The following is a 72089-nucleotide window of genomic DNA, read 5'->3' as shown; positions in this document are numbered from 1 at the left end:
TGAAGAACTTCGGCCACCAACCAAGCTCCAAGGGATGTTAAGAAACAAAAACTCCTATCTCTCCTTCTTCCTCTAACAAGATCCGGCCACCACCAAGCTCCTTGAGATGAAGATGCCGCTAGCCACACAAGGAAGAAGAATAGGAGAAGAGGAGGAAGAGAGGGCCGGCCACCACCAAGGATGTAACGACCCAATTTTCCCTATTTCAAGTTCTAAAAGTCCTTAAAAATATTTAGAAATGCTATATAAATAATCTATAGATTTTTAGGAATTTTTAGAGTATTTTTATGTAATTTTTGGAGTTCGTTTGATATTTTTACCAAGAGGAAGAAGTTGCAAAAATAAATAAATAAATAAATAAATAAAGAGCTCCAGCCGAGGTTCGACCCGTAGACCTCGGACAAGTCATAAGCCTTAAGCGAAGCGAGACAACCAAGTGAGCCGCGGGTCTTTTGTGAACCAATAGAGAAGCGAACTATTATAAGGGGTCTTAGGAACCGAAAATAGCCATTAGTTATAAAAAGGAAACGTTTTCTCCAAAAAAACCTAATTCCCCGATCCTTTCTTCTCCTCACACACGACGCTGCGCGATTCTTCTCTTTCGGGCGAAAACGAAGCCGCGTTAGGGCTTCGTCTCCGGCGCTGGCGAAAGGCTTTTTTCTTTTTTTTCCCGGCCGGTCTTCACCCAACCGTGACCCTCTCGTCGTGGAGAGCACGCGGACCCGAAGGAGACGCCGAGACCTTCACCTCTCCGAACCCTAGAAGTTCTTCCTCTCGGTTTTAAGTCCAAAAAAAAAAAAAAAAAGAAAACGAAGGGTAAGTACTACTCACCAATGGTAGGAGTAGTTTCGAACTTCAATTTTTTTTCTTCCTTTGCTTTCGGAACATGCGGCACAGAATTTATGTTGCTAGAAGTTTAGGAGTAAACCGGGATTTGCATTCCCTGTCGCTGTAAAGACTTGGTGCTGCTATAAATCTCTAGAATCCGAATAGATGTTATGAATATGCAGTATAGTTATGGTTATTATGCAAATAACATGAAGGGATAGTTGTTTTAAATATGTAGTTAGGTTTTACCTTACTATGTTTTGACAGGACTGATCAGTTTCTCATTAAAGACTACTGCTTAGACATGTAGTAGATTTCCTTGCTATGTTTTTAACAAGACCGATTGGTTTCTCATTAGAATTAGTGATTAAATTTCTTGATGCCACGGCAAGGAGCAAGAACAACTCTCTTATTCCAAGCGCATATCTTTGGTTTCTTAAACAATAATAACCATTCAGTTTAGTATGCGGGTATGATTTCTTTGCTTACTTAATGAGCGGGAACAACTGAGTAACATTGCAGATTTTTCTTAAGGAATTTTATAGTTTTATGAAACCCGAACAGTCCTATTATCTAATGGTGGCTGCAGCATGCTCACTTTAGATAGCTTCCTATTGTAGATGGAATTGTTTTTACATTCATAGCATGCTTACGTAGTGATAATGGTCTTCTTGTACAACATGTTTAAAAAGACTGTATTTCCTCTTTACTTTCACAGCAAGTATTAATAATTGTGTTTATTCTGTGAAACTCTAGAATTTTCATGCATATAGTGTTCTATTAAACTCTTTTAGGGTTTATGAGTGATTATAAGTAAGAAAAGACCAAGGTCTTAAATTGATCCTAAATTCCAGAAGTTTAGGATTAAAAGCACACTAAGTGTTTGAATAAATGCCAAGGCATTTTGTTATAAGAGAATTAAAGAATAACAAGTATAAGGAAGTTATAGTTAAAAAGAAAATAAGTATTTTACTTTTAATTGTTGGTGCAGCATCCCTCAGGTCAAGGTTGACCTGTTTGACCAAGCTGAGTCTTGGTTTGGGTTTAGATGTTTGACAATAAGATGTTAATTGAAGAAGAGTCAAGTAGGTCAAGGTTGACCGGATACTTGACTGGGAAGTCCTAACTGGGATGTTAGGCAGAAGGAAGTCCTAGTGAGTGAAGCTAGGCAGAATGAAAGTCCTGGTGAGTGAAGCCAGGCAGAAGGAAAATCCTGGTGAGTGAAGCCAGGTGAAAGTCCTAGTGAGTGAAGCTAGGCAGTATGAAAGTCCTGGTGAGTGAAGCCAGGCAGATGGAAAACCCTAGTGAGTGAAGCTAGGTGGAAGCCCTGGTGAGTGAAGCCAGACAAGGAAAAATCCAGATGGATCAAGGATTGATCGGACATCTGGTGTTGAGAAGTCCAAGTAGGTCAAGGAAGTGACCGGATACTTGGCACGACGAGAAAAGTCCAAGTGGGTCAAAGGATTGACCGGACACTTGGTGGGAAGTCCTGGCAGGTCAAGGGAGTGACCAGATGCTAGGCATGATGTACCAACAGGTCAAGGTTGACCGGATGTTGGTTTGGGAGTCTTGGAACTTGGTTTTGGGCAAAAACCAAGTGCTGGATCGATCAGGGGATCGATCCAGGAGCTGGATCGATCAGTGGATCGATCCAGGCTTCTCCCAGCGAACAGAAAGCCTCTGGATCGATCCGTGGATCGATCCAGATGTCCCAATCGATCAGTGGATCGATTGGGACGCGGCTGCTTCGCGCGATAAGCGCTGGATCGATCCGTGGATCGATCCAGGCATTTTTCCCAGAGCACAGAGGCGCTCTGGATCGATCCATAGATCGATCCAAAGCCTCCCCAATCGATTGGGAACATTTGAATCGATCGGGATCCGACCGTTGGCGTCGTTTATAGCTGCAGGCGTGCAATGGCTGCAGCATCTCTTCACCTTTTCATCTCAGATCTTCGCCAGCTCCTCCACAGCACTCTCAAAGCTCGTGATCGCCAGTTCTTGAAGGTTCTTGGAAGCTCTCCGAGTCAAGAGGCGGATCAAAGGCAAGAAGAGAAGCTAGGGTTAGGGTTTTCTGCATTCATTGTAAGCTTTGTGCTTGTATTTTGTTTCCCTTTCCTTCTTCTTGTACCGAGAGTCTTGTAGGGCTTCTCCGCCCTCGGTAGTTACCGAAAAGGAGTGTTTCATAGTGGAGGGTGCGTGCGTGGTGTGGATCCTTGGATTAGTCACCTCCTTTGGAGGTGGATACCAAGTAAAATCCTAGTGTTAGCGTGGTTGAATTTGTTTCTGTATTTTCCGCTGCATATTCTTGAAGAAACAAGCAACGCCAAGCAACGCCAAGCAACGCCAAGCAACGCTGAGCAACGCCAAGCAACGCCAAGCAACGCCGAGCAACGAGCTATTCACCCCCTCTAGCTACTTTTGGTCCTAACAAGTGGTATCAGAGCGAGGCCGCTCTTCACCGGAATCATCGCCGGAAGGGGAAAAACAAAACAAGCAAAGCTAGAGGGTGAAGAAGTTGAAGCAAATTCATCAAAAGTCAAAGATTTCAAGAAGCTCAACTTCAAGATGCAATTCCAAGATGGACTTGGATTTGACACAAGGGTGGCTCCATCGTACACATCCACAAGCTTCGATTCTTGGAAATCAAGAATTGAAAATTTTCTTATGATGGAGATAGAGCAATGGTTTGCTCTAATGGAAGGCTTCAAAGCTCCAACAAACTCCAAGGGCAAGCTTCTCAAGAAAAGCAAATGGAGCTTGGAGCAAATTAAAAGGAGCGAGGCAAATGATAAAGTGACCAAGCTTTTGGTCAACTTATTGCCTAGCCACATTTTGGGTCAAATCGGAGAATTCAACGATGCCAAGGAGCTTTGGAGCAAATTGGCAACAATCCATGAAGAACCCTCCACTGTACCGAATCAAGAGGAATCCAAAGAGGGTGACTCATTGGAGCAAGATCAAGAGGAGGACTCCGAAGTTGAGAGATGCTCAACTTCCGAAGAAGAGGAAGTCCAAGAAGCTTCATCCTCAAAGGAGTGCAATCAAAAGAGCAAGGAAGGAGCATATTCCTTGTTTCATGTACAAGAGGATGAAGAAGAAGGTGAAGCCTCCACCTCTAGGATTGAGGGGGAGCAATCTTCATTGACACCGGAGCAAGAGCAAGAAGAATCCTCCACATCCGGGTCAAGAGAAGATGAGGATGAAGAAGCTTCCACCTCCGCAAGTCAAGCAAAATCGAATGGAGGAATATCTTCGGATCAAGAGGAAGCTTCTACCTCCGGATCAAAAGGAGAAGATGCCACCCCTACAAGCAAAGGTATAAACATTTCAATTAATAATAAAAATCATATTATATGCTTTGAATGTAGGGAACATGGGCACTATAAGAGCAAGTGCCCTAAATTGGCCAAGAAGAAGGGCCAAGTCTCACAAAAGGGCAAGGAGAAGCCCAAGGAGACCACCCCCGGGACAAAGAAGAGCAAGGAGCACATTGTGTGCTTCTCTTGCAATCAAAAGGGGCATTACCGAAGTCAATGCCCTAAGGGGAAGAAGGTGTTCAAGGCTCATGGAGGAAGCTCTAGTCAAGGGGGAGCCTCTAAGGTAAAGAAGAAGGTAACATCCATTGAGCCTATCCCTTTACATTATGGTAAAAAGCATGATAGTTCAAATTTTTATCATTTTAATGCAATTTACCATAAGAATAGAAAGCATGAGGGCTTTAAGGAAAAGCATGTGGCCCTACATGCTAAAACTACTACACATAAGGCTAGGAATGTAGGTAAAAGTCTAGGCAAGAACTCTAAGGATTGTAGCTACAAGCCTAGAAATAAAAATGCTCATGGACTTAATGGAAAACCAAAAACTAAGGACTTAGTGATGGAAAATCAAGTCTTGAGGTCAAGACTTGATAAAATGGAAAAGACCCTAAAAATGATGGAAAATATCCTATTAGGGCAAAATGAGCATAACCTAGGTTTAGGGGTACGAAAGTCATCCAATGGCCATAGAGGTTTGGGATACAAACCAAAGGCTAAGAAGGATGTGCCCTCTTACCATAGAGTTCCATATAGTTATGGAACAAATCCTAGGTCTAGTGGTCAAGCCAAGAATACTAGGGAAGTCATCCCTAAGAGTATTTTTGCAACCAAAGTGACTAAGACTTCAAAGAAGTCTAAGAAAGCCACTAACAAGGTCACAAGGGAGGTTATCCCTAGAGTTGACCTAGAAAAAGTGACCAAGGCTTATAAGAAGCCAAACAAGGTCACTAGGAAGGTATCTAGGGAAGTTATCCCTAGTGAATACCTAGAGCATCCAAGGAGCACCAATAGGTGCTGGGTTCCTAGGAGCATCTTCTCTACCCCATAGATGGGTTAGAGAGTGTCAACTCCGATTAGAAGGGTAGTTAACCCAACTTTGAGGAAATTGACACTCAAGGAGCATTTTCAAGGTTTTTGTTAACCTTTGAAAATGAAATGGAACTAATATTTACTCCTTGAAAGAGTAAAATGTGCCTATTGGTGGAATAATTGATTTTATCTTAAAATGGCACAAATTGGAAATTCATAGAGAAATACCAAGTTGGGATTTTGGTGTTCTCTTAAAAAATGTAAGGCATCTCTTATTTTAAAAGTGCTACTCTTGTGGAAAAATGAAATATGCCAACATTTGAGGAATATGCTTAATTTCAATTGACATAAATTAATCAAAGGAATTAGAAATGCCAATTTAGGCTTTGGCATTGTCTTGAAGCACTTTAGGACAATCTAGGTTTAAGTTGAAACTAGTGGTATTTTGAGTTAGCTAAGTGTTTAAGGATACTTAAATAGTTAATCTAGATATATTTTATTAATGCTAAATCTTGCCATGATTGTTTGCCCATCATATGCCATGACATCAAGTCTATTTTTGCATTCATGTTTTATTATGAAAAAAAAAATACAAAAATACAATGTCATGACATTCATACATCATGTAGTTATAGGATATTTTCTTTTGAAAAGTATTTCATTTTGATGTATGCCATAACATTATCATGCATTAAGTTTAATTCCTTGTAATTAAGGACAAATGGCATTTAACAACACTTATTAACAAGTGACATCCTAGGTGGATGTCTAATATCTCTAAAAATGCCTAGATAGATATGCATGATCCCTAGAATAGGGCAAAACTAAAATCTCACATCTCACAAGGACTATAAGGTGACTTGTATGTGTTTTAGTGCACATTAGATACAAGTGAGATGTTAGAAAGATGAACAAAACTCAAGATGTTGATTTAGTGCATTCTTTTGAGTTTTAGGTTCATCAAAACACATAGTTATGTGTTTTCCCATCATTGGGAAAGCTAATGTACAAGTCATGTGCATTAAGCCCAAGGAATGTGATGGGATATTGGTTTTGAAAATTATTTCAAAATGCTTATGGAAAACCTTGGTGAAGGCTATCTTTTGATAGTAATCACCATTGAATAGTTAGACACAAACTTGAAGAAAATGCTAAAGTTTTAGCAAGTTTTCAAGCTTGTGTCAATCTTTGAAGATATGATATATTTTCATAGAAAACTATTTTTCCATGATAAAGTATGCCCTAAATAATGTCTACACGAAATTTCATGATTTTTGGATTTTTGTAGAATTTTCTAGGGGTTTCTGAAGTTGGCTGAATTTGAAATTCAGCAACTATCAGAGCTCCGATCGATCCATGGATCGATTGGAGTGTCTGAATCGATCAGTGGATCGATTCAGAAGGCAATTCTAGCGAGCGGAAGCTCGCTGGATCGATCAACCGATCGATCCAAGAAGACTGAATCGATCGGTGGATCGATTCAGTAGGGTTTAATCGATTGGAATCCAACTCCAATCGATCGAACATGCTGATTTTGGCTGGGAAAGCTTATTTTCAGCATTTTGAACCTATTTTAGTCTAGGTAACCATTCCAAACCCCTGAAAATACATTTGTATACATAAAAAGGGTGTTTTCGTGTGGAAAACAATGATGGATTGGTTAAGGAAGGCTAAGTTGAAGTTTAGGTTGAGGTTTGTTTCAAATTTTGAATATTTGAACCTCAAAACTTCTAAAATTAGGTTTCCTAAAGTTTTGGGGATTCCAAGTTATTGTTGATGCAATGACAGAAGTTACCACCATGTCTTTAGGGGGAGGGACTCTTTAAAGACATGAAAACTATTTTTCATGAACCTTGGAAGGTGGTCAACCTTCCGTTAAGAACATGCTCAAGGTTGAGCGTTTGACCTTTAATGGAGAGTAGATATCCTCATTGTTCAAGTGGCTTCAAGTGGATAATGCTCAAGGATGGGCATTTGCCTACATTGGGGGAGAATGTAGGGTTAAGGTTAATGAAGGGTATGGGACCTTCATTATCGTGTTGGTCACAACGAGTGAAGTTGTGAACAACGATGAGCAACTCTTCAGGGGGAGAGTTTTCAACAATGGGGCATTTGTTGAAGAGTGCCCAAAATTAAGGCACGGGTTGATGTGTGCTCAAAGATGGTTTGATGTGTGCCAATAGGGGGAGAATGAAAGGGAGTAAGTTAGGCTTTCATTACCTAGAGGGAGTTTGCCCTCTTAGGGGGAGAATGAAGGGCTTAACTTATGTATTCATTACCTAGTGGCATGAAGAAGGTTTATTCTATGAGATTAGCCTAACTTACATGTGGTATTGTAAGTGATAGTGTTGGTATTGTCAAACATCAAAAAGGGGGAGATTGTTGGTGCAACATCCCTTAGGTCAAGGTTGACCAAGCTGAGTCTTGGTTTGGGTTTAGATGTTTGACAATAAGATGCTAATTGAAGAAGAGTCAAGTAGGTCAAGGTTGACCGGATACTTGACTGGGAAGTCCTAACTGGGATGTTAGGCAGAAGGAAGTCCTAGTGAGTGAAGCTAGGCAGAATGAAAGTCCTGGTGAGTGAAGCCAGGCAGAAGGAAAATCCTGGTGAGTGAAGCCAGGTGAAAGTCCTAGTGAGTGAAGCTAGGCAGTATGAAAGTCCTGGTGAGTGAAGCCAGGCAGATGGAAAACCCTAGTGAGTGAAGCTAGGTGGAAGCCCTGGTGAGTAAAGCCAGGCAAGGGAAAATCCAGATGGATCAGGGATTGACCAGACATCTGGTGGAAGTCCAAGTAGGTCAAGGAAGTGACCGGATACTTGGCACGACGAGAAAAGTCCAAGTGGGTCAAAGGGATTGACCGGACACTTGGTGGGAAGTCCTGGCAGGTCAAGGGAGTGACCAGATGCTAGGCATGATGTACCAACATGTAACGACCCAATTTTCCCATTTCGAGTTTTAAAAGTCCATAAAAATATTTGGAAATACTTTTAAAATGTTCTAGAGATTTTTAGGAATTTTTAGAGTATTTTTGCGTAATTTTTGGAGGTCGTTTAGCATTTTTACAAAAACCAAAGAAGTTTAGGCAAAAAACGTTGGAAGCGAGGTTTGAACCCGAGACCTCGGGTCAGACTGACCCAAGCCAAAACCGGCCTGACCAACTAAGCTAGGAGATTTATGTTAACCCTATATAGAAAGAATTAAGGATATAGTATAGTTTGGAATAAAACCCTTATATATAAAAGGGAATTAGATTTTGGATTTTCCAAAAACCTAACATTTTCTCCCGAAATCTTTTTCTCCTCCTCCCTCGCGACGGCGCCCTCTCCCTCGGCGGAAACGACGAGGAAGCTAGGTTTTTGGGTCTCCGGCGCCGGCGAAGCTTTCTTCCGGCCAGCCCTCACCCGTGGGTGGTCATCCCGACAGAGAAGAGCTCGCGGGCACAAGAAGAAGCCAGAAAATCTGCAAACCCGAGCCCTCCGAAAACCCTAAGAGCCTTCTCCTTCCTCCTCCTCGGTTGTAAGTCCAAGAACCGGCAGTAAGTACTACTCACCTGTGGTAGGAGTTGCTCCGAATCTTTGGATTTCGTTTTCTTGCTTTCGGATTTTGCTATGCCGAGTGGAATCATATGCTAGGGCTTTTCTCTCCATGCTCTGTGGACCTAGCCGAATTGCTAAGGTTTCCCTTCCATTCCATTTGTATGAATGGCCTATTAGAGATGTTAGATTCTTTATGTTGGAATTTAAAGCATGCTGTACAGAATTTCTCTGCTTGTGCTTGCTGCCGTGAATCAGAGAAGAAGGGATTGGTCGGATTAGGTTATGGTTTTGTGGGCAGGTCACGGGTAGGAGATGAGTTAGATTTCTAGTTGGTAGTGTAGTTTCTGTGGTTGCTGCCATAAACGGAAATGACTCACATGTTTACAAGGTCTCAGTGTATGATTTTCTTGCTTTCGGTGTTTGCTGTGCCAAATTTGCTAAGCTAAGTGCTGTGCCAAGAGTTTCTTGCTTGGGTTCGCTGTTGAACAGGACTATAAGCTAGGGTTTTCCTTTTTATTCCTTACCGTCGGTAGCATAACTGTTAAGCATGCCAGTTTATTGTTTGAGTTTAATTGCGTAGAAGAAGTTTAGCTCTTAAATGTTTGTTACCGTGGATAGGAGGAGGTCTGGCTTTCGGTTGAGATGTAGTGGCAGGAATAACCTATATAAGTAGAAGAAGTATGGCAGGTTTAGTTTAGCTTATGTGGCTTGCATTATCTCGGATTCATGTAGCTGGTAGTTGCTATCCTTTGCTCTATTTTACAGCATGATTAGAATCACTAAAGGTAGCATCTTTTGTCTATTTTACAGCATGCTTAAGAAGCCCTAAAGTAGTATTCTTTGTCTATGTTTTATAACATGATTAGAATCCCTAAAGTAGCATTTATGCCATGTTTTTACAGCCTGATTGAAAGCACTAAGTAGCATTCTTTGCTCTATTTTACAGCATGATTAGTAAGCTTAAAGTTACTTTCTTTTGCTCTATTTTACAGCATGATTAGTAAGCTTAAAGTTGCTTTCTTTGCTCTATATTATAGCATGATTAGTAAGCTTAAAGTTGTTTTCTTTTGCTCTATTTTATAGCATGATTAGTAAGTTCAGATTTGCTTCTTTTCCTTTGTTTTACAGCATGTTTAGAAAGTTCAGATTTGCCTTCCTGTTGCTTTGTTTTATAACATGCTTAGAGAGAGTTTAGATTTGTTTCCCTTGTATTGTTTTTATATAGCATGCTTAGTTAATTGTAATCCTATACTTGTTAGAAATATATCTAAAGGATTCTAATAAGCTCTAATAAAGGATTATGAGAAGTATGAGTAAAGAAAAAGACCAAGGTCTAATTAAAAAGAGATAACAAGTAAATTAAAGTAAGAGGCTAGTACCCGACATCCAAGAGCTTGTCGTTAAACAAATCCAGGTGACCATTTCCGAGGTCTTGGCCCTGGTAGACCGAGGTCTGCTCTTTTAGGATTGGTGGCTCGCAACCCCAACCTATTAGGGAACGCGCATGAGTTGGTACTAGGCCTGGGCCCAAGAAAAGAAAACCCAAGAAAAGAAAAGTTAAGTAAAGAAGGAAGAAAGAAAAGAAAAGTTAAGTAAGAAGGAAGAAAGAAAGAAGAAGAAAGTAAAAGATAGAAATTAAAAGATTGATTTCTAACACAAGGATACAAGAAATGAAATAAGTTCCAAGCTTAGAATAAATAAGAATGGTTAGTTTCTTTGATTCTAAGTTTACATTGTTAGTTTCTTGTTATCCTGCTTGATACTGAGTATGATTTGTATTCCGTTCATTTTCTGTATACCATGAGCACATGCAGATAGCTTTATTATTTCATTTTCAGTACTTATGCATTTCGTTTATGCATTTCGAGTTTTGTGAGATAGATTAGTACTTACTAAGCGTTTTCGCTTATAGATCTTGTTTTCTTTCCTCCTACTGCAGATAAAGGAAAAGCTAAGATATGAAGGGAGGCGACAGGGTGGTGGTGATGATGAATGTGTGTGGTGACTGGACTATGGAGAGATCCAGAGTTTGCTAGCAAATTTTCAGGACCTACCTGTTTAGAGTTTCAGTTTATGTTTTTAGTTTTCTTCTTAAATGCTATTATGAAGTTGAGATTGTAATGAAGTTTAATTCGTATTTGTAGCTTGATATGTCCTACTGTTGGAGTTATGTTTGGTTACTATTGCTAGAATAGCTTTCTTTTAGTTATAGTGTGTATTATTACTGCGTGGTTGTGAAAATATATGTTCCAGCCGCCTGTGGCTGAGTATAGATTGTTTGTATTATGGATTTGGTCACCGGTACAGGGGAGACTCTGCCGAAATTTTCGGTAGGGATTTCTCGTACTTAAGTAGCGTACCGGTTAAGTAGAGTTAGTAGTTAAGTAACGGTCATTCTTAGAGAGTAGTAGTAGAAGTAAGAAGGGTGGTCGTTACAGTTGGTATCAGAGCAGTGTTCCATTCTCCAGCATCACACACACATCAGCATCATCCTCGCCGTCTCCAAGTAAGAAAGTATTTAAATCATTTCTTTATTCTGCTTTTCTTATTATTAACTGCAGTATAGAGTACTTGTTTTTTTTTGAGTACTAAAATAAGATAGAAGATTTAGTTTCCCTTTTCTTTATTCATATTTATGTATGATTAGAAGGGTTAAAGTAAGATATCAAGCCTTTACCTTGCATAATTAGATGTTAAGAAAAAGGATGTCCCCGTACCGTTCGTACTGAGAACCAAGATCAGGAGAACGAGGAGCTTAGATCAACTGAGCCTAATCTCTCTGAAGTTGTTGCCTAACTCCAGAGACAAGTAGCAGAACAACAGCAAGTGATTGCCAATCTAATGGCCAATCAGAAGCCAGCTACTCCCACTCCCCCAACCATTAATGTGGAAACCCCAGTGGTGACTGAAGTCTTATCGGTTGCCACGGCAGTCGCCATAACACCTAGAAGACAAGAAGCATACCTTATCCAGTGGTGAAGGAAACCAGAAAGATTCTCAGGCACAACTGAGCCTTGGGATGCCCAGGCTTGGTTCAAGACACTTGAGAGCACAATGGAGCTTCTTGACTGGCCAGAAGTCGAGAAGGTCAAGTGCGCCTCTTTCTGCCTGTCTGGAGATGCTCGTATGTGGTGGGAGAGGATAAAGACCAAGAGAGCAGCCGATCAGATGAGCTGGGCAGATTTTCAGTTAGAGTTCTATGAAGAGTTCTATCACCAATAAGCACTAAGAGGAGTTTATAGAGTTCAAGTCAGCCAAGATAGAAGACAAGACAGTGGGAAAACAGAGGCCCCAGTCAAGTAAGTGCAGAAGAACAGAAAGAAGGTAAGAGAGAGGGGGTTCGGGTGGTCTGTGAATATCTCGAAGTATTCCCAGCAGATCTACCTGGACTACCTCCCTATAAGTGAGTGGAATTGAGATTGAATTGGTTTTTGGAACCGGTCCAATTTCAAAAGCTCCGTATCGCATGTCTCCAGCAGAGCTGAAGGAGTTGCAAGAACAACTACAGGAGTTACTTGACAAAGGCTTCATCCGCCCTAGTCATTCACCTCGGGGAGCTCCAGAGTTGTTCGTTAAGGAGAAGGACGGATCTATGCGGATGTGCATAGATTTTAGAGCGCTGAGCAAAGTAACAGTTAAGGACAAGTACCCTCATTCCAGAATAGATGATTTATTTGATCAGTAAAGAGGAGCAACAGTGCTCTCAAAGATAGACCTACGCTCTGGGTACCATCAGCTGAAGGTGAAAGAAAGAGATATACCCAGAACGACGTTCAGGATCACATACGGACACTACAAATTTGTAGTCATGCCTTTTGGAGTGACTAATGCACCTGCAGTCCTCAGGGACTTAATGAACAGAGTGTTCAGAGAATACATTGACAAAATTGTCATCGTATTCATCGACGACATTCTGGTCTATTCAAGGACCCAGAGGAGCATGACACGCACTGAGGATGGTACTGCAGACTCTGCAGCAAAAGCGACTTTATGCTAAATTCTCAAAGTGCGAGTTCTGGTTAAAGGTGGCGTTTTTAGGTCACATAATTTCTAAAGAAGGTATTCAAGTGGATCCAGCCAAAGTGGAAGCGGTCAACAACTGGAGTAGACCCAAGAACGTCGGAGAGATCGGGGCTTCCTTGGTTTAGTGGGTACTATAGGAAGTTCGTGGAGGACTTTTCCAGGATAGCTTCTCCACTAACAACCCTCACCGGGAAGAACAAGAGGTTCGAATGGTCGGATAAATGTGAGCGAGTTTCCAAGAGCTAAAGAAGAGATTGATCAGTGCTCCCATTCCGACTGTTCCACAGAGCGACAAGAGTTTCGACATCTACAGTGATGCTTCCAAGATGGGCTTAGGAGTTGTACTCATGCAAGAAGGAAAAGTCATAGCTTATGCTTCCAGACAACTCAAAGATTATGAGAAGAACTACTCTACTCATGATCTTGAGCTGGCAGCTGTGGTTTTTGCACTGAAACTCTGGCGACATTATTTGTATGGAGTTCAGTGTAGAATCTTCACATATTATCAGAGTCTTAAGTACTTCTTCACTCGGAAGGACTTAAACATGAGACAGCGTAGGTGGCTGGAGTTGGTCAAAGATTACGACTGTGAAATTCTTTACCACCCAGGCAAAGCTAACAAAGTGGCAGATGCACTCGGCAGAAATCTAGTGCATCACCGATGTCCCTGTCATCACTAGCCCTGCCACTGCAGAAGGAGTTGTCGATTTTGGACTTGAAATTATCGAAGGACAGCTCTGCATTGACCTTAGAGTCTACATTGCTGTGGAGATACAGAGGAAGCAAAGTGAAGATCCGGACATCCAGAAGATCAAGCAAGGGATACAGAAAGAAGACAACTCAGAGTTTAGAGTGACAGATAGCGGAATTCTTTATCAGGGGAGTCACATTTGCGTGCCCAATGATGAGGAACTGAGGAAGAAGATCTTAGAGGAAGCTCACAGTACACCATATTCCATGCATCCTGGTTCTTCCAAGATGTACCAAGATGTGAAACAGAGGTTTTGGTGGTCAGGACTCAAAAGAGATGTAGCTAAGTATGTCAGTACCTGCTTGACATGCCAGAGAGTCAAAGCAGAACACCAGAGACCAGGAGGAGTTCTTCAGCCTCTTCCAATACCAGAATGGAAATGGGAAGACATTTCCATGGACTTCATAACAGGTCTTCCAAGAACCACCAATGGATATGATGCGATATGGGTAATAGTAGACCGATTGACCAAGTCTGTTCACTTCCTAGCCATCAAGGTGTCCTACTCTATAGAACAGTTGACCCAGCTATATGTTAAATAGGTAGTCAGACTTCATGGAGTTCCTAAATCTATCGTTTCTGATAGAGATGGGCGCTTCACCTCACACTTTTGGGAGTGCGTTCAGAATGCACTAGGCACCAAACTCAAGTTCAGCACAGCTTTCCATCCACAGACTGATGGACAGACAGAGCGAGTGAATCAGATTTTAGAAGACATGCTCAGAGCTTGTGCGCTAGATTTCAAAGGAAGTTGGTGCAAGTATTTGTGCTTAGCTGAATTCGCTTACAACAATAGCTATCAGGCTACCATTAAGATGGCACCTTATGAAGCACTATATGGCAGGAAATGCAGATCACCCATATGCTGGCAAGAAGCAGGAGAGAGAAAAGAGATAGAAGCAGAGTTGGGCATTCAGACAGAGGTGATAGATGAGACTACTCAAGCAATCCAGAAAATCAGACAGAGAATTGAGACGCCCAGAGCAGACAGAAGAGTTACCGTAGGCCATTGGAATTCCAAGTAGGAGATTCAGTTTTCCTTAAAGTCGCTCCTATGAAGGGAGTGATGAGATTTGGCAAGAAGGGCAAATTAAGTCCTCGCTATGTAGGACCTTACCCGATCATAGAGAGGATTGGGAAAGTAGCTTACAAGTTGGACTTACCACAAGACATGTCAGCAATACATAATGTATTTCATGTCTTCATGCTAAGGAAGTGTCTCCACGACCCGAGCCAAGTGGTTCAGCCTCAGTCAGTGCAGATCCAAGAGGATCTTAGTTATGAGAGCAGACCTACACAGATAGTGGACAGAGCAGTCAAGAGATTGAGAAACAAAGAAGTACCACTAGTGAAGGTCGTCTGGCAGAACCAGAAGCACGAGGAAATCACTTGGGAGCGGGAGGACAGTATGAGACAGAAGTATCCAGAGCTATTCTAAGTTCGAGGACGAACTTTTTATAAGGTATGGGGGATTGTAACGACCCAATTTTCCCATTTCGAGTTTTAAAAGTCCATAAAAATATTTGGAAATACTTTTAAAATGTTCTAGAGATTTTTAGGAATTTTTAGAGTATTTTTGCGTAATTTTTGGAGGTCGTTTAGCATTTTTACAAAAACCAAAGAAGTTTAGGCAAAAAACGTTGGAAGCGAGGTTTGAACCCGAGACCTCGGGTCAGACTGACCCAAGCCAAAACCGGCCTGACCAACTAAGCTAGGAGATTTATGTTAACCCTATATAGAAAGAATTAAGGATATAGTATAGTTTGGAATAAAACCCTTATATATAAAAGGGAATTAGATTTTGGATTTTCCAAAAACCTAACATTTTCTCCCGAAATCTTTTTCTCCTCCTCCCTCGCGACGGCGCCCTCTCCCTCGGCGGAAACGACGAGGAAGCTAGGTTTTTGGGTCTCCGGCGCCGGCGAAGCTTTCTTCCGGCCAGCCCTCACCCGTGGGTGGTCATCCCGACAGAGAAGAGCTCGCGGGCACAAGAAGAAGCCGGAAAATCTGCAAACCCGAGCCCTCCGAAAACCCTAAGAGCCTTCTCCTTCCTCCTCCTCGGTTGTAAGTCCAAGAACCGGCTGTAAGTACTACTCACCTGTGGTAGGAGTTGCTCCGAATCTTTGGATTTCGTTTTCTTGCTTTCGGATTTTGCTATGCCGAGTGGAATCATATGCTAGGGCTTTTCTCTCCATGCTCTGTGGACCTAGCCGAATTGCTAAGGTTTCCCTTCCATTCCATTTGTATGAATGGCCTATTAGAGATGTTAGATTCTTTATGTTGGAATTTAAAGCATGCTGTACAGAATTTCTCTGCTTGTGCTTGCTGCCGTGAATCAGAGAAGAAGGGATTGGTCGGATTAGGTTATGGTTTTGTGGGCAGGTCACGGGTAGGAGATGAGTTAGATTTCTAGTTGGTAGTGTAGTTTCTGTGGTTGCTGCCATAAACGGAAATGACTCACATGTTTACAAGGTCTCAGTGTATGATTTTCTTGCTTTCGGTGTTTGCTGTGCCAAATTTGCTAAGCTAAGTGCTGTGCCAAGAGTTTCTTGCTTGGGTTCGCTGTTGAACAGGACTATAAGCTAGGGTTTTCCTTTTTATTCCTTACCGTCGGTAGCATAACTGTTAAGCATGCCAGTTTATTGTTTGAGTTTAATTGCGTAGAAGAAGTTTAGCTCTTAAATGTTTGTTACCGTGGATAGGAGGAGGTCTGGCTTTCGGTTGAGATGTAGTGGCAGGAATAACCTATATAAGTAGAAGAAGTATGGCAGGTTTAGTTTAGCTTATGTGGCTTGCATTATCTCGGATTCATGTAGCTGGTAGTTGCTATCCTTTGCTCTATTTTACAGCATGATTAGAATCACTAAAGGTAGCATCTTTTGTCTATTTTACAGCATGCTTAAGAAGCCCTAAAGTAGTATTCTTTGTCTATGTTTTATAACATGATTAGAATCCCTAAAGTAGCATTTATGCCATGTTTTTACAGCCTGATTGAAAGCACTAAGTAGCATTCTTTGCTCTATTTTACAGCATGATTAGTAAGCTTAAAGTTACTTTCTTTTGCTCTATTTTACAGCATGATTAGTAAGCTTAAAGTTGCTTTCTTTGCTCTATATTATAGCATGATTAGTAAGCTTAAAGTTGTTTTCTTTTGCTCTATTTTATAGCATGATTAGTAAGTTCAGATTTGCTTCTTTTCCTTTGTTTTACAGCATGTTTAGAAAGTTCAGATTTGCCTTCCTGTTGCTTTGTTTTATAACATGCTTAGAGAGAGTTTAGATTTGTTTCCCTTGTATTGTTTTATATAGCATGCTTAGTTAATTGTAATCCTATACTTGTTAGAAATATATCTAAAGGATTCTAATAAGCTCTAATAAAGGATTATGAGAAGTATGAGTAAAGAAAAAGACCAAGGTCTAATTAAAAAGAGATAACAAGTAAATTAAAGTAAGAGGCTAGTACCCGACATCCAAGAGCTTGTCGTTAAACAAATCCAGGTGACCATTTCCGAGGTCTTGGCCCTGGTAGACCGAGGTCTGCTCTTTTAGGATTGGTGGCTCGCAACCCCAACCTATTAGGGAACGCGCATGAGTTGGTACTAGGCCTGGGCCCAAGAAAAGAAAACCCAAGAAAAGAAAAGTTAAGTAAAGAAGGAAGAAAGAAAAGAAAAGTTAAGTAAGAAGGAAGAAAGAAAGAAGAAGAAAGTAAAAGATAGAAATTAAAAGATTGATTTCTAACACAAGGATACAAGAAATGAAATAAGTTCCAAGCTTAGAATAAATAAGAATGGTTAGTTTCTTTGATTCTAAGTTTACATTGTTAGTTTCTTGTTATCCTGCTTGATACTGAGTATGATTTGTATTCCGTTCATTTTCTGTATACCATGAGCACATGCAGATAGCTTTATTATTTCATTTTCAGTACTTATGCATTTCGTTTATGCATTTCGAGTTTTGTGAGATAGATTAGTACTTACTAAGCGTTTTCGCTTATAGATCTTGTTTTCTTTCCTCCTACTGCAGATAAAGGAAAAGCTAAGATATGAAGGGAGGCGACAGGGTGGTGGTGATGATGAATGTGTGTGGTGACTGGACTATGGAGAGATCCAGAGTTTGCTAGCAAATTTTCAGGACCTACCTGTTTAGAGTTTCAGTTTATGTTTTTAGTTTTCTTCTTAAATGCTATTATGAAGTTGAGATTGTAATGAAGTTTAATTCGTATTTGTAGCTTGATATGTCCTACTGTTGGAGTTATGTTTGGTTACTATTGCTAGAATAGTTTTCTTTTAGTTATAGTGTGTATTATTACTGCGTGGTTGTGAAAATATTTGTTCCAGCCGCCTGTGGCTGAGTATAGATTATTTGTATTATTGATTTGGTCACCGGTACAGGGGAGACTCTGCCGAAATTTTTCGGTAGGAATTCCTCGACTTAAGTAGCGTACCGGTTAAGTAGAGTTAGTAGTTAAGTAACGGTCATTCTTAGAGAGTAGTAGTAGAAGTAAGAAGGGTGGTCGTTACAGTTGGTATCAGAGCAGTGTTCCATTCTCCAGCATCACACACACATCAGTATCATCCTCGCCGTCTCCAAGTAAGAAAGTATTTAAATCATTTCTTTATTCTGCTTTTCTTATTATTAACTGCAGTATAGAGTACTTGTTTTTTTTGAGTACTAAAGTAAGATAGAAGATTTAGTTTCCCTTTTCTTTATTCATATTTATGTATGATTAGAAGGGTTAAAGTAAGATATCAAGCCTTTACCTTGCATAATTAGATGTTAAGAAAAAGGATGTCCCCGTACCGTTCGTACTGAGAACCAAGATCAGGAGAACGAGGAGCTTAGATCAACTGAGCCTAATCTCTCTGAAGTTGTTGCCTAACTCCAGAGACAAGTAGCAGAACAACAGCAAGTGATTGCCAATCTAATGGCCAATCAGAAGCCAGCTACTCCCACTCCCCCAACCATTAATGTGGAAACCCCAGTGGTGACTGAAGTCTTATCGGTTGCCCTGGCAGTCGCCACAACACCTAGAAGACAAGAAGCATACCTTATCCAGTGGCTGAAGATTCTCAGGCACAACCGAGCCTTGGGATGCCCGGGCTTGGTTCAAGACACTTGAGAGCACAATGGAGCTTCTTGATGGCGAAGTCGAGAAGGTCAAGTCGCCTCTTTCTGCCTGTCTGGAGATGCTCGTATGTGGTGGGAGAGGATAAAGACCAAGAGAGCAGCCGATCGGATGAGCTGGGCAGATTTTCAGTTAGAGTTCTATGAAGAGTTCTATCACCAATAAGCACTAAGAGGAGTTTATAGAGTTCAAGTCAGCCAAGATAGAAGACAAGACAGTGGGAAAACAGAGGCCCCAGTCAAGTAAGTGCAGAAGAACAGAAAGAAGGTAAGAGAGAGGGGGTTCGGGTGGTCTGTGAATATCTCGAAGTATTCCCAGCAGATCTACCTGGACTACCTCCCTATAAGTGAGTGGAATTGAGATTGAATTGGTTTTTGGAACCGGTCCAATTTCAAAAGCTCCGTATCGCATGTCTCCAGCAGAGCTGAAGGAGTTGCAAGAACAACTACAGGAGTTACTTGACAAAGGCTTCATCCGCCCTAGTCATTCACCTCGGGGAGCTCCAGAGTTGTTCGTTAAGGAGAAGGACGGATCTATGCGGATGTGCATAGATTTTAGAGCGCTGAGCAAAGTAACAGTTAAGGACAAGTACCCTCATTCCAGAATAGATGATTTATTTGATCAGTAAAGAGGAGCAACAGTGCTCTCAAAGATAGACCTACGCTCTGGGTACCATCAGCTGAAGGTGAAAGAAAGAGATATACCCAGAACGACGTTCAGGATCACATACGGACACTACAAATTTGTAGTCATGCCTTTTGGAGTGACTAATGCACCTGCAGTCCTCAGGGACTTAATGAACAGAGTGTTCAGAGAATACATTGACAAAATTGTCATCGTATTCATCGACGACATTCTGGTCTATTCAAGGACCCCAGAGGAGCATGACACGCACTTGAGGATGGTACTGCAGACTCTGCAGCAAAAGCAGCTTTATGCTAAATTCTCAAAGTGCGAGTTCTGGTTAAAGGTGGCGTTTTTAGGTCACATAATTTCTAAAGAAGGTATTCAAGTGGATCCAGCCAAAGTGGAAGCGGTCAACAACTGGAGTAGACCCAAGAACGTCAGAGAGATCAGAAGCTTCCTTGGTTTAGCTGGGTACTATAGGAAGTTCGTGGAGGACTTTTCCAGGATAGCTTCTCCACTAACAGCCCTCACCAGGAAGAACAAGAGGTTCGAATGGTCAGATAAATGTGAGCAGAGTTTCCAAGAGCTAAAGAAGAGATTGATCAGCGCTCCCATTCTGACCGTTCCACAGAGCGACAAGAGTTTCGACATCTACAGTGATGCTTCCAAGATGGGCTTAGGAGTTGTACTCATGCAAGAAGGAAAAGTCATAGCTTATGCTTCCAGACAACTCAAAGATTATGAGAAGAACTACTCTACTCATGATCTTGAGCTGGCAGCTGTGGTTTTTGCACTGAAACTCTGGCGACATTATTTGTATGGAGTTCAGTGTAGAATCTTCACATATTATCAGAGTCTTAAGTACTTCTTCACTCAGAAGGACTTAAACATGAGACAGCGTAGGTGGCTGGAGTTGGTCAAAGATTACGACTGTGAAATTCTTTACCACCCAGGCAAAGCTAACAAAGTGGCAGATGCACTCAGCAGGAAATCTAGTGCATCACTGATGTCCCTGTCATCACTAGCCCTGCCACTGCAGAAGGAGTTGTCAGATTTTGGACTTGAAATTATCGAAGGACAGCTCTCTGCATTGACCTTAGAGTCTACATTGCCTGTGGAGATACAGAGGAAGCAAAGTGAAGATCCGGACATCCAGAAGATCAAGCAAGGGATACAGAAAGAAGACAACTCAGAGTTTAGAGTGACAGATAGCGGAATTCTTTATCAGGAGAGTCGCATTTGCGTGCCCAATAATGAGGAACCGAGAAAGAAGATCTTAGAGGAAGCTCACAGTACACCATATTCCATGCATCCTGGTTCTTCCAAGATGTACCAAGATGTGAAACAGAGGTTTTGGTGGTCAGGACTCAAAAGAGATGTAGCTAAGAATGTCAGTACCTGTTTGACATGCCAGAGAGTCAAAGCAGAACACCAGAGACCAGGAGGAGTTCTTCAGCCTCTTCCAATACCAGAATGGAAATGGGAAGACATTTCCATGGACTTCATAACAGGTCTTCCAAGAACCACCAATGGATATGATGCGATATGGGTAATAGTAGACCGATTGACCAAGTCTGCTCACTTCCTAGCCATCAAGGTGTCCCACTCCATAGAGTTGGCCCAACTATATGTTAAAGAGGTAGTCGACTTCATGGAGTTCCTAAATTTATCGTTTCGATAGAGATGGGCGCTCACCTCACACTTTTGGGAGTCGTTCGAGAATGCACTAGGCACCAACTCAAGTTCGACTTTCCATCCACGGTGATGGGCAGACGAGGCGAGTGAATCGATTTTAGAAGACATGCTCGAGCTTGTCGCTAGATTTCAAAGGAAGTTGGTGCAAGTATTTGTGCTTAGATGAATTCGCTTACAATAGCTATCAGGCTACCATTAAGATGGCACCTTATGAAGCACTATATGGCAGGAAATGCAGATCACCCATCTGGCAAGAAGCGGGAGAGAGAAAAGAGATAGAAGCGAGTTGGGCATTCAGACAGAGGTGATAGATGAGACTACTCAAGCAATCCAGAAAATCAGACAGAGAATTGAGACTGCCCAGAGTAGACACCGTCGTAGGCCATTGGAATTCCAAGTAGGAGATTCAGTTTTCCTCAAGGTCGCTCCTATGAAGGGAGTGATGAGATTTGGCAAGAAGGGCAAATTAAGTCCTCGCTATGTAGGACCTTACCTGATCATAGAGAGGATTGGGAAAGTAGCTTGCAGGCTGGACTTACCACAAGACATGTCAGCAATACACAATGTGTTTCATGTCTCCATGCTAAGGAAGTGTCTCCATGACCCGAGCCAAGTGATTCAGCCTCAGCCAATGCAGATCCAAGAGGATCTTAGTTATGAGAGCAGACCTACACAGATAGTGGACAGAGCAGTCAAGAGATTGAGAAACAAAGAAGTACCACTAGTGAAGGTCGTCTGGCAGAACCAGAAGCACGAGGAAATCACTTGGGAGCGGGAGGACAGTATGAGACAGAAGTATCCAGAGCTATTCTAAGTTCGAGGACGAACTTTTTATAAGGTATGGGGGATTGTAACGACCCAATTTTCCCATTTCGAGTTTTAAAAGTCCATAAAAATATTTGGAAATACTTTTAAAATGTTCTAGAGATTTTTAGGAATTTTTAGAGTATTTTTGCGTAATTTTTGGAGGTCGTTTAGCATTTTTACAAAACCAAAGAAGTTTAGGCAAAAAGCGTTGGGCGAGGTTTGAACCCGAGACCTCGGGTCAGACTGACCCAAGCCAAAACCGGCCTGACCAACTAAGCTAGGAGATTTATGTTAACCCTATATAGAAAGAATTAAGGATATAGTATAGTTTGGAATAAAACCCTTATATATAAAAGGGAATTAGATTTTGGATTTTCCAAAAACCTAACATTTTCTCCCGAAATCTTTTTCTCCTCCTCCCTCGCGACGGCGCCCTCTCCCTCGGCGGAAACGACGAGGAAGCTAGGTTTTGGGTCTCCGGCGCCGGCGAAGCTTTCTTCCGGCCAGCCCTCACCCGTGGGTGGTCATCCCGACAGAGAAGAGCTCGCGGGCACAAGAAGAAGCCGGAAAATCTGCAAACCCGAGCCCTCGAAAACCCTAAGAGCCTTCTCCTTCCTCCTCCTCGGTTGTAAGTCCAAGAACCGGCTGTAAGTACTACTCACCTGTGGTAGGAGTTGCTCCGAATCTTTGGATTTCGTTTTCTTGCTTTCGGATTTTGCTATGCCGAGTGGAATCATATGCTAGGGCTTTTCTCTCCATGCTCTGTGGACCTAGCCGAATTGCTAAGGTTTCCCTTCCATTCCATTTGTATGAATGGCCTATTAGAGATGTTAGATTCTTTATGTTGGAATTTAAAGCATGCTGTACAGAATTTCTCTGCTTGTGCTTGCTGCCGTGAATCAGAGAAGAAGGGATTGGTCGGATTAGGTTATGGTTTTGTGGGCAGGTCACGGGTAGGAGATGAGTTAGATTTCTAGTTGGTAGTGTAGTTTCTGTGGTTGCTGCCATAAACGGAAATGACTCACATGTTTACAAGGTCTCAGTGTATGATTTTCTTGCTTTCGGTGTTTGCTGTGCCAAATTTGCTAAGCTAAGTGCTGTGCCAAGAGTTTCTTGCTTGGGTTTGCTGTTGAACAGGACTATAAGCTAGGGTTTTCCTTTTTATTCCTTACCGTCGGTAGCATAACTGTTAAGCATGCCAGTTTATTGTTCGAGTTTAATTGCGTAGAAGGAGTTTAGCTCTTAAATGTTTGTTACCGTGGATAGGAGGAGGTCTGGCTTTCGGTTGAGATGTAGTGGCAGGAATAACCTATATAAGTAGAAGAAGTATGGCAGGTTTAGTTTAGCTTATGTGGCTTGCATTATCTCGGATTCATGTAGCTGGTAGTTGCTATCCTTTGCTCTATTTTACAGCATGATTAGAATCACTAAAGGTAGCATCTTTTGTCTATTTTACAGCATGCTTAAGAAGCCCTAAAGTAGTATTCTTTGTCTATGTTTTATAACATGATTAGAATCCCTAAAGTAGCATTTATGCCATGTTTTTACAGCCTGATTGAAAGCACTAAGTAGCATTCTTTGCTCTATTTTACAGCATGATTAGTAAGCTTAAAGTTACTTTCTTTTGCTCTATTTTACAGCATGATTAGTAAGCTTAAAGTTGCTTTCTTTGCTCTATATTATAGCATGATTAGTAAGCTTAAAGTTGTTTTCTTTTGCTCTATTTTATAGCATGATTAGTAAGTTCAGATTTGCTTCTTTTCCTTTGTTTTACAGCATGTTTAGAAAGTTCAGATTTGCCTTCCTGTTGCTTTGTTTTATAACATGCTTAGAGAGAGTTTAGATTTGTTTCCCTTGTATTGTTTTTATATAGCATGCTTAGTTAATTGTAATCCTATACTTGTTAGAAATATATCTAAAGGATTCTAATAAGCTCTAATAAAGGATTATGAGAAGTATGAGTAAAGAAAAAGACCAAGGTCTAATTAAAAAGAGATAACAAGTAAATTAAAGTAAGAGGCTAGTACCCGACATCCAAGAGCTTGTCGTTAAACAAATCCAGGTGACCATTTCCGAGGTCTTGGCCCTGGTAGACCGAGGTCTGCTCTTTTAGGATTGGTGGCTCGCAACCCCAACCTATTAGGGAACGCGCATGAGTTGGTACTAGGCCTGGGCCCAAGAAAAGAAAACCCAAGAAAAGAAAAGTTAAGTAAAGAAGGAAGAAAGAAAAGAAAAGTTAAGTAAGAAGGAAGAAAGAAAGAAGAAGAAAGTAAAAGATAGAAATTAAAAGATTGATTTCTAACACAAGGATACAAGAAATGAAATAAGTTCCAAGCTTAGAATAAATAAGAATGGTTAGTTTCTTTGATTCTAAGTTTACATTGTTAGTTTCTTGTTATCCTGCTTGATACTGAGTATGATTTGTATTCCGTTCATTTTCTGTATACCATGAGCACATGCAGATAGCTTTATTATTTCATTTTCAGTACTTATGCATTTCGTTTATGCATTTCGAGTTTTGTGAGATAGATTAGTACTTACTAAGCGTTTTCGCTTATAGATCTTGTTTTCTTTCCTCCTACTGCAGATAAAGGAAAAGCTAAGATATGAAGGGAGGCGACAGGGTGGTGGTGATGATGAATGTGTGTGGTGACTGGACTATGGAGAGATCCAGAGTTTGCTAGCAAATTTTCAGGACCTACCTGTTTAGAGTTTCAGTTTATGTTTTTAGTTTTCTTCTTAAATGCTATTATGAAGTTGAGATTGTAATGAAGTTTAATTCGTATTTGTAGCTTGATATGTCCTACTGTTGGAGTTATGTTTGGTTACTATTGCTAGAATAGCTTTCTTTTAGTTATAGTGTGTATTATTACTGCGTGGTTGTGAAAATATATGTTCCAGCCGCCTGTGGCTGAGTATAGATTGTTTGTATTATGGATTTGGTCACCGGTACAGGGGAGACTCTGCCGAAATTTTTCGGTAGGGATTTCTCGTACTTAAGTAGCGTACCGGTTAAGTAGAGTTAGTAGTTAAGTAACGGTCATTCTTAGAGAGTAGTAGTAGAAGTAAGAAGGGTGGTCGTTACACAACAGGTCAAGGTTGACCGGATGTTGGTTTGGGAGTCTTGGAACTTAGTTTTGGGCAAAAACCAAGTGCTGGATCGATCAGTGGATCGATCCAGGCTTCTCCCAGCGAACAGAAAGCCTCTGGATCGATCCGTGGATCGATCCAGATGTCCCAATCGATCAGTGGATCGATTGGGACGCGGCTGCTTCACGCGATAAGCGCTGGATCGATCCGTGGATCGATCCAAGCGTTTTTCCCAGTGCACAAAGGCGCTCTGGATCGATCCATGGATCGATCCAAAGCCTCCCCGATCGATTGGGAACATTTGAATCGATCGGGATCCGACCGTTGGCGTCGTTTATAGCTACAGGCGTGCAATGGCTGCAGCATCACTTCACCGTTTCATCTCAGATCTTCGCCAGCTCCTCCACAGCACTCTCAAAGCTCGTGATCGCCAGTTCTTGAAGGTTCTTGGAAGCTCTCCGAGTCAAGAGGCGGATCAAAGGCAAGAAGAGAAGCTAGGGTTAGGGTTTTCTGCATTCATTGTAAGCTTTGTGCTTGTATTTTGTTTCCCTTTCCTTCTTCTTGTACCGAGAGTCTTGTAGGGCTTCTCCGCCCTCGGTAGTTACCGAAAAGGAGTGTTTCATAGTGGAGGGTGCGTGCGTGGTGTGGATCCTTGGATTAGTCACCTCCTTTGGAGGTGGATACCAAGTAAAATCCTAGTGTTAGCGTGGTTGAATTTGTTTCTGTATTTTCCGCTGCATATTCTTGAAGAAACAAGCAACGCCAAGCAACGCCAAGCAACGCCGAGCAACGCCAAGCACCGAGCGAACGCGACGAGCTATTCACCCCCCCTCTAGCTACTTTTGGTCCTAACATTAATGACATGTACCGGACACAAGGTCCATTGGGTGGGCTCCTAGATCGCCCCTAGGCACAAGATCGCCTAGAAGTACCTTAGTAGTTTCGGGATTAACTACCTCAATTCATATTAAGGATGCGCGTAAATTGGTACAATGCCGGACCCAAGAGAAGTTTATTATTATTTTGAAGTATATAAGTATAAGTTTTGGAATAAACAAAATAAACTTTATATAAGTTTCAAATTAAGCAAGTTTAGTCTTTTTGTTTCAATTTCAGCAAGTTAGCTAATTTAGTTTTAATTCAGCAAGTTTAGCTCTTTTATTCTAGCATGCTATTTAGACTTTCTTGTTGCTATTTTTAGTGAGCATGAGTAGCTTCTTATCATGTTTCGAATTTATTTCGTACACATGCATACTCGAGTTTTTGTGAGATAGATTACTACTTACTAAGCAAATTGTTTATAGTTGCATTCCTCCTACTGCAGATAAAGAAAAAGGAAAGCTGTGAAGGAAGGCGACAAGGAGATGTTATAACGTGTGTGATGCGAACTATAGAAGCCACGGGACCAAAAAAGAATTTATTTAGATTCTTTATTCAATTGTTAAGAAGTAATTGATTAACTGTATTGCTAGAATCTGGAAACGTTATTGGTTTTGCTGTTTTGAAGTTGCTTAAATGCTTTAGTTCTGTTGAATTTCTAGAGTTGTTTTGATGCAGTTTAAAGTAGGTTAATGCTAGAATTTGGAGTTTTAATTGCATGCTACTTGTTTTAGTTTTTGTCACTGCTAAGAGTTCAATGAGATTCTTTAATTAAATTGTTAGTGAAACGTAGAGATTCTTGGTATTTAGCACTGCTAGAAAATTGAGTTTTGGTTACTTTTGGAACATTGACTTATTTGCATTGCTAGAATCTAGTATTGTTTCTTCCTTTTGCTGGAAATTCTTTGACCAGAACTGCTATATGAGGTGTTTGGAATTTCATGCATCAACTACATTGCTACCCCATTGGTAGTGAATGTCCGGTTATGGGTTCTGTTACGGCAAGCTTTAATTCAATAAGACCTTATGCATGCCTATTTTGGATCTTTCTGTTGTAGTGAGGATTGCAGCTGCTATGAATATCCTTTCGTGTTTTAGTTGCTATAGACTGCATGCATTGGTAGCTAAATAAGTTCAGTTGCTTGAAACTTGTTAATGTTAGTGTTGAGCTGAATTGCATTTGCCAAATTCCTTCAGTTGCCTTAGGTTGCTTTGGTAATACAGCATGCTTTAAAATTAGAAATGCATGTTATATTTTCTTACGTGTTGTATGTTTAGTGAGAATATTTTAAAGAACCATAGTTCTGCATGTTGCAGCTATTACATGATTGCATGTTTAGATTTCATTTCCTGAAAATTTTAAGTACCACTAACATGAGAGAAAGTAACACCAGTTAAGTGAAGTTTATAGTTAGTAGATAAGTAACGTTCACCCTTAGAGAGTAGTAAGAAGGGTGGGTCGTTACAGTTGGTATCAGAGTAGTTCCCATTCTCCAGCATCACACACACATCAGCATCAGCCTTGCCATCTTCAAGTAAGAAAGTATTTAAGTTCTTTCTTTATTGCTTTCCTTTATTATTATTTGCAGTATAGAATAATTGTGTATAAGTGCTCAAGTCAGATAAGAGTTTTTGCTGTTTTCTTTATTCATATACAAATATGTATGTTTAGAAAGGGTAGAGAAAATATCAAGTCTTTTTCTTTGCATAATTAGATGGCAAGAAGAGGACGTCCCCGTATTGCTCGTATTGAGGACCAAGTTCAGGAGGACGAAGGGTCAGGCTCAACCCAGCCCAATCTTATGGAAGTAGTTGCTCAACTCCAGAAACAAGTAGCAGAGCAGCAATAGATAATTGCCAATTTGATGGCAAATCAGCAGCCAGTTCCTCCCACTCCCCCAACCGTAACTGTGGAGACTCCAGTGGTAACTGAGGTTCCACCAGCTGCCCTGGGAGTCGTCACTGCACCTCAGAGACAAGAAGCTTACCTCATACAGTGGCTGAAACTGAAACCAGAGAGCTTCTCAGGCACAACTGAGCCCTAGGATGCCCAGGCTTGGTTCAAGACACTGGAGAGCACAATGGAGCTTCTTGACTGACCAGAAGTTGAGAAGGTCAAGTGCGCCTCTTTCTACCTGGCTGGAGATACTCGTATGTGGTGGGAGAGGATAAAGACCAAGAGAGCAGTTAACCAGATGAACTGGGCTGATTTCCAGTCAGAGTTTTATGAAGAGTACTTCCACCTACGGATCACCAACAAGCACTATGAGGAATTTATAGAGTTCAGATAAGGTGACCTATCAGTGGAAGAAGCAGCCAAGAAGTTCAACAGACTAGCTCGTCTCTGCCCAGAGCTAGTAAGTACAGAGAAGGAGCGAGTCAGACTGATGCTCAGAATGTTGAGACCATAGATAGCACTGAATGTGAGTAGTGGAGCTCATCGGCCTCAGACTGGTGAAGAGCTGATCAGTAGAGCATTAGTTGCTGAGCATTACCTGAACAACATCAAAGCACAGCGAGCGCAACACAAGCCAGTGAAGATAGAGGACAAGACAGTGGGGAGTCAGAAACCCCAGTCGAGAAATCAGAACTGGAAAGGCAAGGGTAATAAAAGAAAGCAGTGGAACTCAGGAGGTAACTAGAAGGGAGGAACAGTAAACAAGCAGACCAAGTTCCCTCCCTGTCCTAAATATGGGAGAACACATCCAGGAGCCTATCTTTTGGGTAAGACTGGATGTTATTCTTGTGGTCAGGAAGGACACATGGCTAAAGAGTGTCCTAACAAGCTCAAAGCACCTCAGCCACAGCCAGTGCAATATGGAGGCAAGCTTGCACAGTTACATCACATGGAAGCAGCACTAGAGGGACCCTATATCAGTCAGGGAAGGTTGGAAGCTCCACCAGTTCTAGCCTTTGACAGTGCCAGAGTATTCTCCCTCACCAAAGAGGAAGCTGCTAGTGCCTCCACGGTCGTAACATGTCAAGTAGTTATTTTTCAGCATTTAGCTACTGTACTATTTGATACTGGGGCGACCCATTCTTTTATATCAGTACCCTTTGCCAATAAATTACAGGTGCCTACAGAGAGTATGAACTCCAAGTTCTTGACGACCCTACCTTCAGGGGAAGTCATGGAGTCCAATCAGTGGCTTCGAGCTATACCACTCAGAATTTCGGAACGAGAACTATATGTTAGTCTAGTGGTCCTCGCGATGCAGGATTTCAATATCATTCTAGGTATGAATTTCCTCAGCAAGTATAGCGCTTCAGTGGATTGCCGTAGAAGGAAAGTGATCTTCAGTCCAGAGGGTGAACCACCCTTCGAATTCACAGGAGTGCCAAGGAAGAAACCCCAGAAACTTCTCTCTTCTTTAGCAGCTCACCAGATGTTAGCTAAAGGGTGTTCTGGATTTCTTGCATTCATTGTGAATACAGAAGAACAGAAAGAACTCAAACAAGAGGAAGTTCGGGTAGTCTGCGAGTATCCAGAGGTATATCCAGAAGAGCTACTTGGACTACCTCCCAACAGAGAAGTGGGGTTTGAAATTGAATTGGTTCCTAGTACCGGTCCAATTTCAAAAGCTCCGTATCGCATGTCTCCAGCAGAGCTGAAAGAGTTACAAGAACAACTTCAGGAGTTACTTGACAAAGGCTTCATCCGCCCTAGTCACTCACCTTGGGGAGCTCCTGTGTTGTTTGTCAAGAAGAAAGATGGATCTATGCGGATGTGCATAGATTACAGAGCTCTGAATCAAGTGACAATCAAGAACAAGTACCCCCTTCCCAGGATCGACGACTTATTTGATCAGTTAAGAGGGGCAACCGTGTTCTCTAAGATAGACCTGCGCTCTGGGTACCATCAGTTGAAAGTGAAGGAAGTGATATACCCAGAACGACTTTCAGGCCCAGATATGGACACTACGAGTTTGTAGTCATGCCTTTTGGTGTGACTAATGCACCAGCGGTCTTCATGGACTTAATGAACAGAGTGTTCAGAGAATACCTTGACAAATTTATCATCGTGTTCATTGACGACATTCTAGTCTATTCAAGGACCCCAGAGGAACATGACACGCACTTGAGGATAGTACTGCAAACCTTACAGCAAAAGCAGTTTTATGCTAAATTCTCAAAGTGCGAGTTCTGGTTAAATCAGGTGGCGTTTCTAGGTCACATCATTTCTAAGGAAGGTATCCAAGTGGATCCTGCCAAGATAGAAGCAATCAACGATTGGCATAGGCCCAAGAATGTCAGGGAGATCAGAAGCTTCCTTAGTTTAGCAGGTTACTACAGAAAATTCATGGAGGATTTTTCCAGGATAGCCTCTCCACTTACAGCCCTGACCAGAAAGGACAAGAAGTTTGAATGGTCAGACAAATGTGAGCAAAGTTTCCAAGAACTTAAGAAGAGACTGACCAGTGCTCCCATTCTGACTATTCCAGAAAGTGACAAGAGCTTTGACATCTACAGTGATGCCTCCAAGATGGGCCTTGGAGCTGTACTCATGCAAGAAGGAAAAATTATAGCTTATGCTTCCAGACAACTCAAGGATTATGAAAAGAACTACCCCACTCATGATCTTGAGATGACAGCTGCGGTCTTTGCACTAAAACTCTGGCGACATTATTTGTATGGCGTCCAGTGCAGAATCTTCACAGACCATCAGAGTCTTAAGTACTTCTTCAATTAGAAGGACTTAAACATGAGACATCGCAGGTGGCTAGAGTTGGTCAAAGACTATGACTGTGAAATCCTCTACCACCCAGGTAAAGCTAACAAAGTGGCAGATACACTAAGTAGAAAATCCAGTGCATCCCTGATGTCTTTGTCATCATTAGCCCTGCCACTGCAGAAGGAGTTGTCAGACTTTGGAGTCGAAATTATTTATGGGCAACTCTCTGCATTGACCTTAGAGTCAACCCTGCTTGAGGATATACAGAGAAAGTAAAGTGAAGATCTAGATATCCAAAAGATCAAGCAAGGGATATAAAAAGGAGAAAATTTAGAGTTTCGAGTATCAGACAGTGGAATTCTTTATCAGGAGGGTCGCCTTTGTATCCCCAATGATGAAGAACTGAGAAAGAAAATTTTAGAAGAGGCACATAGTACACCGTACTCCATACATCCTGGTTCCACTAAGATGTATCAAGATCTGAAACATAGGTTCTGGTGGTTTGGACTCAAAAGAGATGTTGCTAAATATGTCGGTACCTGTCTAACATGCCAGAGAGTCAAAGCAGAACACCAGAGACCAGGAGGAATGTTACAACCCCTTCCAATTCCAGAGTGGAAGTGGGAAGACATATCCATGGACTTTATAACAGGTCTCCCAAGAACTACGAATGGATATGATGCAATATGGGTAATAGTGGATAGATTGACCAAGTATGCCCATTTTCTAGCCATCAAGGTGTCCCACTCTATAGAGCAGTTGGCACAACTGCATGTTAAGGAAGTAATCAGACTTCATGGAGTTCCTAAATCTATTGTTTTTGATAGAGATGAGCGCTTCACCTCTCACTTTTGGGAGTGTGTTCAGACTGCACTAGGTACCAAACTCAAGTTCAGCACAACCTTCCATCCTCAGACTGATGGACAGACAGAGCGAGTAAATCAGATCTTAGAAGATATGCTCAGGGCTTGTGCACTAGATTTCAAGGGAAGTTGGTGCAAGTATCTGTGCTTAGCTGAGTTTGCCTACAACAATAGCTATCAGGCCACCATCAAGATGGAACCTTATGAGGCGTTGTATGTCAGGAAATGCAGATCACCTATTTGCTGGCAAGAAGCAGGTGAAAGAAAAGAAATGGAAGTAGAGATGTGCATTCAGATTGAGATGATAGATGAGACCACTCAGGCTATCCAGAAGATCAGACAGAGGATTGAGACTGCCCAGAGTAGACAGAAGAGTTATGCTGACACACGCCGTAGGCCATTGGAATTCCAAGTAGGGGATTCAGTTTTTCTCAAGGTTGCTCCGATGAAGGGAGTGATGAGATTTGGCAAGAAGGGCAAGTTAAGTCCTCGCTATGTAGGACCCTACCCGATTACAGAGAGGATTGGGAAGGTAGCTTACAAGCTGGATTTACCACAAGACATGTCAGCAATACACAATGTATTTCATGTCTCTATGCTAAAGAAGTGTATTCACGACCCTAGCCAAGTGATTCAGCCTCAGACAGTACATATCCAAGAGGATCTTAGCTACGAGAGCAGACCTGCACAGATAGTGGACAGAGTAGTTAAGAGAATAAGAAACAAAGAAGTGCCACTAGTGAAGGTCATCTGGCAGAATCAGAAGCACGAGGAAGTCACTTGGGAACATGAGGACAGTATGAAATAGAAATATCCAGAGCTATTCTAAGTTCGAGGACGAACTTTTTATAAGGTATGGGGGATTGTAATGACCCAATTTTCCCTATTTCGAGTTCTAAAAGTCCTTAAAAATATTTAGAAATGCTATATAAATAATCTAGAGATTTTTAGGAATTTTTAGAGTATTTTTATGTAATTTTTGGAGTTCGTTTGGTATTTTTACCAAGAGGAAGAAGTTGAAAAAAATAAATAAATAAATAAAGAGCTCCAGCCGAGGTTCGACCCTTAGACCTCGGACAAGTCATAAGCCTTAAGCGAAGCGAGACAACCAAGTGAGCCGCGGGTCTTTTGTGAACAAATAGAGAAGCGAAATATTATAAGGGGTCTTAGGAACCGAAAATAGCCATTAGTTATAAAAAGGAAACGTTTTCTCCAAAAAACCCTAATTCCCCGATCCTTTCTTCTCCTCACACGCGACACCACGTGATTCTTCTCTTTCGGGCGAAAACAAAACCGCGTTAGGGCTTCGTCTCCAGCGCCGGCGAAAGGCTTTTTTCTTTTTTTTCCGACCGGTCTTCACCCAACCGTGACCCTCTTGTCGTGGAGAGCACGCGGACCCGAAGGAGACGCCGAGACCTTCACCTCTCTGAACCCTAGAAGTTCTTCCTCTCGGTTGTAAGTCCAAAAAAAAAAAAGAAAACGAAGGGTAAGTACTACTCACCTATGGTAGGAGTAGTTTTGAACTTCGGTTTTTTTTCTTCCTTTGCTTTCGGAACATGCGGCACAGAATTTATATTGCTAGAAGTTTAGGAGTAAACCGGGATTTGCATTCCCTGTCACTGTAAAGACTTGGTACTGCTATAAATCTCTAGAATCCGAATAGATGTTATGAATATACAGTATAGTTATGGTTATTATGCAAATAACATGAAGGGATAGTTGTTTTAAATATGTAGTTAGGTTTTACCTTACTATGTTTTGACAGGACTGATCAGTTTCTCATTAAAGACTACTGCTTAGACATGTAGTAGATTTCCTTGCTATGTTTTTAACAAGACCGATTGGTTTCTCATTAGAATTAGTGATTAAATTTCTTGATGCCACGGCAAGGAGCAAGAACAACTCTCTTATTCCAAGCGCATATCTTTGGTTTCTTAAACAATAATAACCATTCAGTTTAGTATGCGGGTATGATTTCTTTGCTTACTTAATGAGCGGGAACAACTGAGTAACATTGCAGATTTTGCTTAAGGAATTTTATAGTTTTATGAAACCCGAACAGTCCTATTGTCTAATGGTGGCTGCAACATGCTTACTTTAGATAGCTTCCTATTGTAGATGGAATTGTTTTTACATTCATAGCATGCTTATGTAGTGATAATGGTCTTCTTGTACAGTATGTTTAAAAAGACTGTATTTCCTCTTTACTTTCACAGCAAGTATTAATAATTGTGTTTATTCTGTGAAACTCTAGAATTTTCATGCATATAGTGTTCTATTAAACTCTTTTAGGGGTTATGAGTGATTATAAGTAAGAAAAGACCAAGGTCTTAAATTGATCCTAAATTCCAGAAGTTTAGGATTAAAAGCACACTAAGTGTTTGAATAAATGCCAAGGCATTTTATTATAAGAGAATTAAAGAATAACAAGTATAAGGAAGTTATAGTTAAAAAGAAAATAAGTATTTTACTTTTGATGGCATGTACCGGACACAAGGTCCATTGAGTGGGCTCCTAGATCGCCCCTAGGCACAAGATCGCCTAGAAGTACCTTAGTAGTTTCGGGATTAGCTACCTCGACTCATATTAAGGATGCGCGCAAATTGGTACAATGCCGAGCTCAAGAGAAGTTTATTATTATTTTGAAGTATATAAGTATAAGTTTTGGAATAAACAAAATAAACTTTATATAAGTTTCAAATTAAGCAAGTTTAGTCTTTTTGTTTCAATTTCAGCAAGTTAGCTAATTTAGTTTTAATTCAGCAAGTTTAGCTCTTTTATTCTAGCATGCTATTTAGACTTTCTTGTTGCTATTTTTAGTGAGCATGAGTAGCTTCTTATCATGTTTCGAATTTATTTCGTACACATGCATACTCGAGTTTTTGTGAGATAGATTAGTACTTACTAAGCAAATTTCTTATAGTTGCATTCCTCCTACTGCAGATAAAGAAAAAGGAAAGCTGTGAAGGAAGGTGACAAGGAGATGCTATAACGTTTGTGATGTTGAACTATAGAAGCCACGGGACCAAAAAAGAATTTATTTAGATTCTTTATTCAATTGTTAAGAAGTAATTGATTAACTGTATTGCTAGAACCTTGAAACGTTATTGGTTTTGCTGTTTTGAAGTTGCTTAAATGCTTTAGTTCTGTTGAATTTCTAGAGTTGTTTTGATGCAGTTTACAGTAGGTTAATGCTAGAATTTGGAGTTTTAATTGCATGCTACTTGTTTTAGTTTTTGTCACTGCTAAGAGTTCAATGAGATTCTTTAATTAAATTGTTAGTGAAACGTAGAGATTCTTGGTATTTAGCACTGTTAGAAAATTGAGTTTTGGTTACTTTTGGAACATTGACTTATTTGCATTGCTAGAATCTGGTATTGTTTCTTCCTTTTGCTGGAAATTCTTTGACCAGAATTGTTGTATGAGGTGTTTGGAATTTCATGCATCAACTGCATTGCTACCCCATTGGTAGTGAATGTCCGGTTATGTGTTATGTTACGACAAGCTTTAATTCAATAAGACCTGATGCATGCCTATTTTGGATCTTTCTATTGTAGTGAGGATTATAGTTGCTGTGAATATTCTTTCGTGTTTTAGTTGCTATAGACTGCATGCATTGGTAGTTAAATAAGTTCAGTTGCTTGAAACTTGTTAATGTTAGTGTTAAGCTGAATTGCATTTGCCAAATTCCTTCAGTTGCCTTAGGTTGCTTTGGTAATACAGCATACTTTAAAATTAGAAATGCATGTTATATTTTCTTACGTGTTGTATGTTTAGTGAGAATATTTTAAAGAACCATAGTTCTGCATGTTGCAGCTATTACATGATTGCATGTTTGGATTTCATTTCCTGAAAATTTTAAGTACCGCTAACATGAGAGAAAGTAACACCAGTTAAGTGAAGTTTATAGTTAGTAGATAAGTAACGTTCACCCTTAGAGAGTAGTAAGAAGGGTCGGTCGTTACAAAGGAATAGAAGAGATAATAGAAGATATGTTGTAGTAAGGTGAGACACCTCTCCCCTCTCTTTTATAATTCTTGGTCTTGGCAAATAAGGAAAGTTTTATAATTAAAACTTCCTTATATTCTTTGCCAATGTTTAAGAAGGAAAATTTAATTAAAAATTTCCTTATAATCCTTTAATGGCCGACCACCACCATCTCCTCCAAACAAGGAAAGTTTTAAACACAAAATTAAAATTTTCTAATTTGTTTCCAAAAATTTTAAAATAAAAATTTCTCTTTTAAAAATTCCCTTCATGGTTGGTTATAAAAGGAAACTTTTATAAATTAAAATCTCTCTATTAAAAACATGTGAATGATTACAATAAGAAAAGTTTTTTCCAAAATTAAAATCTTCCTTTCAATTTACAAATAAGGAAAGATATCAATCTTTTCTCTTAATCTTTTGTGGAAACTATAAAAGGAAAGATTTAATTTTAAAACTCTCTTTTAAATCATGATTTCCACATAAGAAAAGATTTTAAAAAATAAAATCCTTTTAATTTTATTGTGGCCGGCCACCAACTTGGGCTCTAAGTTAGGGCTGACCACCTACTTGCTCCATCAAGGCTTGATCTTGGTTGGCCCCTTGCTTGGGCTCCAAGCTTGGCTTGGCCGGCCACCTTAAGATGGGTAAGAATGTGGGTATGGGTGGGTATAACACTTTATAATTAAGAGACTATGACAGGGACTGAGAGGAGAAATTGGTTTTGGTCTCTTGATGAACTTGAGCTTCCCGTGTTTGCCCCAAACACCCAACTCGAGTTCATCAATAATAACTCATACCACTAAAGAGTTATTATTAAACTACCGTACCAATCTCATATTACTATATGAGCTCCTTCTTATCATGAGTGTGTTAGTCTCCCTGTGTTTAAGATATTGAATATCCACTAATTAAATGAGTTACTGACAACTCACTTTAATTAATATATAGCTCCAAGAGTAGTACCACTCAACCTTATCGTCATGTCGGACTAAGTCCACCTGCAGAGTTTATATGACAATGTTGGAGTGTATACTGAAAGCCTAAGCTTTGTAAACATTCATTATGAATAAAGAATCACATTTGGTCAAATTGTCTATATTTAGTTGTAGTTGTTCAATTAATTTATACTGTAGATAACATAGTATGTGGTGTCACATGCAGAAGATGATGTTATCAGTACCTTATAAATTATAAACAGTAGCTCACGACCAAAATGGAAAGGAACAAACCATTAGAAGGTCGTAGTGTAATTAGGTATCAGTTTATCTTGACTGTATAATTACACTAGTACACTTAGAGTGTATTGAGTAGGACCATTTGAGGTCGTTTCTTTTATACTGATTTTATAAAGAAACAAAGACCTCGGTTATTATGGAAGTGGGTGCTCTTAATCCTAATATAATAACAAGCACATATATTTGATATTTATTTCTTTAATTTATCAATGGGTGAGATTTAGTTCGATGAATCAATAAGCCCGATAAGTTGGGAAATGGTATCACTTATAGTGTGTGTTGTTGATTATAGAAGGAAACTGTGTCCTAGAGATACTAGGTTGATAATGTCCCCAAGAGGAGCTCATAAGGATTGTCATGTTAAACCCTGCAGGTGGACTTAGTCCGACATGACGATAAGGTTGAGTGGTACTACTCTTGGACTAAGATATTAATTAAATGAGTTGTCAGTAACTCACTTAATTAGTGGACATTTGATATCTTAAAGACAGGGAGACTAACACACTCATAATAAGAAGGAGCCCAAAAATGTAATTTGGGATTGGTGCGGTAGTTCAATAATAGTTCTCTAGTGGAATGAATTATTATTGATAAAATTAAGTTGTGTGTTTGGGGCGAACACGGGATGCTTAATTTTATCGGGAGACCAAAACCAATTCCTCCTCTCGGTCCCTATCGTAGCCTCTTATTTATAGAGTACTATACCCACTTTCTATACCCACCTAAAAGGGGCTGGCCAAGCTAGCTTGGGAACCAAGCTAGGGCCGGCCTAAGTATAAGATGGGGTGGCCGGCCCTAGCTTGAACCCAAGCTAGAGGGGTCGGCCATATTAATTTAAAAAGGATTTTAATTTTAGTTTTTATTATGTGGGAGATATAATTTATTAAAGAGAATTAAAATTAAAATATCTCTCTTGTAAAAGATCTACAAAACATTAAAGAAAGAGATTAAATCTCTTTCCTTATTTGTAGATTGGTGAGATATTTTATTTTCTCTTTAAAAATTATTCACATGTTGTAAAATTAAAATTATAGAAATTTCCTTTTATCAACCATGAAGATATTTTTAAAGAGAAATTTTAATTTTAAAAATTTCTGGAAACAAATTAGGAAGTTTTAATTGTTGATTAAAACTTGTCTAATTTATCTCTTTTAATGTGGCCGGCCATTAGAGATTAAATTGGGAAATTTTATTTTATTTTTCTCAATTAAATCATGTCAAGGAAATTAAGGAAATTTTATTGTAATTAAATTTCCTAATTTGCCTAGGCCAAGGAATATAAAAGAAGGGGTGACGGTGCCTTCACAAGACACAACCTCTATTATTTCTCTCCCTCTTTTATTCCTTGGAGTGGCCGGCCATCCTCTTCCTCTCTCCCTCTTTGTGGTGGCCGAAACTCTCAAAGGCTTGGAGCTCTTATGGCGGCCGGATACTACTTGGAGAAGAAGAAGAAGAAGAAGGAGAGAAAGCTAGCATCTCTTGGAGCTTGGCTGATGTTTTGTTCTTCATCCTTGGTAAAGCTATTTGTGGCCGAACCTAGCTAGGAGGAGAAGAAGGTGGTTGGTGGTTTCTCATCTCGGAAGATCGTTGCCCACACAACGTTCGAGGTTAGAAGAGGAATATGATAGAAGATCAAGAGGTCTTTCTAGAAGGTATAACTAGTAGTTTTTCCTTTTCCGCATCATACTAGTTATTTATGGAAATAATACCAAATACAAGAGGCTTACGATTCTAGTATTTCGAATATGTTTTTCGATGTTGTGTTCTTTTGTTTTATTTTTCCTTGTGATTTGATTGTACTTTTCAGTTAACCTAAAGTTATTTTAGGAAATTAAATATTAGCTTTCTATAAAAGGTTTTGTCTAGTCGGTGGTGGTTGCTCCCATATCCAAGAAGGTCATGTGCCTCGCCACGTCAGTACTGGGAACCAATTATGGAAATTAATATTTAATGGAATTAATAACTTAAGGTGATTTGGGTCGAATGTGCTAAGTTCCGCAGGAGACCCAAGTCAAAACCTAAAAGAACGAATAGATTAAGTTTTGGATCAAACGTGTTAAGTTCCGCAGGCGATCCAAAATTTAATTTAAAAGAACATATGGTAGCTAGGAAAAGGTTCAGACCTTTGTACAAAATTTTTGTACAGTGGAACCTCTAGGTTTTCCGAGTAGCAACCAACAGACAATCCTTATGAGCTCCTCTTGGGGACATCATCAACCTAGATTCCTAGGACACAGTTTCCTTCTATAATCAACAACACACACTATAAATAATATTATTTACCAACTTATCGGACCTATTGATTTATCGAACTAAATCACACCCTTTGATAAATTAAAGAAATAAATATTAAGTATATGTGCTTGTTATTATATTAGGATTAAGAGCACATACTTCCATAATAACAGAGGTTTTGTTCTTTTATTTAGTCAGTATAAAAAGAAACTACCTCAAATGGTCCTGTTCAATACACTTATAGTGTACTAGTGTAATTTTATTGTCAAGATAAACTAATACCAAATTACACTATGACTATTCCAATGGTTTGTTCCTATCCATCTTAGTCGTGAGCTACTGTTTATAATTTATAAGGAACTAATAATATGATCTTCTGTGTGTGACACCACACACCATGTTATTTATAATATAAATTAATTGAACAACTACACTTAACATATAAATGTAGACATTTGACCAATGTGATTCTTTTATTTCAAAAATAAATATTTACAAAAAACTAGACTTTTAGTATACACTCTAACAATCTCCCACTTATACTAAAAGACTATGATGTCATAAACTCTGCCATACAACTGATTCTCATTCCTTCAACATGTCGATCAAAAGCTTTCGCCAGAAGGGCCTTAGTGAAAGGATCTGCCAGGTTATCCGCTGATGCAATCTTGGCGACAACAACTTCTCCTCGATTTACGATGTCTCGTATCAGGTGGTACTTGCGCTCTATATGTTTACTTGTCTTATGGGCTCGTGGTTCCTTCAAGTTTGCTACTGCACCGCTATTATCACAATAAATTGTGATAATTTTGGGCAAACTAGGAATCACATCTAAGTCCATCAAGAAGTTCCTAAGCCATACTGCTTCTTTGGCTGCCTCAGAGGCTGTCACATACTCAGCTTCCATGGTTGAGTCTGAAACACATTTCTGCTTAACACTCCTCCATGCTATGGCTCCACCTCCTAAAGTAAACACATAGCCTGATGTAGACTATTATTGTCTCTATCTGATTAGAAGTCAGAATCCGTGTAACCTATAGGGATCAAATCATCTGCTTGGTAAATCAGCATATAATCTCTAGTCCTTCTCAGGTACTTCAATATATGCTTTACAGCAGTCTAATGTCCTTGTCCAGGGTTACTTTGATATCTACTAACCATGCTCACGACAAAACAGATATCCAGTCTCGTACACAGCATAATGTACATTAGGTTTTCGACAGCCGAAGCATAAGGAACTATCTTCGTGTCCTCTATCTCCTTTGATGTCTTCGGAGACATCTCTTTTGATAAGCTACTCCATGCCTAAAAGGTAAAAAACCTTTCTTGGAGTCTTGCATGTTAAAATGATCAAGGATTGTATCGATATACGAAGCTTGGGACAAGCACAACATCCTTTTCTTGCGATCCCTTATTACTTTGATCCCAAGAATATGTGCGCATTCTCCTAATTCCTTCATATCGAATTTCTTGGACAACCATACCCTTACTTCCGACAACACTTTGATATTGTTTCCAACTAACAAAATGTCATATACGTATAGTACAAGAAATACCACCACATTTTCATCACACTTCTTGTATACACAAGACTCATCCGGATACTGAATAAATCCATACGACTAGATTACTTCATTAAATCGGATGTTCTAAGATCTTGAAGCTTGCTTCAGTCCATAATAGACCGATTTAGATTGCACACTAGATGCTCTTTGTCTTTTTCAATGAACCCCTCTGGTTGCTTCATATGGATGTTTTCTTCAAGACTTCCGTTAAGGAAAGCTGTCTTGACATCCATTTGTCAAATCTCATAATCCATATGAGTAGCAATATATAAGAGTATCCGGATAGACTTAAGCATGGCTACCGGCGAAAAGGTTTCCTCATAATCGATACCCTCTTTCTGAGTGTACCCTTTCGTAACAACCCTTGCTTTGAAGGTTTCCACCTTCTCATCTATCCCTCTTTTCCTTTTGTAGATCCAATTACATCCAATAGCTTTTACACTATTTAATGGTTCTACTAGCTCCCAGACTTTGTTAGAATATATGGATTCTATTTCTGAATTCATTGCTCTTTGCCAAGATACTGCATCTTTATCTTGGAGTGCTTCGTCATATGCTTGGGGATCAGGTTCATGTTTACCTGAGATCAAGTCCGAAGACTCTCTCAAAAACATGAATCTTTTAGGTTGCCTCACAACCCTCCAACTACGATGAGGCACTGCCTGTGGTTGTGTATCATTTGTGATACGTGTTGTAGTTTCTTGTGATATTTCATCTTGTATTATTGGTACTAGACTAGATGTGTCCTCTCTAATTTCTTCTAGAACAATTTCACTCATGGGCTTATGGTTCATTACATAATCTTCCTTTAAAAATCGAGCATTGGTGCTAACAATAATCTTCTGATTTTTAGGATTATAAAACAAACCACTCTTCGTTCCTTTAGAATATCCCACAAATAGACAAACTTCTGTATGTGATTCCAACTTGTCAGTATCTCCCTTCAGCACATGTGTTGGACTACCCCATATCTGAATATGACTCAGACTAGGCTTATGCCCATTCCACAATTCCATGGGAGTAGAGGGTACTGATTTAGAAGGTACAATATTCAGAATGTTGTAACACCCATAGGGTACTTAGCAAGATTTTAGGTATTTTTATCATGAATAAAAATAGGCCTTATGTGTAAATTTGCAAAAATAATACCAAAAAGAGATAACCAAGGTTTTGAACCTTGGATCTCTTACTAGATACATGTATGTGTTAACCAATAGACCAAGAGAAGATATTGTTAGAGAGAGAAGTGACAATATAGTTAAGAGTAAGAAAAGAGCTCCTTTCATTTAGAAGGAGAAGTTAGAGTTGCCTTCTTCCTCTCAAAAGAAAAGTGGATTCTTGCTTCCTCTTTTCATTAAGGAGGAGTAAAAGAAAGGAGAAGGAAAAGTGCATTTTCCCTTCCTCCTCTCATGAAGAATAAAAGGGGAAATTAAAGAAGAGATTTAATTTTCTCCTCTTCCTCCTCCCTCCTTCTCCTCACCGTGACCAAACCCTCTCCCCACCTCCATTGCCGAAATCCAAAAACAAAGGAGGACTCCTCTTTAGGAAGGCTCCACAATCAAGATTTCTTCTCTAAGGAAATCAAACACAAGGATGTAAGTATCCCCTCACCTGTGGTACAAGTCTCTTACGAAGTTTCAGTGAGATTAGAATGCTTAAAAAAAATAAAAATAAAAGAAAGAAACCTATGCTCATGGACCTCATTATGTTATGATATGAACTTAGTTAATGATTTATGTTGGATGTTGTTTAAAGCATGATCTTCTTCTTTATATGTTTCGGCCATGAATGTTTTAGGGCTTTAAGAAGCGTAAAAATCTAATCTAACATGCTTATAGACTCCCTTATGATATGATAAGAACTTGGCTAGGTATTCATGTCTATATGTTGCTTGGAAATTTTATTTTCCTTTATGTAAAGTTTCGGCCATGATAGATTCTAGGGCTTCAAGAAGCTCAAAACCTAATTTAACTTGCTTATAGATTCCTTTATGATATGATATGAACTTGACTAAATATCCATGTTTGTATGTTGCTTGGAAATTTTAATTCCTTTATAGTAAAGGTTCGGCCATGATGGGTTTAGGGTTTCAAGAAGCTTAGAACCTAATCTAACATGCTTATAGACTCCCTTATGATATGATAAGAACTTGGCTAGGTATTCATGTTTGTATGTTGCTTGGAAATTATTTTTCCTTTCCTTGAAGTTTCGGCCATGACAAGGTATGGAGTTTCATGAAGCTTAAAACCTAATTTAACATACTCATAGACTCCTTTATGATAGGATATGAACTTGACTAAGTATTCATGCTTGTATGTTGCTTGGAAATTTTATTTTCCTTTATGTAAAGGTTCGGCCATGATGGAGCTAGGGTCCCAAGAAGCTTAGAACCAAATCTAACATGCTTATAGACTCCCTTATGATATGATAAGAACTTGGCTAGGTATTCATGTTTGTATGTTGCTTGGAATTTATTTTTCCTTTCCTTGAAGTTTTGGCCATGATAAGGTATGGAGTTTCATGAAGCTTAAAACCTAATTTAACATGCTCATAGACTTCTTTATGATATGATATGAACTTGGCTAGGTATTCATGTTTGTATGTTGCTTAGAAGTTTATTTCTTTTTTTATGAAGTTTCGGCCATGAGAGATTTTAGGGTTTCATGAAGCTTAAAACCTAATTTAACATGCTCATAGACTTCTTTATGATATGACATGAACTTGGCTAGGTATTTATGTTTGTATGTTGCTTAGAAGTTTATTTCCCTTTCATGAACTTTCGGCCATGACTATATTCTAGGGTTCAAGGAAGTTTAAATTTAAACTTAGCAAGCTCATGGATTTCCCTTATGATATGGTATGATGTTAGCTTGGTATTCTTATGCTTGTATAGAACTTAGTTTCATGCTCTTAAAGGTTCGACCACAACCAAGTTAAAAGGCCTAGATAGCTTAGAACCTACTACCTATGCTCATGATATTCTTTATAGTTTATGACATGAAATTGATTTAAGATTCATATGCTTATATGTTGTTGTAACCTAAAACTAAGCATGGTGACTTTCGGCCACCACATGAAATTAGGGTTAGAGACTCAATTATGACTTTGTTAGGTGTCTCACATACTAGGATATGAATTAGGAGATGCTAGTAAATGTTTTCCATGTATGATTATGTTTTCCTATGATGCTTTATATGCTTATTTAAGTATGCTTATGAACTATGCATGATTCTGACTCTTATGATGTGTTTTATGCTTAAGTATGCATGCTTTATGATAAGACAAGTAACATGCCTATTTATGTATGATTATGAACTATGCATGAAAAGATTCTTATGATGACTATGTACCCAAGCATGTATGATTTCAAATATGTTGCATGCTCATTTACGTAAGCTTATGAATCAGGCATGAAAATGATTTTTATGATGGCCATGTGCCCAAGTATGTATGCCTTATGATATGATAAGAAAATGGCTAAGAGTTGCTTCCCTTAAGTTGGGATTAAGAGCACTCTTCATGTTAAGACAAGAGCACGACATTATGATGATATGATATGACAGTTATGATGATATGATATGCATGACATGTATTTTACTTTGTATGGCTTGTACCAAGGGTGGGCTCCATAAGCGCCCCTAGGTCGACGGACTATGAACGGGTCTAGTAAAAAGGGATGGGCTCCTTAGTACGCCCCTAGGCCGACGGACTATGAACGGGTCTAGATCCCTAGTAGGTTCGGGGCTAGCTACCCTGTCCTAGGGATTGCCCGTATTTATGTATGTATGTGGTACAAGCCGGACCCTCATGATGATGATATTATGTTTAAGTATTAAAAGATATGTTTAAAGACATTTTGCACTTGACATGACATATGTTTTTAAAAAAAAAGACATTCTGCATAATGCACTTATTCATGATATGATATGTTTTTATGAATTATATGACATGATGTTATGCTATGCTCTTATGACTTATAGGACATGATGTTATGAGATGTTTTGTTTATGATTCACATGACCTAATGATATGTTATGCTTCTATGATTCATATTACATGATGCCTTTATTTATGATATGTTAAGAGTATGATGTTTCTTAATGATATGATATGATAGGAGGCTATGTTCACATGATATAATGTTAGATGATTATGTCTCCATTGTTATATGCTTATATGATCATGCTATGAAATATGGTTTTTGTGAGTAGGAAAGAATCTTACTGAGCCTGTGTGCTCATAGCTTACTTTCCTTGTACCACAGATAAAGGCAAGGAATGGATGATCTAAGGGAGCTGCAGGAGAGGCAAGGAAATGTGTGTGGCAGTGGCTCGGCTAAGACAAATAAAGACCTGCTATGTTATTTTGTTATGTCTGATATGAACCTTGTGTATTATGTTACATTCCAGTATAACTTCATGACATTTCCGCTGCTTTATATTACTAGAAAGAAATTTTAAATATGCTTGTGTATCCTGGAATAGTTAAGTAAGTAAGTAGCCCCGTCCCTTTTAGTAGCAGGGAGGGCGGGCGTTATAGTTTGGTATCAGATCCAAGTTAGCCTTCCCACTGCACACACATTGAGTCTCTTTCTGCCGCTCCAAGTAAGAATTTCTATGCTTAGTATATTTCTTTTATGATGCTTATGCTTAGTTTATTTTTGTTTTGTATTTATTTTATTTATAATGCTTTAGTAGTATGCATGCTTACTTTATTCTTTTAAGTCACAGTTTTAGTTTAGGTTGCATGATGGTAGGTTAGGGATGATAATAAAACAACCTTACAAATAGTTAGAAATGATGATAACCTTTCGTTAGTCTAGTTAGAAATGATAATAACTTACACTAGCTCTATTGTCATTAATGAAGACAAGGATGGCTAGAAGACGTAATACCAGTGCGGATGAGATAGCACCTCCACCTGATCTGATGCATGTAGTTACCGAGCTCCAGCGTCAGGTTACGGAACAATAGCAGATGATCACTGCTCTGCTGAATCAACAGGGGAATCTTGCTACACCGCCAGGACACCAGAACGTAGTACCAGTAATACCTACAGCTGTCCCAGTACCACCGGCACCTGCACCATCGGTAGGCCCAACTCTAGTGGTTCGTCAGGAGGCATATTTGATTCAGTGGCAGAGACTGAAGCCGGAAGCTTTCTCCGGTAACTGTGAACCATGGGACGCACAGGCCTGGTTCAAGACTGTGGAGAGCATAGTGGAGTTACTGGATTGGCCTGAGCACGAGAAAGTCAAGTGCGCATCGTTTTGCATTACGGGCGATGCCAGAATGTGGTGGAACCGAGTCAAAGAAAAACAACAGATAAATCAGATGAGATGGACAGACTTCGAGATGGAATTTTTCGAAGAATTTTTCCATATGTGAGTCACAAATAAACACTATGATGAGTTCACTGAGTTCCGGCAAGGTGATCTATCGGTCAATGAAGCTGTTAAGAAATTCAACCGCCTAGCACGTCTGTGCCCAGAGTTGGTCACCACGGAGAGAGAAAGGGTCAGACTTATGCTGAAGATGCTCAGACCTGAGAAAGCCCTAAACGTGGCCGGCGGTGTTAATAGATCGCAGACCGCCGAAGAATTAATCAGCAACGCTCTGATCACGGAACACTATCAAAAGGCGATGAATGAGGGCAAGAATCAAACTCAGTCGGGAGGACAGAAATCACAAAGTACCCGAACCAGCTGGAAAGGAAATCACAGTGGCAAGAGGAAGCAATGGAATGATTCTAAGAGTGGTCCAGCAAGCAAGCAGCTCACGTTTCCTCAGTGTACCACCTGTGAGAAGAAACACCCGGGAATATGCCGTATAGGTATAAATAGATGCTACCCTTGTGGAATGGAAGGACATATGGCCAGAAACTGTCCTACACAGCTCCAAACACCTACCCCTCCGCAAGTTCAGAACAGAGGTGCTCCCCCACAACTACACCTGATGCAAGCTGCGATAGAAGGCCCGCAGATAAGCCAAGTGAGACTGGAAGCTCCGCCAGTAGCGACGAATGTCAGAATTTTCTCCATCACCAAGGAGGATGTGGCCAATGCTTCTACGGTCGTCACAGGTCAGATAATTGTTTTCAATCAGTATGCTACTGTACTATTTGACACTGGGGCAACACACTCGTTTATCTCTACACCTTTCACGGGAAAGATAGACATGCCACCCCAAACCTTGGATTATAAATTCTTAACGACGTTACCTTCGGGAGATGTGATGCCATCCACCCATATACTACGAGCCGCACCCGTCAGAATCGCAGACAGAGAACTCTACTGTAATCTGATAGTGCTTGACATGCAGGATTATGATATTATACTGGGCATGGACTTCCTGAGTAAATACGGGGGCTTCAATAGAGTGCCAAAAAAGAAAAGTAATTTTCCGATCTGAAGCAGAACCGACCTTCGAATTTATTGGGGAAACTAAGAAAGAAGTTAAAAAGTTTTTATCAGCTCTAAAGGCACAGAAGATGTTAGGATGCACTGGGTTTCTAGCTCATGTGGTTGATACAAATCAGGCGGGGGAACTGAAGCCGGAAGATGTCAAAGTCGTATGCAATTACCCAGAGGTATTTCCTGATGAACTACCAGGGTTAGCACCTGACCGAGAAATCAAGTTTGAGATCGAATTAATTCCTGGTACAAAGCCGATCTCTAAAGCATCTTACCGTATGGCAGCGGCTGAATTGGAGGAACTTCAAAAACAGCTACGGGAGTTACTCGACAAGGGACTTATCCGCCCTAGTCACTCACCATGGGGAGCTCCGGTACTGTTTGTTAAAAAGAAAGATGGGTCTATGCGAATGTGCATAGATTATCGAGCGCTAAATAAAGTTACAATCAAGAACAGATATCCCTTACCACGGATTGACAATCTGTTCGACCAGCTGAAGGGGGCCACTGTTTTTTCTAAGATTGATTTGAGATCTGGCTATCATCAAGTAAAGGTGAAACAAGATGATATACCGAAAACGGCTTTCCGGACAAGATACGAACATTATGAGTTCGTAGTAATGCCCTTCGGAGTGACAAATGATCCTGCTCTATTCATGGACCTGATGAACCGGGTATTCTCAATATATCTCGACAAATTTGTGATCGTTTTTATCGACGATATTCTCATTTATTCGAGAACCCAGGAAGAGCATGCCAAACACTTGGAAATAGTATTACAAATTCTTCGGGAAAAGCAACTGTATGCAAAATTCTCCAAATGTGAATTTTGGCTTGACCAAGTATCGTTTTTGGGTCATGTTATCTCTAGGGATGGAGTAATGGTAGACCCAATCAAGATTGAAGCCATCAGTAACTGGAATAGGCCAAGGAATGCCAGCGAAATCAGGAGTTTCCTCGGACTAGCAGGTTATTACCGGAAGTTTGTAGAGGGTTTCTCCAGAATCGCAGCACCGATGACAGCCCTCACTCGGAAAAATAAGAAGTACGAATGGACAGATGACTGCGAGAAGAGTTTCATAGAACTGAAAAGGAGATTGACCAGTGCTCCAATTCTTACTCTTCCGGAAGGCAACAAAGGATTTGATATGTATAGCGACGCTTCTAAATCAGGACTCGGAGCTGTACTCATGCAAAATGGCAAGGTCATTGCCTATGCCTCCAGACAACTCAAAGAACACGAGAAAAATTATCCCACACACGATTTAGAACTGGCAGCAGTGGTCTTTGCTCTTAAGATATGGAGACATTATCTATATGGAGCACAGTGTAAGATCTATACAGATCACCAAAATCTAAAATACTTCTTCACACAGAAGGACCTGAACATGAGACAACGAAGATGGCTCGAGCTAGTCAAGGACTATGACTGCGAGATCTTTTATCATCCGGGAAAAGCGAACAAAGTGGCTGATGCACTCAGCCGGAAGTCGTAGGCCATCATAGCACCCGGAACTATTTTAAGTTCGAGGATGAACTTTTATGAGGTATGGGGGACTGTAACACCCATAGGGTACTTAGCAAGATTTTAGATATTTTTATCATGAATAAAAATAGGTCTTATGTGTAAATTTGCAAAAATAATACCAAAAAGAGATAACCAAGGTTTTGAACCTTGGATCTCTTACTAGATACATGTATGTGTTAACCAATAGACCAAGAGAAGATATTGTTAGAGAGAGAAGTGACAATATAGTTAAGAGTAAGAAAAGAGCTCCTTTCATTTAGAAGAAGTTAGAGTTGCCTTCTTCCTCTCAAAAGAAAAGAGGATTCTTGCTTCCTCTTTTCATTAAGGAGGAGTAAAAGAAAGGAGAAGGAAAAGTGCATTTTCCCTTCCTCCTCTCATGAAGAATAAAAGGGGAAATTAAAGAAGAGATTTCATTTTCTCCTCTTCCTCCTCCCTCCTTCTCCTCACCATGACCAAGCCCTCTCCCCACCTCCATTGCCGAAATCCAAAAACAAAGGAGGACTCCTCTTTAGGAAGTGTTGGTTGCTACTTGGAAAACCTAATGGTTCCACTGTACAAAAATTTTGTACAAAGGTCTGAACCTTTTCCTAGCTACCATGTGTTCTTTTAAATTAAACTTGGATCGCCTGCGGAACTTAACACGTTTGATCCAAAGTTTAATCTATTTGTTCTTTTAGGTTTAGACTCGGATCTCCTGCGGAACTTAACACGTTCGATCCAAATCACCTAGGTTATTAATTTCATTAAATATTAGTTTCCAAAATTGGCTCCCAGTACTGACGTGGCGAGGCACATGGCCTTCTTGGATATGGGAACAACCACCACTGATTAGACAAAGCCTTTTAAGGAAAGTTAATATTTAATTTCCTTAAATAACTTTAGGTCAACCGAAAAGAACAATCAAATCACAAGGAAAAGAAAAAATAAAAGAACACAACGTTAAAAACAAATTCAAAATACTAGAATCATATGCCTCTTGTATTTGGTATTATTTCCAAAAACAACTAGTATGATGCGGAAAGGAAAAATACTAGTTATCCCTTTTAGAAAAACCTCTTGATTTTCTACCGTATTCCTCTTCTAACCTCGGACGTTGTGTGGGCAACGATCTTCCGAGATGAGAAACCACCAAAACACCTTCTTCTCCTTTCTTCAAGTTTCGGCCAAGCACAAAGCTTCCAAAAGATGAAGATCTTTTTCCACCAACCAAGCTCCAAGGGATGCAAGAAACAAGACTCCTTTCTCTCCTTTTCTCCAAGCTAGATCCGGCCACTTCTATGCCTCCAAGAGATGATGAAGTCTCAGCCACAAGAAGGAGAAGAGAGAAGGAGAAGGGGAACCTCTAGGGGTCGGCCACACCAAGGAAGAAAAAAGAGGAAGAAAAAGAATAGAGTTTTTTCACCATGAAGCCTCCTCTACCCCCTCTTTTATAATTCTTGGTCTTGGAAAATAAGGAAATTTAAATAAAAACTTCCTTAATTCTTTTGCCATGAAAAGGAAAATTTATTTAATTAAAAATAATTTTCTCTTCTCCAACTTATTTGGCCGGCCACCTCTTTCCCCAAAACAAGGAGAGTTTTAATTAAAACAAAAATTAAAATTTCCTAATTTGTTTCTAGAAATTTATAAAAACTTCTCCAATAATTTTAATCCCTTCATGATTGGTTAATAAAAAGAAATTTTATAAATTAAAATCTTTCTTTTAAACATGTGGATAATTTCCAAAAAGGAAAGTTATCTCTAAAAATTAAAATCTCCTTTCAATCTACAAATAAGGAAAGATATTAAATCTTTTCTTAATCTTTTGTAGAAACTAATAAAAGAGAATTTTTAATTTTTAAACTTTCTTTTAAATCATGAACATAATTAAAAGGAAAGTTTTTACCAAATTAAAATCAACCTTTTAATCTACAAATAAGGAAAGAGATTTTAACTCTTCTCTTAATCTTTTGTAGAATCTTATAAAAGGAAAGATTTAAATTTTTAAACTCTCTTTTAAATCATGTTATCCACATAAGAAAAATTTTAAAAATAAAAATCCATTTATTTTAATTTGGGCCGGCAACACCAAGCTTGAACCCAAGCTAGGGCCGGCCACCTTGAAGCACCCATGAACCAAACTTTGGCCGGCCCTAGCTTGGTCTCCAAGCTATCTTGGCCGGCCCCTATGGGATGGGTAAAAAGGTGGGTATAGGTGAGTATAGTATTCTATAATTAAGAGGCTACGATAGGGACTGAGAGGAGGAATTGGTTTTGGTCTCCCGATGAAATTAAGCATCCCATGTTCGCCCCGAACACACAACTTAATTTCATCAATAATAATTCATTCCACTAAAGAATTATTATTGAACTACCGCATCAATCCCAAATTACATTTTTGGGCTCCTTATTATGAGTGTGTTAGTCTCCCTGTGTTTAAGATGTCGAATGTCCACTAATTAAGTGAGTTACTGACAACTCATTTAATTAATATCTTAGTCCAAGAGTAGTACCACTCAACTTCATCGTCATGTCAGACTAAGTCCACCTGCAGGGTTTAACATGACAATCCTTATAAGCTCCTCTTGGGGACATTCTCAACCTAGATCACTAGGACACAGTTTCCTTCTATAATCAACAAGACACACTATAAGTGATATCATTTCCCAACTTATCGGGCTTATTGATTTATCGAACTAAATCTCACCCATTGATAAATTAAAGAAATAAATATCAAATATATGTGCTTGTTATTATATTAGGATTAAGAGCACACACTTCTATAATAACTGAGGTCTTTGTTCCTTTATAAAGTCAGTATAAAAGAAACGACCTCTAATGGTCCTACTCAATACACTCTAAGTGTACTAGTGTAATTATATAGTTAAGATAAACTAATACCTAATTTCACTATGACCTTCCAATGATTTGTTCCTTTCCATCATGGTCGTGAGCTACTGTTTATAATTTATAAGATACTGATAACATGATCCTCTGTGTGTGACACCGCACACCATGTTATCTACAATATAAATTAATTGAACAACTACATTTATCATAAATGCAGACATTTGACCAATGTGATTCTTATTTCTAGATAAATGTTTATACCAAAAGCTAGGCTTTTAGTATATATCCTAACAGGCTCCACAATCAAGATTTCTTCTCTAAGGAAATCAAACACAAGGATGTAAGTATCCCCTCACTTGTGGTACAAGTCGCTTACGAAATTTCCGTGAGGTTAGAATGCTTAAAAAAACTAAAAATAAAAGAAAGAAACCTATGCTCATGGACCTCATTATGTTATGATATGAACTTAGTTAAAGATTTATGTTTGATGTTGTTTAAAGCATGATCTTCTTCTTTATATGTTTCGGCCATGAATGTTTTAGGGCTTTAAGAAGCGTAAAAATCTAATCTAACATGCTTATAGACTCCCTTATGATATGATAAGAACTTGGCTAGGTATTCATGTCTATATGTTGCTTGGAAATTTTATTTTCCTTTATGTAAAGTTTCGGCCATGATAGATTCTAGGGCTTCAAGAAGCTCAAAACCTAATTTAACTTGCTTATATATTCCTTTATGATATGATATGAACTTGACTAAATATCCATGTTTGTATGTTGCTTGGAAATTTTAATTCCTTTATAGTAAAGGTTCGGCCATGATGGGTTTAGGGTTTCAAAAAGCTTAGAACCTAATCTAACATGCTTATAGACTCCCTTATGATATGATAAGAACTTGGCTAGGTATTCATGTTTGTATGTTGCTTGGAAATTATTTTTCCTTTCCTTGAAGTTTCGGCCATGACAAGGTATGGAGTTTCATGAAGCTTAAAACCTAATTTAACATGCTCATAGACTCCTTTATGATAGGATATGAACTTGACTAAGTATTCATGCTTGTATGTTGCTTGGAAATTTTATTTTCCTTTATGTAAAGGTTCGGCCATGATGGAGCTAGGGTCCCAAGAAGCTTAGAACCTAATCTAACATGCTTATATACTCCCTTATGATATGATAAGAACTTGGCTAGGTATTCATGTTTGTATGTTGCTTGGAATTTATTTTTCCTTTCCTTGAAGTTTTGGCCATGATAAGGTATGGAGTTTCATGAAGCTTAAAACCTAATTTAACATGCTCATAGACTTCTTTATGATATGATATGAACTTGGCTAGGTATTCATGTTTGTATGTTGCTTAGAAGTTTATTTCTTTTTTTATGAAGTTTCAGCCATGAGAGATTTTAGAGTTTCATGAAGCTTAAAACCTAATTTAACATGCTCATAGACTTCTTTATGATATGACATGAACTTGGCTAGGTATTCATGTTTGTATGTTGCTTAGAAGTTTATTTCCCTTTCATGAACTTTCGGCCATGACTATATTCTAGGGTTCAAGGAAGTTTAAATTTAAACTTAGCAAGCTTATGGATTTCCCTTATGATATGATATGACGTTAGCTTGGTATTCTTATGCTTGTATAGAACTTAGTTTCATGCTCTTAAAGGTTCGGCCACAACCAAGTTAAAAGGCCTAGGAAGCTTAGAACCTACTACCTATGCTCATGATATTCTTTATAATTTATGACATGAAATTGATTTAAGGTTCATATGCTTATATGTTGTTGTAACCTGAAACTAAGCATGGTGACTTTCGGCCACCACATGAAATTAGGGTTAGAGACTCAATTATGACTTTGTTAGGTGTCTCACATACTAGGATATGAATTAGGAGATGCTAGTAAATGTTTTCCATGTATGATTATGTTTTCCTATGATGCTTTATATGCTTATTTAAGTATGCATATGAACTATGCATAATGATGATGACTCTTATGATGTGTTTTATGCTTAAGTATGCATGCTTTATGATAAGACAAGTAACATGCCTATTTATGTATGATTATGAACTATGCATGAAAAGATTCTTATGATGACTATGTACCCAAGCATGTATGATTTCAAATATGTTGCATGCTCATTTACGTAAGCTTATGAATCAGGCATGAAAATGATTTTTATGATGGCCATGTGCCCAAGTATGTATGCCTTATGATATGATAAGAAAATGGCTAAGAGTTGCTTCCCTTAAGTTGGGATTAAGAGCACTCTTCATGTTAAGACAAGAGCACGACATTATGATGATATGATATGACAGTTATGATGATATGATATGCATGACATGTATTTTACTTTGTATGGCTTGTACCAAGGGTGGGCTCCATAAGTGCCCCTAGGTCGACGGACTATAAACGGGTCTAGTAAAAAGGGATGGGCTCCTTAGTACGCCCCTAGGCCGACGGACTATGAACGGGTCTAGATCCCTAGTAGGTTCGGGGCTAGCTACCCTGTCCTAGGGATTGCGCGTATTTATGTATATATGTGGTACAAGCCGGGCCCTCATGATGATATTATGTTTAAGTATTAAAAGATATGTTTAAAGACATCTTGCACTTGACATGGCATATGTTTTAAAAAAAAAGACATTCTGCATAATGCACTTATTCATGATATGATATGTTTTTATGAATTATATGACATGATGTTATGCTATGCTCTTATGACTTATAGGACATGATGTTATGAGATGTTTTGTTTATGATTCATATGACCTGATGATATGTTATGCTTCTATGATTCATATTACATGATGCCTTTATTTATGATATGTTAAGAGTATGATGTTTCTTAATGATATGATATGATAGGAGGCTATGTTCACATGATATAATGTTAGATGATTATGTCTCCATTGTTATATGCTTATATGACCATGCTATGAAATATGGTTTTTGTGAGTAGGAAAGAATCTTACTGAGCCTGTGTGCTCATAGCTTACTTTCCTTGTACCACAGATAAAGGCAAGGAATGGATGATCTAAGGGAGCTGCAGGAGAGGCAAGGAAATGTGTGTGGCAGTGGCTCGGCTAAGACAAATAAAGACCTGCTATGTTATTTTGTTATGTCTGATATGAACCATGTGTATTATGTTACATTCCAGTATAACTTCATGACATTTCCGCTGCTTTATATTACTAGAAAGAAATTTTAAATATGCTTGTGTATCCTGGAATAGTTAAGTAAGTAAGTAGCCCCGTCCCTTTTAGTAGCAGGGAGGGCGGGCGTTACAGTTTGGTATCAGATACAAGTTAGCCTTCCCACTGCACACACATCGAGTCTCTTTCTGCCGCTCCAAGTAAGAATTTCTATGCTTAGTATATTTCTTTTATGATGATTATGCTTAGTTTATTTTTGTTTTGTATTTATTTTATTTATAATGCTTTAGTAGTATGCATGCTTACTTTATTCTTTTAAGTCACAGTTTTAGTTTAGGTTGCATGATGGTAGGTTAGGGATGATAATAAAACAACCTTACAAATAGTTAGAAATGATGATAACCTTTCGTTAGTCTCGTTAGAAATGATAATAACTTACGCTAGCTCTATTGTCATTAATGAAGACAAGGATGGCTAGAAGACGTAATACCAGAGCGGATGAGACAGCATCTCCACCTGATCTGATGCATGTAGTTACCGAGCTCCAGCATCAGGTTACGGAACAACAGCAGATGATCAATGCTCTGCTGAATCAATAGGGGAATCTTGCTACCCCGCCAGGACACCAGAACGTAGTACCAGTAATACCTACAGCTGTACCAGTACCACTGGCACCTGCACCACCGGTAGGCTGAAGCCGGAAGCTTTCTCCGGTAACTGTGAACCATGGGACGCACAGGCCTGGTTCAAGACTGTGGAGAGCATAGTGGAGTTACTGGATTGGCCTGAGCACGAGAAAGTCAAGTGCGCATCGTTTTGCCTTACGGGCGATGGCTGAATGTGGTGGGACCGAGTCAAAGCAAAACGACAGATAAATCAGATGAGATGGACAGACTTCGAGGCGAAATTTTTCAAAGAATTTTTCCATATGCGAGTCACAAATAAACACTATGATGAGTTCACTGAGTTCTGGTAAGGTGATCTATCGGTCAATGAAGCTGTTAAGAAATTCAACCGCCTAGCACGTCTGTGCCCAGAGTTGGTCACCACGGAGAGAGAAAGGGTCAGACTTATGCTGAAGATGCTCAGACCTGAGATAGCCCTAAACGTGGCCGGCGGAGTTAATAGATCGCAGACCGCCGAAGAATTAATCAGCAGCGCTCTGATCACGGAACACTATCAAAAGGCGATGAATGAGGGCAAGAATCAAACTCAGTCGGGAGGACAGAAATCACAAAGTACCCGAACCAGCTGGAAAGGAAATCACAGTGGCAAGAGGAAGCAATGGAATGATTCTAAGAGTGGTCCAGCAAGTAAGCTGCTCACGTTTCCTCAGTGTACCACCTGCGGGAAGAAACACCCGGGAATATGACGTATAGGTACAAATAGATGCTACAGTTGTTGAATGGAAGGACATATGGCCAGAAACTGTCCTACACAGCTCCAAACACCTACCCCTCCGCAAGTTCAGAACAGAGGTGCTCCCCCCTAGCTACACCTGATGCAAGCTGCGATAGAAGGCCCGCAGATAAGCCAAGGGAGACTGGAAGCTCCGCCAGTAGCGACGAATGCCAGAATTTTCTCCATCACCAAGGAGGATGCGGCCAATGCTTCTACGGTCGTCACAGGTCAGATAATTGTTTCCAATCAGTATGCTACTGTACTATTTGACACTGGGGCAACACACTCGTTTATCTCTACACCTTTCACGGGAAAGATAGACATGCCACCCCAAACCTTGGATTATAAATTCTTAACGACGTTACCTTCGGGAGATGTGATGCCATCCACCCATATACTGCATGCCGCACCCGTCAGAATCGTAGACAGAGAACTCTACTGTAATCTGATAGTGCTTGACATGTAGGATTATGATATTATACTGGGCATGGACTTCCTGAGTAAATACGGGGCTTCAATAGAGTGCCGAAAAAGAAAAGTAATTTTTCGACCTGAAGCAGAACCGACCTTCGAATTTATTGGGGAAACCAAGAAAGAAGTTAAAAAGTTTTTATCAGCTCTAAAGGCACAGAAGATGTTAGACAATGGATGCACTGGGTTTCTAGCTCATGTGGTTGATACAAATCAGGCAGGGGAACTAAAGCCGGAAGATGTCAAAGTCGTATGCAATTACCCAGAGGTATTTCCTGATGAACTACCAGGGTTAGCACCTGACCGAGAAATCAAGTTTGAGATTGAATTAATTCCTGGTACAAAGCCGATCTCTAAAGCACCTTACCGTATGTCGCCGACTGAATTGGAGGAACTTCAAAAACAGCTACGGGAGTTACTCGACAAGGGACTTATCCGACCTAGTTACTCACCATGGGGAGCTCCGGTACTATTTGTTAAAAAGAAGTTGACGTCTCCCACTGCAACAACCGCCACTTTTGTAGCATTGTCCATGTAGACGGTTATCTCTCCCTCATATAGTCGTCGGGTTTCCTGGAACCCCTGCAATGTATTGCAGACATAATCAATGGCTCTTATATCTACACACCAGGTGTTGGTAGATAACATCGCTAAACATGTTTCAATTACTAGAGAATAAGATATACCTTTATTGTTCTCTCTCCTACGAGGACAATCCGCCTTCTAATGTCCCGACTGCTTGCAAATGAAGCACTTTCTCTTCGGCTTCTTCATTCCTGCTTTAAGTCCAATACCTAGAGATTGTTTCACTTTCATTGCTGAGCCAGCTTGTTTCTTGTTCTTCTTCTTACCTTTCGACTTAGAAGTAGAAACATTTTCAGCAAATGAATATGAGAATTATGACGAAATAACCTTTCTGCTGCCTGAAGTTCTGTCAGTAGTTCTGCCAATGAATATATTCTTTTATTCTTATTATAGTTCAGGTGGAACTGCTCAAACTTTTGGATAGCGTTTGGAGAATAATATCAATCTGGGTTTCTCATTGATTTCAACTCCAAGGATTTGTATCTCGTTCAAGTAAGCTATCATCTTTAGGATATGATCCATTACGGGTGTCCCTTCTGACATGGTGGTTGTCATTAATTTTCTCATTGCCTCTTGCCTAGCAGCCCGACTTTGGTGTCCGAAGAGTTCCTTGAGATTGTTCATCATATCATAAGCAGTTGGCAAGTCCTGATGCTGATGTTGCAGCACATTTGACATTGAAGCCAAAATATAACACCACACCATCTCATCTGCCTTTACCCATTTCTTATGATACTCAATCTCCTTTTCACTAGAATCACTATTAGGCACTTCAGGGCAGGTCTCTAACAGTACAAACCTATAGCCTTCAGTAGTTAGAACAATGTCCATGTTTCTTTTCCAATCTATGTAATTGGGACCAGTAAGTTTGTTCTCTTTTAGTATAATGACCAGTGGGTTGAAAGTCATCCTAAGAATCACAAAATAAACTTTTGGTCAAGAATCTAAATTTAGAATAATATTGATTTCTCAAACAATATTATTTAAATTTACCAACACCTCAAAACACCGTGAATTTTGTATGCCACGTTAGTATGGACGTATACAAATTCAACATTTGTAAGAGGAGGTTTTACCCATTAATTTTATTATCTTGTCATTCTAACTTTATGACAAATAAAATTAATAGTTAGTTTTCCTTTGATCTCATAAATAATAGCAGTGACTTCGTTGGGAGAAGAATTGTGCCCCTTCAGTTGGAGAAGATCACACACATCCTAAATAATTTCCTATAATCATCCATAAAGGAAGTTTGATCTAGTGATCCGCAAACAAACTCATCCGTTGTGGAGGGAGGCACTCAGAGCCAATACGCAAGTTTGTTGCATCACTTACAAACCAGTAATGAAGACCGTGGAATTTATTTAAAATCCCTCTCCCACTTAGTAATTTAAGGTGAGGAATTTTTCATGCAAGCACACATCACATGCACACACACATCATAGTAAATAAAAGAAATAAATAAGGAAATTTAATTTTCCAACTATTATGACTTCTTCTATCACTGCCCTCCGTGTGCTGTCAACCCTAGTGCTGCCATCTTTAGCCACCGCAATCGGGTCTAGTCGCCATATCTATCTTGTTTCTTTTTCCGTTGTGCCTCTGGTCCTCAAATAGTACCACGCCTCGCAAGGATACGATCTGCGACAAAAATAGAATTTTACATTTATCGATCCTATATTCCACAAGGGAATGTACATGTAATCTAAATCGAAACAAAAATGTAAAATCCTAAAACTAATATAGCTCCTATTGTATTTAATACATACAATCATGCACACGCATAAAATGCCCTTGACATGTCCAAGGGTCCAATCACACACAATCACTATAAGCCATAATAGTTGGAGTCTGCAACCATAGAGTTAGCATATCCTACTATTATCCTGCCTAAATTATGTATGACATGTGCATAATTAAACTGAAAACTAAACACACAGAGGCAAACCCTAGCTCTGATACCAATTGTTGGTTGCTACTCGGAATATCGTACCAGTTCCCCGGTATAAAAATTTTGTACAAGTCCTGAACCATTCCTAACAACCTATTGTATTCTTTAGAAATTAAATTTGGAATCGCAAACAGAACTTAACATTATTGATTCCATATTCAACTTATCTGTTCTTAGTGGTTTAGACTTAGATCACAAACGATGCTTAACATTATTGATCCAAATCCACCCATGTTATAAATTCAATTAAATATTAATTTCAGAGATCGGCTTCCCGGTTAAACATGACGAGGCACTAGGCCTTCTTGGGTATGGGAACATCCACCACTTCCTAGACAAAGCCTTTCAACGAAATTTAATATTTAACTTCCTTATAGTAACCATAGGTTTAACCAAAAAGAACAATCGAATCACAAGTTCGAAAAACAAAAGAAACATAAAATCGAAAACATAAATTTGATAACCTAGATTCATTAGCCTCTTGTGTTTGGTATTTCAAGATCTAAATAAAAGGATGAACTAGTTATGACGTGGAAACTAATAACTAGTTATACCTTTTATAGCTTATAGACCTCACGATCTTTTGTCGTATTCCTCTTCTTATCTCAGACATCGTGTGGGTGACGATCTACCAAGATGAGAATCCACCCAAGCTTCTTTCTTCTTCAAGCAAGTTTCGGCCAATCAACAAACTCCTTGAGATGAAGAACTTCGGCCACCAACCAAGCTCTAAGGGATGCTAAGAAACAAAAACTCCTATCTCTCCTTCTTCCTTTAACAAGATCCGGCCACCACCAAGCTCCTTGAGATGAAGATGCTGCCAACCACACAAGGAAGAAGAATAGGAGAAGAGGAGAAAGAGAGGGTCGACCACCACCAAGGAATAGAAGAGATAATAGAAGATATGTTGTAGTAAAGTGAGGCACCTCTCCCCTCTATTTTATAATCCTTGGTATTGGCAAATAAGAAAAGTTTTATAATTAAATCTTCCTTATATTCTTTGCCAATGTTTAAGAAGGAAAATTTAATTAAAAAATTCCTTATAATCCTTTAATGGCCAGCCACCACCATCTCCTCCAAACAAGGAAAGTTTTAAACAAAAAATTAAAATTTTCTAATTTGTTTCCGAAAATTTTAAATTAAATATTTCTCTTTTAAAAATTTCCTTCATGGTTGGTTATAAAAGAAAATTTTTATAAATTAAAATCTCTCTATTAAAAACATGTGGATGATTACAATAAGGAAAGTTTTCTCCAAAGTTAAAATCTTCCTTTCAATCTACAAATAAGGAAAGATATCAATCATTTCTCTTAATCTTTTGTAGAAATTATAAAAGGAAAGATTTAATTTTAAAACTCTCTTTTAAATCATGGCTTTCACATAAGGAAAGGTTTTAAAAAATAAAATCCTTTTAATTTTATTGTGGCCGACCACCAACTTGGGCTCCAAGTTAGCGTTACTGTAGCGTTAATGCAGCATGTAATGTAGCGTTACTGTAGCAGTCGACTGGTGCATGGACCAGTCGACTGATGCACTGTAACAGAGAGTCGTTGAGAGAGCCGTTGGGCTGGCACCAGTCGACTGATGCAAGGACCAGTCGACTGGTAACGGGCAAATCAGGTTGCTGATTTGTTCCAAGCTCTATAAGAAGGAGCTTGGTATGGCCGGCCAAGGTGACGAAATTAGACTTGGTTAAAGCCTAATTAGTAGTCACCAAAGTGCTCAAGGTTCTCTTGTGTCCAAGTGTTCTTGGTTGGAGTTGTGGTGAGGTTTCTCCACCCACAAGGAGGTTGAGCTAGCCGGAGTTTGCCGGGGACTAATCCACCGATGGATTGAGGGATCGTCCACCTTACGGACACGCCGTGGAGTAGGAGCAAGTTATCTCCGAATCACGTAAATGAACGTGTTAGCGGTTTGCTTTCTTGTTCTTGTATTTGTATTTAGCTTTCATATTTGTGTTGTATTATTTGTATTCCGCTACGCAACTAACAAATACGTAGAAAGCGATCAATTTGGGGGCGCCGCCCATTCAACCCCCATTCTAGCCGGCCGCAAGATCCCCCAACAAGTGGTATCAGAGCGAAGACGCTCTCCGTTGGACTAACCGCCAAGGAAGCACAAGATGACCGGCTTGATAGAACCGTCAAAGTTTGAAGGAGGAAGCCTTGGGGACATCACATTTTGGATGATGAAGATGGATGTCTTCTTCGACACAGATTGGGATACAATGATGGTGATCAAGTACCCGTTCGAAGTCCCAAGAGACAAGAAGGGAAAAAGGCTCCGACCACGACATTGGACGGAAGAGCAAACCACACGATCGGAGGCAAATTCAAAGGTAATATCTATATTGATTGATATTTTGCCTAATCATGTGATAAATGGTGTAGGTGAGTATAAGAACGCCCACAAGTTGTGGAGCAAGGTGAAGATGATTCTACAAGAAAAACCTAAACCTACACAAGAGGAAGAAGAACCCATTGAGATGGGTCTAGTTGCTCAAGTTGAAGAGGAGAAACCGGAAGTTAACTCATGCTCAACTTCCGAGGAGGAGAAGGAGGATGAAGAAGCATCGTTAACATCCTTAAGGGTTGAAGAAGAATCCAAGACGGAGGAAGAAGAGATCTTGGAGGTCAACCTAGTGAGCACCTCCACCGAAGTAAAGTCAAAGGACCACATCATTTGCTTCGGTTGCAATGAGAAGGGACACTACAAGAGTAGGTGTCCAATGAGTAAGAAGTGTTAATACAGTCTGACCTGGCTGTTGTTTTGATGTTGACACTGATTTAAGTTTGTATCAGATATTAATTAGACTCAGACTGATTAATGATCAAGGTTGATCATGTGGAGAGGAAAAGTCCAAGTACGGAAACTTGGCATGCAAAGTCGGAGAAGGCTCGGTAGCTCGTTCTCCAGACTAGGTCAGAGAGGGCTCGGTAGCTCGTTCTCTGGACCGGACGAAGTCAGAGAGGGCTCGGTAGCTCGTTCTCCAGACTAGGTCAGAGAGGGCTCAGTAGCTCGTTCTCTGGACCGGACGAAGTCGGAGAGGGCTCGGTAGCTCGTTCTCCAGACTAGGTCAGAGAGGGCTCGGTAGCTCGTTCTCTGGACCGGACGAAGTCGGAGAGGGCTCGGCAGCTCGCTCTCCGGATTAGGTCAGAGAGGGCTCGGTAGCTCGGTCTCTGGACCGGACGTGGAAGTCGGAGAGGGCTCGGTAGCTTGTTCTCCAGACTAGGTCAGAGAGGGCTTGGTAGCTCGTTCTCTAGACCAGGAAGACGTTAGGGTTTAGGGCTGGGAATCTCTAAAACTAACACAGAGACATTGGATCGGTCTGTTGACCAATCCAGTGATACTTTGGTTGACTGGATCGGTCTGTCGACCGATCCAGTGATACCTGGGTTATCTGATCGGTCTCGTGACCGATCAGTAACCACACAGAAATAATCTGTGGATTATCTGATCAGTCTCGTGATCGATCAGTAACCACACAGAAGCAATCTGTGGGCTATCTGATCGGTCTGGTGACCGATCAGTAAGAAGCGATGGGATGCGATGGGATTCAGAGCGATAGGGGGGATCGGTCTGTGGACCGATCCACCCATAGGCTGATCAGTCTACAGACCGATCATCATCATCCCAGACCGATCAGGGTGTGTCCTGATCGGTCCGGAAGGCTATGGATCGGTCTGTTGACCGATCCACAATAATGTCGTTTGTCTTCTGCTGTTTCTCTGCGATTTCTGATTCACCTGATCAAATCATCTGCTGTGAGATTTTTGAGTTACAGGTTGTAGGTGTCGTGCCAGTGCTTAATTTCAAATTAAGCTCCATCAGAAGAAAAAGACCAAATGCTCTTTCTACTGTATTTCGCTGCAAATGGTGCATTGGAGAGTCAACGTTCACTGGTTGCGATCAGTTGGCAACAGCTTGACCCTTGCTTATTGGTTCAAGCTCAGAGACACCAATGAAGACCATGGATGGTATTGGTGTGAGTTCAGAGAACCAGATGAGGAGGAAGAGTGATTGGCGACGCCTGAGTTGGTCGCAGTGATTCGATACAGGTGACAGTGATTCGGCTCTGGCTGAAGAAAGTGAGAAAGAAGCAGAATAAGAAGAAGGCAGAAGAGAGGTTTGGTAAGATTTTTGAAAACTCTCTGTCGACCGAAGCAAGTGTGCTGTGTTGTTGAGCTCTTGGCTGAGGAATCCCTTCTGTCTTAGTGTTCTGCTTCGTGGCTGTAAGTTTGATTGTTCATTTCTTTTGGCCACTGAATTCTGTAAGTCCTGTGCTTCATTTCAAATCTTTTCTGGGACTTTGTGGAGAGGTTACTCCACCGAGAAGGAGAAATACTTAGCCGAAATTTGTCCGGGGTGTGATCTACCGAAAGATCAAGGGATCGTCCACCTTACGGACACGCCGAGGAGTAGGGGCAAGTTATCCCCGAACCTCGTACATACTTGTGTAAGCTGTGGGTTGTGTTTCTTTCCTTGCATCAGTTTCCTTTTTGTTTATTTCCGCTGTGCTAACAAGCTTTTGTAAGGAATTGATTGAGTTTTTAGTGGAGGCTATTCACACCCCCCCCCCTCTTTAGCCATCCGAAGGTCCTAACAAGAAGAAGGTATCTCCTAAACTCAATTCAATTCCTTTAGAATCTAATTTGAGTTGTAGGAATAAGAAGAAGAAGAAGCACATTAGATGCTTCACATGTGGAGAACTTGGACATACCACACAAGATGCTCGAGGAAGGAAGAGTTCAAGAAGTTGGAGCATCTAAAGAAGTGGGAGAAGAAGAAGAGGAGCTCAAGTCAAGGGGGAGCTTCAAGGGTAAGGGAGGTATACCCTAATTTGAAGTGTAATTCAAATTCAAATTCTTATGTTCCCATGCATGCTAGGAGAAATAATGATTATCATTATGTAGCAATGAAAAATTTTAGATTTAGATATCATGATAGGAGTAGGGTAAATGTGGATCATAACCCTAGGAAATCTATGCATGATAAATTTAGAAATGATAGACCTAAGGAGACCCAAGGCATTAATCCCAAGAAGGGGAGACATATGCCTAGAAAGGGTAAGTCTAGGAATGTCCAAGGTGGACATGTTGACTCTAGGGTTATTCATTTAAGTTCAGTTGATCCTTAAGTCCAAGCACAAGTCATGTTTATATATTAGGGCAAAATTTAAGGATGCTTAAATAAACTTGATTCTTAACCATCTTTAATTGAGAATTAATTCAAATTTTGAAATTGAAAAAAGTTTTTTAAATAATTTTGAAATTGATTTTGAAAAGATTTTTAAATAATTTTGAAATTAATTTTGAAAAGTTTTTTTTAAAATAATTTTGAAATTAATTTTGAAAAGATTTTTAAATAATTTTGAAGTTAATTTTGAAAAGATTTTTAAATAATTTTGAAATTGATTTTAAAAAGATTTTTTAAATAATTTTGGAATTGATTTTGAAAAGATTTTTAAATAATTTTGAAATTAAGTTTGAAAAAATTTTTAAATAATTTTGAAATTGATTTTGAAAAGTTTAAATAATTTTGAAATTGATTTTGAAAAGTTTTTTTTAAAATAATTTTGAAATTAATTTTGAAAAGATTTTTAAATAATTTTGAAGTTAATTTTGAAAAAAAATTTAAATAATTTTGAAATTGATTTTGAAAAGTTTTTTAAATAATTTTGCAATTAATTTTGAAAAGTTTTTTAAATAATTTTGAAATTAATTTTGAAAAGATTTTTAAATAATTTTGAAATTGATTTTGAAAAGATTTTTAAATAATTTTGAAATTAATTTTGAAAAGTTTTTTTTAAATAATTTTGAAATTGATTTTGAAAAGTTTTTTAAATAATTTTGAAATAGATTTTGAAAAGAGTTTTTAAATAATTTTGAAATTGATTTTGAAAAGATTTTTTAAATAATTTTGAAATTAATTTTGAAAAGATTTTTAAATAATTTTGAAATTGATTTTGAAAAGTTTTTTAAATAATCTTGAAATTGATTTGAAAAGTTTTTTAAATAATTTTGAAATTGATTTTGAAAAGTTTTTTTAAATAATTTTGAAATTAATTTTGAAAAGATTTTTAAATAATTTTGAAATTGATTTTAAAAAGATATTTTAAATAATTTTGAAATTGATTTTGAAAAGAATTTTCAATAATTTAGAAATTAAGTTTGAAAAATTTTTTAAATAATTTTGAAATTGATTTTGAAAAGTTTTTTAAATAATTTTGAAATTAATTTTCAAAAGATTTTTAAATAATTTTGAAATTAATTTTGAAAAGATTTTAGAATAATTTTGAAATTAATTTTGAAAAGTTTTTTAAATAATTTTGAAATTGATTTTGAAAAGTTTTTTAAATAATTTTGAAATTGATTTTGAAAAGTTTTTTAAATAATTTTGAAATTGATTTTGAAAAGTTTTTTAAATAATTTTGAAATTAAATTTGAAAAGTTTTTTAAATAATTTTAAAATTAATTTTGAAAAGTTTTTTAAATAATTTTGAAATTGATTTTGAAAAGATTTTTAAATAATTTTGAAATTAATTTTGAAAAGATTTTTAAATAATTTTGAAATTAATTTTGAAAAGTTTTTTTAAATAATTTTGAAGTGAATTTTGAAAAGATTTTTAAATAATTTTGAATTTAATTTTGAAAAGATTTTTGAAATTGATTTTGAAAAGATTTTTTAAATAATTTTGAAATTGATTTTGGAAAGATTTTTTAAATAATTTTGAGATTTACTTTGAAAAGATTTTTAAATAATTTTGAAATTGATTTTGAAAAGTTTTTTTAAATAATTTTGAAATTGATTTTGAAAAGTTTTTTAAATAATTTTGAAATTGATTTTGAAAAGATTTTTTAAATAATTTTGAGATTTACTTTGAAAAGATTTTTAAATAATTTTGAAATTGATTTAGAAAAGTTTTTTAAATAATATTGAAATGGATTTTGAAAAGATTTTTAAATAATTTTGAAATTGATTTTGAAAAGATTTTTAAATAATTTTGAAATTGATTTTGAAAAGATTTTTAAATAATTTTGAAATTGATTTTGAAAAGATTTTTAAATAATTTTGAAATTAATTTTGAAAAGATTTTTGAAATTGATTTTGAAAAGATTTTTAAATAATTTTGAAATTGATTTTGAAAAGATTTTTAAATAATTTTGAAATTAATTTTGAAAAGATTTTTGAAATTGTTTTGAAATTAAGTTTGAAAAATTTTTTAAATAATTTTGAAATTGATTTTGAAAAGTTTTTTAAATAATTTTGAAATTGATTTTGAAAAGTTTTTTTTTAAATAATTTTGAAATTAATTTTGAAAAGATTTTTAAATAATTTTGAAGTTAATTTTGAAAAGATTTTTAAATAATTTTGAAATTAATTTTGAAAAGATTTTTGAAATTGATTTTGAAAAGATTTTTAAATAATTTTGAAATTAAGTTTGAAAATTTTTTTTAAATAATTTTTAAATTGATTTTGAAAAGTTTTTTAAATAATTTTGAAAGTGATTTTGAAAAGATTTTTTAAATAATTTTGAAATTAATTTTGAAAAGATTTTTAAATAATTTTGAAATTGATTTTGAAAAGTTTTTTTAAATAATTTTGAAGTTAATTTTGAAAAGTTTTTTAAATAATTTTGAAATTAATTTTGAAAAGAATTTTATTTCTTAGTCATCTCACCTGATCTAAATTGTCAATCAGGGAATCCTATAATTGATGTGAGATGATTTATTGTTGAATTCAAGGGTCTGGTTTAACTTTGTGTTAGATTCAGGTTTAGCTTTGGGTTCAACAAGTAAGCATTCTTTGGATAAACTTCTGGGCTATGGTGAGTCACAAGGAACTCATTAAAGTAACCATGCCTTCGAGGTCTTCCAAATAGTCCTACCCATTGAACATAATACTAATCATCGGTCTAACTATTTAGGATCCATTTAAGGGTAGCTTCGGTCAGTTTCACTTGGCCAAATGCACCAGGTCGAAGCCATATCTTCCTAGACATGCGATGCCCAAGTTTCCCTAACGTACTATCATCCAAAAATTTCACCAGTACTGTGGTTCAAGTTAAACTTATCCTTTTTAATCTATCCTTAATTACCCTACCGGGTAGTCTACTCTTGTTTTACCCATTCTGGGTAGATTAGGTTCAGTTACCCTATCGGGTAGTTCAGTTGGAGGTGCCAGCTAGTTTGGATCCTCCATCTAGTTTTCAATTTAATTTTGTTTTTTTAATTTAAATTCGAATTTAGAATTTAGATTTTGTAGATCGTTTTCATATTAGTTTTCCCTGGATCACGGCCTCGATACGGTCTGTCGAGGTAGTATATTTGATCCTTCGGAACCCAGTATTGGCCAAGTCCAACTTGATTGATCAATTTGGACTTGGGGACCCATGCTTGGACTGATTTGCTATTTTGTTTTATTAATGATAAATAAGATCTATATTTTTTTTTCCTTTTATATCCCAGTCCAGTTTTGTTGTAGACGGCTCTTTGTGTCCCAAGAATTAGATCCAAATTCTTGGAGCCCAGAGAGAACTTTTCTAAAGTAATTTTTAAATCTTTCAACTGATTTTTCATATATGAATTTTCTTTCTCAAGTTGTTGTACTTGAGTTGAGTCTTCAATTTGAACTTGATCAGGTAAAGATTTTGAGTTAGTTACTTCTTTAAAAGTGGTTACTTCTTTTAAAAGTGACTTAATTTTCAAATTTGACTTGGCTAATTTGCGAAGTAAATAATTGACTAAATTATTAAGTCTAGGAATACTTACAGCGGAGTCTGGCCCTTCGGAAACGGATGCGGATCCGTGGCTTTGCTCGGAGTCGGCATCTGACTCGCTCTCGGATTCGATGATCTGGTCCCGGGCCATCAATGCGAGTAAACTCGTTTGGTCGAGTTCGTCGTCTTCGTCCTCCGAAGAAGATTCGTCCCAGGTTGCCTTTAGTGCCTTCTTTCTTCTTTGCTTCTTGGCTTCCTTTTGATTGGGGTAGTTGGCTTTTATATGCCCCTTCTGGTTGCACCCGTAGCAAGTGACTTCGTACTTTGCCTTTGAGTTCTGTTGAGCCTCCTTTGATTGAACTGCCTTCTTTAGATTTTTCTTGTTGAAGCCCTTCTTCTTCTTGTAGAGCTTCTTTACAAGATTCACAAACTCGCTGGCCAGTTCATCTTCTGAATCTTCTGAATTGGGTTCGTCTTCTGATTCTGATTCAACTTTTCGCCGTCCTCTTGATTCCCGTGTTCGACTCGTTCCTGCAATCAAAGCAATACCTTTCTCGGATGGCAGTGTATTAGTTTATTCATGGAGTTCAAATTCGCTAAATAACTCGTCTAATTTTAAGGACGACAAATCCTTAGAGACTTTGTAGGCATCTACCATTGATGCCCACAATGAACTCCTAGGAAATGAGTTAAGTGCATACCTTATTATATCTCTGTTTTCTACCTTCTGCCCGATTCCATGTAGAGAATTCAGGATATCTTGAATTCGGGCGTGCAAAGAGCTTGCCGTCTCATCTTCCTGCATTTTCAAATTGTATAGTTTATTTAGTAACAAATCACGCTTACTTACCTTGGTTTCCGCAGTGCCTTCGTGAAGTTCAATCAGTTTCTCCCATAGTTCCTTTGCGGAGGAGAATGGACCGACTCTGTTGAGCTCTTCTTTGGTAAGACCGCACTGGATTGTGCAGGTGGCTTTGGCGTCGGCTTCCACCTTTTTGATAAATGTTGGCTCCCAGTCCTCACAGGATGTAGGCTTACCGTCTGTACCAGTTGGTAGTTGTAGTCCTGTTTTGACGATCATCCAGGTGTCGAACTGGATCTTTAGATAAATTTCCATTCGCCCCTTCCAATATCCGAAGTCTTCTTCGGAAAATAATGGGGGACGAACGGTGCTAAATCCTTCTTGTTGGGCCATTTAGATCTACAAAAAAATAGAAACAACAAGATCTATTCCAAGACTAAGTCTTGGATTAGTAGTGTGGGAGGAAGGAAAAAAAATAACAGGCTCAAGTGGTATTGACCAGCTTTGAGCAGAAAATCGATTCGTAAAAAGAAATTAGAATATAGCTATGAGGCTAAATTCTAATTGACTCCGAACAAAACCACAAAAAAAAAATTATCTCGAATAGTGGTTGCACTGATTCAAGACGACCCCGCTCTGATACCAATTATTGGATCGAGAAGCGCTAGAGGGGGGGTGAATAGCGCTCGTGGCTATTTCGTTCGATTTGTAAAACTATCGGAGTAATTAATGTTGGTGCAACCTTAGGTCAAGGTTGACCTGGTTGACTTGACTCGAGTTGACCTGACTCGAGTTGTATTTTGATGTTTGACGAGAATAGAAAAGTTCTATTCTGATGTTTGACGAGAATAGAAAAGTTCTATTCTGATGTTTAAAGAAAATAGAAAAGTTGTATTCTGATGTTTGACAGAATATAAACTTGGGAGATTGCGGGTGCAAGCTTTGGTCAAGTTTGACCTGGTTGACCCGAGGTGAGTCGACCTGATTTGGGAAAATCCTGGTGAGTGAAGCCAGGTGAAAATCCTAGTGAGTGAAGCTAGGTGAAAGTGGAAGTCCTGGTGAGTGAAGCTAGGCAGTTTGGAAGTTCTGGTGAGTGAAGCCAGGCAAGGGAAATCCAGATGGGTCAATGTTGACCAGACATCTGGTGAAAAGTCCAAGCAGGGAGCTTGGCACGGGAAAAGTCCAAGTATGGAGACTTGGCACGGAGAAGACCAAGTTGGAGACTTGGCACGGGAAGTCGGAGAGAGCTCGGTAGCTCGGTAGCTCGGGAGCTCAGGAGCTCGGTAGCTCGGTAGCTCGGGAGCTCGGTAGCTCGATAGCTCGGTAGCTCGGGAGCTCGGTAGCTCGGTAGCTCGGTTGCTCGGTCTCCGGACGAAGTCGGAGAGAGCTCGGTAGCTCGGTCTCAGGACCAGGTAGGATTTAGGGCTGGGAGCTCTAAACCTGGATCAGTCTGGAGACCGATCAGGAGAAAATGCCGCAGAAGCAAAAGGGTGGTGGATCGGTCTATGGACCGATCCACATCCAATCTGATCGGTCGCCACGACCGATCAGACCATCCTCAGACCGATCAGGCTGTTGTCTGATCGGTCCAAGGATCTGCGATCGGTCTGCTGACCGATCCACAGTTAAGATCATTGTGCATGCTCTTTCTCTGATATTTTCTGATCCGCACTTCTTTTTGCCCATATCTATTTAACCTTCTGCTGTGAGTCTTTTGGAGATACAGGTTGCAGGTACCATACCAGTGCTTAGTTTCAAATTAAGCCTCATCAAAGGAATGAGACAAAGGATCTTTCCACTGCTTTCTCTGCGTCAAATACATTTGAAGCAGCAACGGCTACAGGTTGCGATTGGCTGTGTTTCTGAAAGTGATCAGGCGGCGATTGGCTTAACTCCTGGTGATTGGTTCGAGCTCAGAGGCACCAGTGAAGACCGTGGTTCTATTGGTGTGAGCTCAGAGAATCAGAAGAGGAAGAGAAGCGATTGGCGAAGCCGTAGCTTGCAGCAGGGATTCGGTGCAGATTGGCAGCGATCCGGTGCAGGCTGATCGAATGCAGAGACATAAGAAGCAGTGTATGCTGGAAAGAAAAAAGAACAAGAAAAAAACAAGAAGCAAGAAAAAAAGGTGTGTGTGTTTTGGTTGAGAGCTTGCTGTGCTCTTGGACTCTGTCTTCATCATCTTCGTGGTTGTGAGCTTACTTCGATTTCCTTTGAGCCACTGTGATCTGTAAGTCTTGTGTGCTTCATTTTAAATCTGTTCAAGACTTTGTGGAGAGGTTTCTCCACCGAGAAGGAGAGCTTCATTAGCCGGAGTCATCCGGGGTGTGATCTACCGAAGATCAAGGGCTCGTCCACCTTACGGACACGCCGAGGAGTAGGGGCAAGTTATCCCCGAACCTCGTATATCCGTGTGTTAGTGTGCTTGTTTCCTTCTTGTTTTAGTTTCCTAATTCCGCTGTGCTAACAAGTTTCTTTGTAGAAATTTGTGTTTAAGTTTTTAAGAGGCTATTCACCCCCCCTCTAGCCATCTAATATCCTAACAAGTGGTATCAGAGCTTGGCGCTCTTCATCCGGACTAACACCCTAAAGAGCAAGAAGATGGCTATGAAGGAAGGCTTTAGCACCAATCGTCCACCCTACTTCGACGGAGCGGATTTCCAATATTGGAAGAGCCGCATGGAGTATTACCTCAAGACCGACATCTCCATGTGGTTCTCGGTCAAGGAAGGGTTCACACCTCCAAAGGACGAAGAAGGTAAGGAACTAGACTCGTCAAGGTGGTCCGCCGAGCAAACCCGCAAAGGACAAGCCGATGCCAAGGCAGTGGTAACCCTACAATGTGGGTTAGCCAAAGATCAACTCGTCAAGGTAGGTCCAGTTACGAGCGCAAAAGAGTTGTGGAACAAGCTCATCGAGCTCCAAGAAGGAACCCGAGACTCTCGGATCGCCAAGAGAGACTTGTTCCTAAACCAACTACAAAACCTCACCATGAAGGAGAACGAAACGGTAAGTGAACTACATGGAAGGTTCAAAGAGATCCTCAATGGTCTTCATTCCGTGGATGAACGTGTAGAGAATCGCGATCTCGTAAGGCATGCACTCAAAGCTTTTCCAAGGAATGCCTTGTGGTCATCAATGGTAGATGCCTACAAGGTTTCCAAGGACCTTTCAGTTGTTAAGTTAGATGAATTTTTCTGTGAAATGGAACTTCATGAACTTGCTAACAAAGGTCAAAAAGAGAAAGGTATTGCCTTAGTTGCAGGAGAAAAGAGCAAGGATGGAAGAAGAAAGAAAGAAAAGAAGGAGCAAGAGATCCCTACATCCTCATCCTCCTCCGAGTCCGATGATGAAGGTGGATCATCATCAAGCGAGATGGCCAACTTTGTAAGGAGGATCATGAGAAGAAGCCGGAGATACAAAGGGAAAGGTAAATCTCTTGATCAAAATATTGATAAGACTAACGTTACTTGTTATGAGTGTAGCAAGAAAGGACACTATCGGATCGAGTGTCCAAAACTCAAGAAGAAGGAGGAAAGGGCCAAGAAGAAGAAAGCTCTCAAAGCTACTTGGGATGAATCCTCCTCAAGCTCATCGGAGGAAGAGAAGAAGGAGAAAAGCACACGTCAACTAGCGCTCATGGCAAGGGAGGAACCGGATTCCGGAAGTGATGGTGACACAAGTGACACATCAACCGCGGCTTCATCATCTTCGGATGATGAAGAGGTAACTTTGCCTCATTTAGAAAAGTGTTATAGAACTATTACTCATTTGTCTACCTTGCTTAAAAAATCAAAAACAGAAAATAAATCATTAAAAGAAGAAGTAGAAAACTTGAGGGTCCTCAGGGAAGATGAGGTTGATGATCTACATCTAGAGGTCCTTGAGGATGAAAACAAAGCTTTAAAGAGTGAAGTTGAGAAACTCAAGAAAATGCTTGAGAAATTCTCAACTAGCTCTAAGACCTTAGACATGATTC

This window comes from Zingiber officinale, chromosome 7A (genome assembly GCF_018446385.1).
Source record: "Zingiber officinale cultivar Zhangliang chromosome 7A, Zo_v1.1, whole genome shotgun sequence".
In the NCBI taxonomy this organism is placed as follows: Eukaryota; Viridiplantae; Streptophyta; class Magnoliopsida; order Zingiberales; family Zingiberaceae; genus Zingiber; species Zingiber officinale.
This window is presented reverse-complemented; position numbering follows the sequence as displayed.